The following is a 72089-nucleotide window of genomic DNA, read 5'->3' as shown; positions in this document are numbered from 1 at the left end:
AAGTGATATACGAGTTAACATATATATCTGAATACTTATTAGTATTAAGATTTATGAGTCACCGAGATCTTGATTCTTCACTTAAGTCAGATAGAAGAATACATCTCAAACTGTGGTCCTATCAATACGTAATGATGTACCAGTATAGACAAGTAGCCAAGACAAACTACTTCCATCAATACTGCAGCCTAAACCAATAACTTGTCCTAGAGTTATTTCGGCTGTGAATATATTATATCTCTTAAGGTTATTCCAATTATATGGTCTTCTGTGATCTACAACACACCATATAATCTACTTATACAGAGATAAAGAACATACATATGCAATCATGAAAACCAAACAGATAGGAGATAAGAATAGTGAATAACAGGAATCATTGTATACAAGCATAAAGTTCTTGCTTTCAGTATACAAATCCAACAAATACTCCCCTAATTATTTCTAATTTAAGACTGAGTCTATTTTAATGAGACATTCTAAAAAGAAAAATGAGCCTATTAGAGTGGGATGAATGAAGTAAACTTTATAATCCAACGTGTTAATCCAAAATTGAATGTTTAAAGTTAGGGTTGAAAATTTATATATACAAATTAACTGATTAAATCAAACTGAAAATAACTTGAAATCGTATGAACTATCCCAATTAACATCCCTAGGGGATTAAGGTTCAATCACAATCGTACCCCTTCCCTAACTCATCAAAAAAGAAAAGGAACAATTTACGTATTCAAATTAGAAGTATCTTGCTTTGTTTCTCAATCATTAATTAGTATACATTAATAAGAGTTGATACAAATTTTAGCAGATCTGTTTGCACGACTTTAAAATTAATTGATATCAATTATCAAATTATAAGAGAGGACTCTAAAATCTAGCTAGGTTAATAATGGCAAGACCAAGTTTTCTTTTTTGTCTGTCCCATGAAGCAAAATCAATTTCTAAAAATGGCAAAAAAGAATACCATTTTATTCACTTTTTTACTTTTTCACCTACCACACTTAACACACAAAATAACAATTTCTTAATTCTCGTGCCGAAAAGAACTGGGTCTTGTTTAATGGGACGGAGAGAGTATATATCAAGAAAATCCAAATTTACTAGAATCGCTCAAGTATGAGAAATGACAAGGCATAGTGAGCACACTATTTATTGCGCATAGTAAACTTGATTCAAACTAGTCGTGTAGTTAGCTGACAAGGTCTAAAAATTCAGTGATGAATTGTGTCTTTGGAGTTTGGACTTTGGAGCCTTCTACAGTTGTATTGTATGTACATCATCGGCCGTTGATTGACGAGTTTGATCGTGCGTCAGAGATTCATCTTCAGTTAGCTAGTTGGCTTCTTTATACATTCATATTTTTATTTGTATTTAAAATACAAAATAATTTAATATTTATATAGAATTTTATTTAATAATAATATTTCAAATTCTTTATAATTATGATAAAATCCATTCTCTTATATATCTCTTATTTAAATTCATAAGTTATACTGTTATATGTGTGCCACGAATAAAAGTATACTTGATATACAGAAATTAGTTTATGAAAAATTATCTCATTCTTTCCTCGTCTAATTAATTACTTGGGCCGGTAGTCAAGAAGTTTTTTAGTCCAAAACCTCAAACGAATTAAAATCGGAGTCAAAATGGACATTATAACATTAATATCCGAAATTTGATGTATTTATTAATGAGAAAGTCGTATGATTCAACAAATTCATCGATTTTGCTTAACAACCCCCACTTTTATTATAAGCCCTTGCCACCCTTCTCTCTCTCTTCTCTCTCCTGGCTCTACCAACCATGGAAGCCTTCAGTTTACTCAAGTACTGGCGCGCCGGTGGCGGCGGCGGCCCCGGTGGAGCCACCGCCACCGCCACCGCCTTCACCGCCGCAAAGGCCACCACTAAAACCATCGTCGACGGTGCCGCCGCCGCCGGCGTCAGCCCTTACTCCTCCGAAAGCGAAGACGGCCCCTATTTCGACCTCGAATTCGCCCTACCTGACCACGAGAGCGACACCGACGAACAAGAACAAACCACCGCGGAATTACATGAAAACGACGTCGTCAAAACAGAAGACGAAACTGAAAGCGAAGAAATTTCGGTGCACGAAAACGACGACGAGGAAGAAGAGGAAGATGAAGCGGAGCTCAAATTTTCTCTCACTAGCAATGAGTGTACGGATCAGAACGCCGCGCTCTCTCCCTCAGACGACCTATTTTTCAAAGGGGATTTGGTGACGATTGAGCCTTCCAGCATTCTGCTCAACGGCGCCGAAGAAGAGAACCCCAAATTCCCCGTTTTTCTCGGGAAATCCGCTTCCAAATTCCGTGTGCTTCTCCTCAAGCTGAAGAAATCGAAATCCGTCAATGGCGAGAATCCGGAGACGCCTGACAGTTCCGGCACGCCGCCGAAGATTGCAGAGAGAGAAAATCAGGGGAAAACAACGAGCGGGAAATTCTTCGTGAAATTCAAGGTTGAAGAAGCGCCGCCGCTCGTGAATCTGTTTTCGAGGGACAACAGCTCGAAGGAAATTCACGGAAAAGCGCCGACGAAACAGAGCTGCGGCGGCGGCGTCGTTGAAGATTCGGAGGCGAACTCGGTCTCAGATGAGAGGAAGCTCTCCAAAGAAGTGATGAATAAGTATTTAAAAATGGTGAAACCCTTCTACATTCGCGTCTCGAAGCGTTATGTCGAGAAACTAAAGTTCCCCGGCGGCGGCGGCGGCGGCTCCAAGGGCTGCGCCGCCGCTCTGTCGCCCGAGGGGAATGTGAAGAATTCTCAGCAGAAGCAAGGGAAGAATCTGCAAGCAGGGCTGAAAGTTGTGCGGAAGCACTTGGGCAAAAGCCGGTCGGCCTCCGCCTCCGCCGCCGCCGCGGCGCCGCCAGCCTCCGACCGCCGCGACGACTCGCTGCTGCAGCTGCAGGATGGGATTCAAGGCGCCATTTTGCACTGCAAGAAATCATTCAATGCCTCTAGAGGTATTTTTTTTCTCTTTTAATTTCCATTTTCTTGAAAAATTTTGAATTAAATAAGTAGTAATTAGAAATAAAAAAATAATAATTGTGCAGATGTTGATTCATCTTCAATATTATGCCGTTCAGTGAGTGATCCATCGCACGAGAAGTGTGTAACGCTGCCAAAATTCTCGAGGGCTTCATCGTCAACCTCCGGATCAGAAGCTAAGAAAAGTGGATTAGATAATAGTTAGGGAATCAAATAAAAATAATAATGATTGTAAGTAAATGTATTTTATTTTAGTATTTTTATTGATAAAGAGAGAAACTAGTGTAGGTCAAAGTGCTAGGGCCGAAAAAAGAGCACTTAGATTATGGTCTTTTCTTGATTTTGGTTGCTTCGATCTGAGTGCTTCAAATTGGAGCATGGCAAATGACTGACGAATGAGTAATGCATTATTACTTGAGCTTTGTTTCTTTGTAAAAAGTTAAGCCTTCTTCTTACAACGTTAAAAAATGCTACTACTTTGCTCCACTCGCTCAGCTTTATGCAAACGATTCAAATTTGCAATTTTCCCAGAAATTAAAAAGCCTCACATTTTAAAAATCACGTAATTCTACTCTTAATTAGTCGTCGAAATAATGAAGATGGGAAATGTGTGTTGTGAGGATTAATGAAGAAAAAATGTGTATGAATGAAAGAAAAAAAAACAAAGGAAAAGTGAAAGGGGGCGGTGAAATGTGGTCTGAGGGGGTGGGGAAAAGGGGAGACAGGGACTTGCACAACAGTAGTAAAGTTTATAGCTTTCTTGGGCACTTTGATTTACAATGTAATATTTTTATCAAAGGAAGAGAATTTGGGCAATAAAGTTTAAGTTTGATAGAGATGTGAAAAATGAAAATTGTTTGTTTTGGGTGAAAGATATGGTAAACTGATGAGATTCTTGCTTTCTTGTACCTCGCAATGTGTGTCATTTCAGTCCAATTGCATATTTGTCGCATGCAACTATGTAAGCAGTTGCCAAAAATTTGGATTGTTTTTTTTTTTGAGATAGTTTATCAGCAACCATCCGATCATCTTTAATATTTAATTAATTTCTCTCTCTTCCACATCACTATATTTATCCCAATTCAACCACCTCTATTTTTGTTGATTTATCAATGACCACCCCAACCACCCAACCACAACATTATATATAATTATTTTATTATTATTTTTAATAATAATTATTATAATAATATTAAATATAAATTAAAATATTAAAAAAAATAAAATATTAAAAAAAACTAATAAAAATTTAAATTACAACAAACTAAAAATATAAATTACAACAATGCAAACTCGAAATAGAAAAAAACAATACATACTAAGCATTTAATTATCATCGTCAAACTTTTGCCAAATATGTTCGATCAAGTCATTTTTAAGAGCATTGTGAGCTTCCCTATTACGAAGTTGTGTCCTGTTCCTCATATAGCTTTCAAGACTTGCAATCCGTTAGTGCCAACAATTGAATCTGAGCTACAAGTACACCAAGCATACATGAGCGCCAAATCTTCTTGATCATTCCAACCTTTCGGACCGCTGGAGGTGTTTGTGTTTGTGGGGTGGACATTTTCTTGAGTGGAATTTTCATGAGTGAGATCATATGGAAATTGAGGGTTTGAACCAGATCCAAAAACTTGGCTATCAATATTATCAAGATTAGGATAATAATCTTGGGAGTTCAAGAAATTTTGAGGATCCTCAAAAAAATTTCTAGGATCCATTGCGAAAAGTGAAAAAATGCTAGTGAGTATGAATATAACAAATGAGGTATATTTATAGAGATATTAACAAATGGAGTATATATATATATATATATATATATATATATATATATATATATATAATATTAAAATTTAATCTTAATATCTAAATTAAAAATATTCAATCAATAAAATAATGCCACATCATCAAAATTTCACCACAAAAGCAAAGAGACCACCCGGTCTCATTTCCATTCCCAGCCGGCCGTGGTTGGTTGCATTGAAATGAATCAAGAGCATTTTTTATTTTTGTTTAATTCATTTTAATGATGTGTGCGGTCGACCATGCTGCCCAAGGTCGCTGTTATACGCAATCTTATGGTTATTATTGAAGAAGAAGAAGAAAAAAGGCGATGGCTTTACCCTATCCTTTAGAAGGAGATATATAGTCACACTTACACTCGGGCCGGGTTGGGCCACAATTTTATGGCCCGAAAAATTTTGGAACCGGCCCGATTTGAATATATTATCACTTTGTCCCATGGAGTCGGGTTAGATCCGAGAGTTTGACAGCTCCAATCATATTTGAAGAATTAATGTTCCAATGTATTATTTGGGTTTGCAATTTGAATTTTAATATATATTTGATGTTGAATCATCTATTGGGACGACATGAATTATAAAATAATTTCAAATGTTCAATCTTACTATAGTAATAGAAATGCATAAAGCTAAACCACAAAAAGTCGAAGATCATTTCATATCTTTCATTGGAGGAGGAAGAGGTAAAAGAAACAAGAACTTCCTTAAAGCTCTTTGGATTGGGACTGTTTGGCTGATCTGGAAGTATAGGAATGAGAGTAGGTTTGAGAACAAGAATTGGGAGGTGTCCAATCTTGTTAATGAGGTCAAAGGGAGGCTTTGGAGCTGGAACAAAATCTTCCATATTGTCGAGTTCAATGTTTCTTTTACCTTGTGGTGCTCTAACGAGTTCGCACCACTTGTTTGATGTTTTTGGTACTCCTAGTACCACCCCAGTTTTTTAATGAATTTTTTATTGATCAAAAAAAAAAAATAGAAATGCATAAAGGTTGAAATAAATAAACTAGCATCAATTAGTTAAGTGCAATTTAATAGTGTCAAGCTCAAAAACGACTTATTTGGCATATTCTTTTAAGTTAAATTGGAGCTCAACTTGACTTATGATGAATCTTACAAGTGACTCCGACTTTATTTATAAAACAATTTAAATTTCGAATTAATCAAGTACATTGTGAGTGATAATTCCTAGTTAAATTAAGTAGGTTGATTGAACAGTACTTGTTTCTTTTCAGCGCTATGAATATCTCTTCTTACCAAACAGACCTGAAAAGGCAACAGATTTTCCCTTACTCTTTATCTTTTGGCGACTTTTTTAATTTTGCTGTAATATCTCTATTTTTTTTCTTTTCTTTTTTTACTTAAAAAACAATTGTTGTAATATCTCTGACCAAATATTTGGTTTGGCATTACATGATAGTCATCACTCATCATCTCGAAGTTGCTTTATGGTTACCGGGAGTCGAGTAAGCGACTGTATGTGAAGTGATTTTGATGGTAAAACAAACAAAGAATATTGAAAACTAGTCCACATTTGTAGGTGATGGAAATTCATTTTGTCTCCTCCCTTCAAAAGCAATGCCCTTTTTCTCGCATGCATTCCATTTAATCCCACAATCCAATTGATCGTCTCTCTTTCTTTATCATGAATTAATTACTTCGTTCGTTGGCGAAAATTATAGTATAATTTAAGATGTACTATATTTTAATAAATGATAGGGGGATATGTATAAGTGAAGAAAGAGAACTATTAATTAAAATTAAGTAGAGAAATGGATTCACCAAATTGATTTGTTAAATAGTTGGATTTTTGTAAATATTGAGTGTGAGTGAGGTTAAAAATATAAAGAATGATTTCCAAAAAAATATTATAATTTTTATGGACGAACAAAAATAATAATAAGATTACAATTTTCGTGAATGGAGAGCATCTCAAGCTGTCAGAGCATCTATTAAAAGTATTAATTTATTTCATACTCTTTTATAGATAAAATTACTGTTTATTTTTCTAATTATTGAATATATAATTCTATAGATGATGTGACAGTAGACTTGAATCTAAAACCTTTTGCTTCAAGCATAAATCATTCTACCATTAAGTCAACATACACACACAAATAAATATATAGAAATATATATATATATAGGGTTCAATTCTAGTGAGAAGCTGTAAATAAAATTAATGAACTTTTCGATAAATTCTTTGAACTTTTCAATATAACTGACGAACCCACAAATCTATTTAATTTGTTAAAAAAGATGCTACAGCCAAAAATTGAACCCCAGATCAACCGCAAGTTCATAAGAATTTACAGTAAAGTTCATCAAAATGTACTAACTTGTAAATTCCTTCTCACTTCTCAACACATTTGAGCTTCTCAATTGAACTTTAGCCTATATATATATATATATATATATATATATATATATATATATATATATATATATATATATAGGGGGCCGCTCCAATGAGACCCCCTAATTTTAGTGAGATCTAGGGTCATGATCTGGTGCGTTTATTTTATCAATCCTATGGCCGATATTGTATCTGGAGGGTGATTTTTTTTCGCAGGGTTCGAATCCTGGAGGGAGCAGAATATTTTAAATTTTGTTATTCATCGGTATATACTGCATTGTTCATCAGTATATACAGCCCTGTTCATCAGTATATATATCTTATTCATTACGAATTTTATAAATTTTATTTTTCATTAGTATATACATCTTGTTCATTAGATATACGTTTTGTTCATTAGTATTATATGTCTTATTCATTGTCCTAGTGTTTCACGAAAAATATGGGGTCTCACTGGAGCGCGCCCCTATATATATATATATATATATATATATAGACACACACACACTAACAAGGACAAAACGGGAATGACGCTTATATAAAATACTCCCTCGTCCTTCAAACATTTTTCCGTTTTCTAATTTGGTCAATCCTATGACATCTTCCTAATTTATTTTTTGAAAATAGTTTCACTAACTATTATTTTTACAATTTTCACTTTTTGTAGGTGGGACTTATTCTTCACTAATTGAATACACAATTAACTTTTATTAAAATTTGTATCATTTTTTTAGTAAGATATTTGAGAGACGAAGAAAATATAGCACAACATTCATCTATATATATGTATGTTGATTTAATGTAATATACGAATTAAACTAATCATTACTTTAGAAATATGTATTGGTTGAGTTGAAATAAGGTTTTATTAGATGATATGTACATTAATTAGTTTATTATACCCCTCCATCAACGAAAGTACTTTCTATTTTTCTTTTTTGGGAAATCCACAAAAGAACTTCCTACCTATTTTTGGACTATAACCCACCACTTATAATTTAGGGGTTATTGCCATAAAATACATCAAGTTTGCTAATTTTCTGATTCATATCATCACCTTTTTTTTTTCCAAAAAATACATGAATTTATAATTTGTTCGTAATTATCCCACCATTTATAATTTCGCCCAAATTAATCTGAGGTGGCAATCGGATTGCCAACATGACTGCCGGAATTGCCAACATGGCTGCCGGAAATGCCAAATCACACATACACACACTTTTTTTTTCTCTCTCTCTAACGCACGCACACACCCACTGCGCCGCACACACACATGCACAGCCCTCCCCCTTTTTCCTTCTCTCCGGCGACGGCAGCGTCGTCGCCGCCGCCCTCTCATCCCCTGTTTCACTCTCTCTCTTACTGCCTCTATCTCTATCTCTATCTCACACACACACATACACACACACAGAGACACAGACACACGCACAGCTCAAAATCGCCACGACCACCAAAGTCCACCGAAATCAGCAGCTATGGCTTCCTTCTCTTCAATTCAACCCATCGCTCTCATCTTCTCCCTCGCCACCATTTCGATATCCTCTGCACGCACCCGATGTTCGGCCCGGAGAGCCCCCTCTCCGCCGCCCTCCCCGACCAGCAGAGCCCCTTCTCCGCCGCCCTCCTCCACCAACAGAGCTCGACCTACGCCGCCCTCCAATTTCTTTCCTCGACCAAAACCACCAATTTCACCATGCTCAATTATAGATCTGCAAATTGGAAGACTTTGGGTGAAGGCGACAGAGATCGAGAGGGGAAGTAGTGGCGGTGGGGTTGGGGGAAGGGAAGGGCTACGCCCGCTGAGCAGGAGAAGCGGCGGCGGCGGGAGTGGTGGAGGGAAACGGTCTGTTGGGTACTTAGGTTGGCCGTTGGGGGTAAGGGGCGGAGGGGTTTGGGTGGGGGGAGGAAGAGAGCGGTCGTTTGGGGGAGGGGAGGGAAGAGGACAGTCTGGGGGTGGGGGTGGGGGTGGGGGTGGGCGGCGGAGGGGTTTGGGTGGGGGAGAGGAAGAGGACGGTCGTGGGGCAGGGGGGAGGGGGAGAGGATGGTCTGGGGGTGGGGGTGGGGGTGGGGGTGGGGGTGGGGGTGGCGGGAGTGGCAACACATCATCATTCTCAAATAAATTAAATGCCACGTCAGTGCCACATAAGCTACGTAAATGACACATAAGTTTCGATTTCGCCGGAAATATTCACTGTGGGATAATTACAAATAAATTATAAATTCATGTATTTTCTGGCAAAAAAAAAAAGTTGATGATATAAATCAGAAAATTAGCAAACTTGATGTATTTTATGGCAATAACCCCTATAATATATTAATTATTCTTACTTTTCATTTTTCCACCACTCTTTATATTTATTACAACACGGGATCATAATTGCGGGTGGTGTTTACCGCTATTGCCACAGTTGGGTTCGAGATTGCTTTCATATTAAAGGCGGCACTGACTTTGCTTTTGAAGTTGAACTTCTTGCGGTTATCACTGCGATTGGCATCATTGATTCACGAGGTTGGCATAAGCTATGAATTGAAGCTAGCTCTACCTATGTCGTTCATCTTTTGGAGGAGCAATCTCTTCACGTGCCTTGGAGATTTATTGCCGCGTGGCGTCATACGCTGCATATTCTTCAAAAATTTTAGCTGAGAGTTTCTCACATTTTCTTGAAAGGCAACGCCGCCGCCGACATCATGGAAAACACAGCTCGAATGGAGGGGTGGTGGCCCCACTCTATCCTGGATATTGCTGGGGCTGTTGCTCGTGACTTTTGCTCCCATAGCTATGTTCGTCAAATTCCCTGACTTTGGGTTTCTTATTGGTTCCAGCTCTTTACTAAAGTGGAGCCTGCTGCTTTGCTCTCGGTCCTTATCAGTTGGGGCTGGCTCGGCCCTTTTTCAGGCGGCTGGTGTGCTAGCGCCTGGGGCTGTAATCGGTTTTTGTTGGTACGTTTGTTTGGCTGTCAGCAGCTCGGCTGGGTGCACCGAGTTGATCTTGCCATTTTTCTGGTACTGTTTTCTATTTTTCAGTGCCACGATCTTTTTTCACAACCTTTCGGTGAGGTGGGGGTTGGGGTTGTTGGCCGGTCCTTTTTATTTTTGCTGCTTGGTTTTGTTGTTTTGTGCGTACATCGTTGGCTTTCGTGTTGGCTGGGTGATGGTTATTTTGAAGCTCATCCCTCTGCCTTTAGCCTCGGCTCGCCTTTCGTTGGTCTTTTTTATAGAGTTTTTGTGCGCTAGGCTCTGGGATCAGAAGTTCTTTCGACTCTTCTTTGGCTTAATGTTTGAGGTGGTTTTGCTCCGAGTGATGATTAGTCCGGAGCTCGGACCAAATCTCTTTTTACCGTTCAGTTTGTTCTGGTTTCCCTTTTGCTCCGGCTTTAGACGGGCACTCTTTTCATTTTTTAGGATTTTTCTATTGGGTTTACCTGAAAGAGGCTTTAATGAGGCTCAACCCTTAACTGCATCGTTGTGCATACAAGGATTTTCTTAGATTTTTATTTATTTATTTATAAAATCCAACTTAATAATAATACTAATCACAATACTTTTTCACCACTCCTAATACACTTAATAATTTTTTAAAAACTTACGACACTCCTTCTAAGAAGTTCCTTCATCCAAATGGATGGAGAGATTATTAATTAGTTAGGTGACAAGTGTATTGGTTGAGTTGAAATAGGGTCTTATTAGATGCTCCGTACAATATTAGTTTATTATAATTAATCAGTTAGGTGACATGTGACTTTGTGCATAATTGCAATACTAATAACAATAAATACACTCCGTTTGGTTTTTTAGACAAAATACACACTCCTATTTTATCTAATTAACTAGTCTACCCTAAAAAGGTTGTATCAAATCTATATCTTTATCAAACATGCGGATTTACAAATACTTTAGTCACATATATTTAAAAATATTTATGAATCGTCACTATTTTTCTTAAAATTTGTATATAAAAGATATTAAGAAAAATTTCATTTCTGGATGTGTTGGCCGGTGGATGAGTGGCAAGCACACCGAATAAACATATGGACAATAATTATTGTTGTTGTAATTAATTGACATAAATTTTTCATAATTAAATTTTATGTGAAAATATAAATTTGGTGTGTGGATAAGAGAATAAGTGGTGAACTAAAATGGAAGAACGTGGAATAATTATTATTCTAGATTGTAGCAATTCTTTTTGTAAATTCAAAAAAACGTGCATTTCATTTTGTAGACGGTTTTTTAAGAAATTTACCGGAAAATAAACGATCATAAACTGTGCTTTTATATAATATAGATGTTGCTTTCGGATATTCACATCTGCCATGTGGGTCATGATCGGAATGGTATTGCTCATCGGTTAACTAAAGTTGCGAGAGATTTTCATACACATCATGTTTGGAATGAACCCCCTTTATTTGTAGAGGGTCATCTCTATTTACCATGCACTTGTGTCTAATAAATTTCTCTTTCACTCAAAAAAAAAAAAAATTAATGATGTCTTAAGGAATTCAAAATGAAACGAATTTAATTAAACAAATCTTGGTTATTATAATTGGTAATTTATTTCTTCTGCAAATGTAACATTTTGATTTTAGTATAGTTTTAGACTAGACTCTTTTGGTACAATTGATTAGAGTGTATAATATTACTACGATACTCTAATAACTTGTTTGATAAGGAATATATAGTAAGAAACACACAACTCTTTATAAATTAACCCACAAGCTCAATGAAATTATATAAATTTGTGTCATTTTTCATACTACCTCTGAGGCAGTATACGTAAGAGCATGCATCCACATCAGCCGGCTCATAGGGCTAAGTCGAGTCAGCCCGAGCGATGAGTCGGCCGATGCAAGCTCCCCCGACTCGAGTTGCGGCTCATCCGCTCTTTTCTCCCATCGTGTGCAATATACGCGCTTTAATAAAAAAAATTAAATTCGAGCACATTTGATCGAGCACGTTTGGACACGTTTCGGATCTTTAGGACCAGAATAGTTATTTAAGTGTTTATTTTAATTTATTTTATATCTTTCTAAATTTTATGTAATTTAAATTTTAGTAATTCAAATTAATGCAATTTTAGTTCAAATAATTGTGTGATTTAAATTGGTGCCATTTAAATTAAATGTAAAAGGCAAAAATCAAAACTAATGGATATGAGCCAGCAGGATGAGCCAAACCAATGCAGGCCTTGGCTCATAAGTGATTCCGGAGCATGGATGAGCCAACAACTGACTCAACCAATATGGATGCTCTAATACCAATATTAATTATAACAAATATTAATGTACTATTGACTAAATTGCTCTAATATCAACTAAAATGACACTATTAAATAGTTTAATTATAAGGATATTTTATGAATTAAAATTTTATGTATAATCTTAATACATCATATTAAAGAACATATTGTACGTATAGAGAGGATAGAACTACCTAATATTACGTACTTAGAGCTAATATTACCTAATATTACGTACATATTGTACTCGATCGGGTGAGTCGAGCTAGACCATCTTAAGAGTCAGCAGATGCAAGCCAGGTCGACTCGAGGCTCAACTCTTCTCAACGAGCTTGGCTCGTTCAGCAAAACTGGTGTATGCGTGTATTGCATGCGTTATTTAAAAAAAAAAAATCATACCAACGGCCATTGATGGAAAGAAAGAAGACAAAAGATGGATGAGCGGGTGCTAAAGAGAGACAAATGATGACTAGGCCTGGTTAATAAAAAAAATTAATGGCCTATAGTTTGGGCTTTTGATAAATTTTCTTGGGATATAGTTTGGGCTTTTGTTAATTTAAAATGATTCATCTAATTCATTATGATTAATTTTTAATTTTCTTAATTATGTACTTTTAATAATTTAAACTAATGTAATTCTAATATAAGAAATTATGTTATTTAAATTTGTGTCATTTAAATTAAATTAAAAATCTAAAAATCTAAATTAATTCATATAAGTCAACATAATGAGTCAAATCAATAAACACTTGACTCATAAGTGGTCCCGAAACATGTATGAGTCAAGTATTGACTCAACTAATGTGGATGCTTTTATAACGCGATATTAATAACAGAAATACTCTTATTTAAAAAAACGGTAATACTCATTATGTATCTCACTATATAAAACCATCTATTAATCTATTAAAAAAACGGTAATACTTTTTATGTATCTCTCTATATAAAACCATCTATCACTATGTTATACGCCCTTCATCTCAGCTTTTAGTATTTATTTGAGAGTGACACATGTTTTAATAAAGTGATTGAGCGTGTTGAAAATGAAATAAGGGTCACACCTTTTATATAAGTGTTAAAATAATAAATGTGGAGCAAGAATTCTACCTATTTTTACTATAAATAGATATGGATATCAAAATATAGGACAATCAAAAAATAAAAGATAAATACTAAAAATTGGAATGGAAAGAATAGCTATGAAATTGTGGAGCATGCAGCTAACCGAGGACTACAAAAGTGTACATTATACAACCACTTTATTAATTTAGTTTATGAACTGAAAAAACAAAACTTCAAATTCTTGACCATTTCAACTTGGAATATTTTATCTAGTACTTGTCTAACATATATTTTAGATTACGAATCTTATCTTGAAGAAGTTATGAGTAATGAGAGTCAATGATTACTTGATTAGCTAGGTTTTGGTCACGGGGGTTAATTTATGTTCTTGGAAATTCGATCCATACCACCAATTGACTCTTCACATGGCATGTGTGTGAGTTTGGTTAGCATCTTTTATAAAGTATTGTTATCGTAAATTCGTAAGATTGATTAATTCGTAGAACATGTGATGAGATTAAGAATGTAAATAGGATAAGATGAGGTCGGCTATTGCTTTTGCATTCTCATACTTGTTCCGAAAATTCAATCCCAGTCCGACTTCATGCTCGTCTAAATAAGAGGCCTATCCGGTGGAGAAGGATTTCCGTCGAGTATCCATCAAATATTCTTTTTTATATATGTTATAATAAAAAATTTAAAAGTAATATTTAAATAACAAATATATTGATTCATCACAACAAACTTAAAATCCACGAAAATTTTAAAATAAATAATAATAGCCCATATATGTTCTTCAACATCACAAAAATAATTAAATTGATTAAATTTAATACTTTCTCCGTCCTCCATATTTATGCATATATTTCCTTTTTGGTACGTCCCTCAATTTATGCACACTCTATTTTAGGACTATACTTTACACATAATGTTCACAATTTTACCTCTATAACTTGCACTATTTACCTGCAATCTATTTAATAATACCCACAATGTGAGACTATTTCTTCACTATCAATGCAAACAACTTTTATTAAAACCCGTGTCATGATCAATTATACATACTTATTGGGGACAGAGGGAGTATATGTTATCGAGGCGAGTTCGGAGCACAGATTTATACCGTTGTACTCGCCCCTAACTTGATCCGAATATGAAACTATAAACCCGAACCGCTCCGACCCTCAATATTTTGTCCCCAAACCCGCCCCACTAGGGGGGGGGGGTACCGCGGATACCTGAACCAGCGAGTAAAGTTGTCATCCCTTGATAGGGGTAGATCCAGAATTTAATAACGGGGGTGGGCTGAAAATAAATACTTCGAAGCATTAAATTTTATACATATCAAGATAAGCCTTGAAGTATCTTCTAACAAATTTCGCACATATAAGGAGTCTCTGTGAATACCAGGCAAGTTATTATTATATCTTTTGGTAATGTATCTAAACAAGTATCAAATGTCAAATTAAAGGTATTGTATACATCTCTTCAAAAAAAAAAAGGTATAGTATACATAATAACAAACATCTAAGACTACTCTATATTCTATGGATGTGTTTTCTTTGGTTGTAAATTAGGATTAAAAAAAAAAATCACCCTTTAAATCCCACTTTTCTTTTCCCTCATTTTCTACATAATAGAATTTAACGCTTACTCATTAGTCATTCCTTCTTTTTACTATAAAGGAGAGATTATGTTATTCCTCCATTTTGGTGTGATATTATTATCTCTCATTGGAGTGAAAATGAGGAATGAGTAAGTGTCAAATTCTATTTTGTAGAAAATAAGGGAATAAAAATGAAGAATTTAAAGGTTGGTTTTTTTTTAATCAATTCTTTTCTCATGATAAATTTACAACAAAAAAGAATACGTCCAAACAGTTTTAATATAAATAACACATGCATTGTATATATATTGCACTTGTTTTAGTATATATATGAGTGAGAAAGGTATTCTATAAATATGTTGTAGTTGATGCCAAATGTCATACTTCATATTTGAAGGCTGAGTTAGAAATATAAGTAGGGGCTTCGACTGCTATACCCAAATTTTCCATCGATTCATCAGTTTTACTGGAAAAAAAGGTACAAACATTCTGAATTTCTGAAATGATTTTTTATTTTATTTTTATAAATTATATAGGTAAATAAAGAAATTTGACAGCGCGATTAAGGTCTCAAACTCAGGACTTCAAGTCTTAGGCATTAACCTCCTACCATTAGGCCAACACACACATACAATTTATGATATGGTTGGATATGGAGTGGTTGAATCAATAAATGAGTGATTTCAAATTGGTAAAAATAAAATTCGTCCAGATATTTGGCGAAAAAATAATGCAAAATGTATTGTTGTTTGAGTGGATCTTCATATGTCACATTTGCAGAATCCAATCTCGCATGCTGAGACTAACAGTCTATGTAGATGTACAGTAAAGAGAGTTGAAGGAAGGAGCAGTACTGATTCTGTGATGTGGGCAATTCTAAGTTAGGGCTCCACATATATATATATTCAATTTACTTTCTAATTATTATTTTGTCTACATATATAAAACCAAAAGTTTATATCATAAACACTTCAAAAATACTTTCGCAAATTCTCTATCAAAATCGTGGATTACGAATTTATGGTAATTAAATCCAATAAGAATGCTATCTTCGTAAGAATGAGAAATGATATGAATAATCCAGTATATATGATTGAATAAGGTGCTTGTAATATACGAATAACTATTTAAATCTGTGTTCGAATCTTAGAGGGGGTGAAAACTGAGTTTAAAATTATTTAAGGCCATTATCTTAAGGCTATTTGCAAAAATAGGCCACTATTTTTTGGACTTGCAAAAATAGGCCAATTATTTTAGATTTTGGCATTTTTAGGCCACATTTGAGCTCAATTTAGCATTTATAGGCCACTTTTGGGGTAAAAATGTGGCCCAAAATAGCCTGATTGGGTACACATGTGGCCTAACAATACCAAAAGCTAAAATAATTGGTCTATTTTTGCAAGTCCGAAAAATAGTGACCTATTTTTGCAAATAGCCCTAAGATAATGGCCTTAAATAAATTTAAACTCGGTGAAAACTTCATCAATTAACTGAATTACGATTATTCATATATTACAAGCAGCTTATTCAACTATATACGTATATTGGCTTATTCGTTATTCTCAATTTTCTTAAAAAGAGTCATTCTCACTATAATCTTATCCTATATGTATATATATATGTATATGTATATGTATATGTATATGTATATGTATATGTATATATGTACCAATGTAGGAGGTATGGTTTAAAGAAGAATATTCTTATTGTGAGAACTATTAGAACTCAGCATTAACGCATAATATCGTGAATTCATGATATGCAACTTGAAATTAATTAATTGTACACCGTGTATAATTTGGTGCTATGAAAACTATGAGAACTCTTTCACTGGACTTGATAGTTCTTGATATTTGCTTCGTGTAGAGTTTAATATACTTATTTTATAAGTTTATATAGTTCAAGACTTCTCATAGTTCTCACATTAAAACATTTGTTTTTTTTAAAAAAAACACATTAAAACATTTTTATTTGAACAATTTATAGAGACGCGGACACCTTGACAAAAATTACATCTACCTATGAGAGCATTAAAGATTGTCTTTTAAATAAGATTCTATAATTAATTTGTTTTGGGATGTGTTTGATATTGAATGTGATACCGGCCACAAGGTAGTAACATTTTTTTTAAGGAGTTAGTTGTACCTAGCCTCCATGGTACTACTATAGTTTAGTATCAATATCATCATCCATCAATAATTCAATATTTATATTAATTCGTAAACCATTTTGCCTTCTCCCTTCAAAAAAATATTGAATTCCACGTGTGTTCACAAAAAAAAAAAAAGAGGAAGTTCTTATTTATCTCCCTTCAAAAAAAGAAAAGAAAGAATGCGAGCACGCGCGTTCCTCCATCTTCTTAGATAGTCATGTAGTGTAGTTCTTCTAACCATTGAATAGTACTTCTAACATTTAATTAAAGGAATAGATATTGCAATAATAGATAAAGAAAAATCGTGGATGCACGTACGTAGGTATTTGATATAAAAAAAAAAAATAAGGAGCAACATAAACAAGATGCAGAATGACCCAAAAACCAACACCACTTACGTGTAAGGGACTCGATAAACTGTGGAGTAGAATGGACAACTATGAATATGATCTAGAAAGGGCAAAAAGCTATGTTTCGTATTAAGTAAATAATATTAGTAGAATTTTCTGAACTAATACGTACACACATTGTGTCCTAACACTTGGCCTCTTGCGTAGAGATAAATAAGAGAGAAAGAGATAAGGGTATAGTCAGGGGCGGAGCTAGGGGTGGGGCAGGGGGTCACTGGGCCCCCCTGGGATTTTAAAAAATAGTAGGGGTATTTTCGTAATTTTATATTAAAAATAAAAAATATATAATTTTATCTACATTATTATTATGTTGAGCTATTTTAAACTGTAATTGGTATGCAATATTTAGAGTTAAGAGGTTTTGAAGAAGTGAACACATAATTAATTTATACATATCATGATTGGATTGGATTTTAGAGATTTATTTTTTTAATTTGATATTGAAAGTTACTTTATCTTACAAAGTTTTATGAGATTTTTGCAAATAAAATCACAAACTATTTCAAATTTGTAATTTTAACATGACTTTTGACTGTGGCGAATTAAATCACTATTTTTTCAATTTTTTCAATTACGTCCCCTAGTATTTTTAGATCGTCAGAGTGTTGAATTGCAACTTACGTGGATTAGTAAAGACGACGTCGTTTTTGTGAGGCCTAAACGACGTCGTTTCGTACAATTTCAATTAATTTTTTTTTCAAATTAGAAAGAGACTGTATCTTGTATTTGCACCATAATTTTCAATATGTAGTAATTTTATTGAAAAATACATCGTAACATGAATATTACATGGAGAAATAATTCACACAAACTTTAAGTTAACAATTCGACAATCGAAAAAATTGGGGAATGAAATTGCAAAAATTATAAAAGATGAGTGATTTACTTTGCCACACTTTCAAAGGTACGTTAAAAATTTTTTGGACCCCCCTGAATCAAAAGTCTGGCTCCGCCCCTGGGTATAGTATTTGCTAAATCGTTTGTGATATTGTAACGATCGCATTTAGAATAGAAGATGCTCGAGTGTATGCACAATGGAGTATTGAGGCATGTTTCGGAAAAAGAAAAAGAAGAAGTCGAAGGCGAAGTAACAAAATTGCATTTTAGAAACACAAAAGCTTGGGTATAACCGGGTTGATCCGCACTTAGACCTTGATCCGCATCATGATCCAAAATTCCGAAGTTTTGAACCCGCATCCTGACCAAAATCGTATAAATGACATTGTAAATTGGGGAAAATGAAAACGGTGTTAAAATTGGACAACTTATTAAATTGGTGTATTTAATTGTAAAATCTTAACTTCGCGTCAAATATAAATTTTTAGCAAAATTTGTGTATTTTCATGCAATTTTCATTTATTTAATTATATTATTATTAGTTTATATAAGGATTAAATGATTTAAAATTTTCTATCATACCACCATGTCCTTTAATTATTACTGCTATGACTTCTCAAATATGCATGGCAACCAAGAACATCATCTTTCCCGCAACCTCCTCACCTACGTACTATCACACTTACTCTTTCAAAGGCCATACCCTATACACCCTATCTGCTGCAATAGCAAATCAAAATTTAGATTTATAGCTTCCCAAATTCACCTTACTCATTCTATCGTTCCAAGACATACCAAGAAACTTATGAATTTCAGCAACTTAAGCTCAACCAAAGCTCCAAGAGTTTATCCTTACCACGTTTTCACAAAGCAGAACACAAGAAAAAAAATGTTCAATTTCCTATTACACATTTCTTAGTTACAACTCATGATCCATTTTGTTTTCAAAAGCAATAGATAACAAATCATCAATCCATGTACACTTGTATAAACTCTTTCATATGCATTTTATGTGAACTCTTTAGACTTGTGGTGTTATTGCCGCTGTTTTCGTGTGGGTGTGGGGTCAGGGAGTCGGGACGGCGGTGGCTGCCACTGTCCGTCTGATAGAGGCGTGAGAAAGGGGGAGGCGCCGCTGCTATCCGAAAGAGGGATAGATGATCGGCGGCTATTAATTTGGTGTTTGAAAATTTGTCCTCCAATTGCAAGCCTGAAAAAATTTGTCATACATTTACAAAAATGATCAAACATGCCTAAAAAAACTTTGGGCTCGCTTTTCCAATGTTTTTTTTTTTTTGCATCGTGAAGAGCCTTTCGAATATTGCTTTTGCCTTTTCAAGTTCATTGGCATTTCCATTTGCATCCATGCTGCTGAAAATATGAAATAAATAACAATAAATATATTTCAAGAAGTATTACATTCATGAGGAGAAATCACTCTCAATTCAGCCTAGTGTATTAATTTTAAAGGTGTATTAATTTTAAAGACAATGCAAAATATATAATTCTCCTCAAGGCATGTGAACGTCAAAATGTACATATATCATATTCATGGCCATACTTTTATTCAGATATCTTAATTAAACAGTAGGGTACAATCAGAGGCTAATAGTTATTAAAGGGGGAAACTGCGAAGTGTTTGTGAGCCCACATACGGAGCACAAGGCATGAGGAGTAGGCACCTGCCTTTTAGTGAGGAGAAAAAACTAAAGCAAAAAAAAACACTGAAAATTTATACTCCATCCATTTCACAATAACTGGCTCAAAACTTTTGGACACGAAAATTAAGGAGAATGTGTAAATTGGTTAAAAGTGGTAGGGCTTACACTTTTTAAGCATTAAATTTTTTCATTTATGGAAACAGGTCACTTATAGTGAAACGTCCCAAAATGAAATACAGGTCACTTACTCGAAAGGGACGGAGTATAATAAATACAATGAGATTCATAACATAAAACATACATAAAATTATGTTTAATCCATTATTGGAACAGAAAAACACCAACGAACTGTGGCCGTCGGTTGACGCTCCGTTGTCTTCTCCGTCAGCTGAAACGTCAACTTCTCGCGCTATAGCTGGTTGTCGGTAGTCCACCAATAATCCGCCGGAGATCACCGACGGCGAGGAGTCCGCCTGGGATTCCGTCAGCTTCCAGTGAATGTTCTTGTAGTGCCTGTCCCTAATTCACAATTCTCTCTCTAACTTATAAATCCGATTATCCAAACATTTTACATAATTTGTAAGTTCAGTTTCTCAAGGGAGCTGTTGTTTAAACTTTCGTTTTTCTTTTTCATTTCACATCTTTCTATTTTTTACAACATTAAGAGAGGGAACAAATCGACAAATAGCTAATACTCTCTCCATCTAGCGAAGCTTGAGCAAAAAAAAATCAGCACAAATTTTAAAAAATTAAGGGTTAATTGCCTCTAAATCCTTAAACTATAGTCAATTTCCGTTTTTTCCCTCAATCTTTGAACTTCCCATAAAAATTCACCAACTATTGATTTTTCCCAATTTTCCCGTGACGGATTTTATGGCCAAATCCGTACACACGTGGAATCGGAATTATCTGACGTGGACGCGCCGAATACTTAATAAAACGACGTCATTTTGCGCATTCATAAACGACGTCGTTTTGCGCGTTCTTGTCCAAATAAACGGCGGTGGCGGTGAGTTTTGCTTTTTGGCCGATGTTATTTGGTAGAAAGAGAGACGGCGGCGCCAGTGGGTTCTTCTCAGCCGGTTGATGGAGGAGGAAGGCAGCGTTACTGCTGCCGCCGCGGCGAGGCGATCCTCCGGCTGGGCGGCGTTACTGCTGTCGCCCTCGAGAAAGATGTGAAGGTTGTTCGCTGTGAGAAAAGAAAGAAATCACGAGAACGACGCTGTTGTTTGGGAAAGAGCGGCGTCGTTGTTTGGGATCCGGACGGCGGCGACCGACGTCGAGGATGAGGGAGCTAGGGTTTCTGATTTTGGGGGTTTTGGTGATCGAGGGTCAATTAAAGAGAGAGGCGACGACGGGTTAAGGAGGCGGTGGTGGCCCCTGACGCTGCAAGCGCATCGGCGACCATGGCTGTGCAGCGACATAGGAGAGAGTGGAAAAGAGGGGGAAAGGGTGATGTCGCTGCTGCCAACGCCACCGACGTTGAGACTGGGGGAGCTAGGGTTTCTGATTTTGGGGGTTTTGGTGATCGAGGGTCAACTGAAGGGAGAGGCAACGCCGGGCAAATGAGACGGTGATGGCCCCCGATGCTGCAAGCGCATCGGCGTCCATGGCTGTGCAATGGCAGAGGAGAGAGTGAGAGAGAGGGGGAAAGGGTGAGAGTGAGATAGGAAAGAGTTGCCACGTATTGCCACGTATAGGATTATGTGTCAAATATAGAACACGTTGGTGCCACGTATTGCCACGTATTAAGTGAAGAACGCCACATAGGAAAATTCCGACATCGAATTTGGCCGGAAAATTCGTCATGGGAAAATTAGGAAAAATCAATAGTTGGTGATTTTTTATGGGAAGTTCAAAGATTGAGGGAAAAAACGGAAAATGACTATAGTTTAAGGATTTAGAGAGAATTAACCCAAAAATTAATATTTTGTGTGTTAAGTGAAATAGATGAAAAAGTAAAAAACCGAATAAAGGGAATGTCTAGGTCTCGAGCATTATTCCAAGACAATGCAACCAAACACATAAAAGCCAAGCTCATGAAGACAAAAAAATCAAAAAAACTGAAACTCATCATCATCAACAAATCCTCCTAACCTCTAACTTATTATTTCTTCCAAGACGAGAGCATCTTGTCCACAACATCAACAGCAAGAGCAAACTAATGATCCTCTGGTTCCACCATCAACCAAGCATCGCCATTGGCATTGATAAAGTTATCTGCAACTGCCCTCAACTTGTCCAGAAGTTTATGGCTTTCCATACCCACTTCCGATTCCTCGATATTCCTCTTCAACATCCAGATCTCCTTCTCCTTACCCTCCGATTCTTCCTCCAGTTTCCCAATCTTAGCCAGCAACACCTCTTCCTCCAGTTTCCCAATCTTAGCCTGCAAGCTTTTGTCTTCCTCCAGTTTCTCAATTTTAGCCAGCAACAAGTCTCTCTCCTTCACCATTGCATCCAACTTATCTTCCACTCCTTTCAACTTGGCGCCCAAGTCGAAGAGATGAAACTCTGAGTCCCGCAGAGCATGATTTAGCCTCGACACCTCAGCTTTCATCTTTGCTTGCTGTGATTCCAACGCTTTCTCACTTTCAGCCTTCTCACGCATCCTCTTTGATTTCTGTGATTTCAACGCATTCTCACTCTCACGCATATCACGCATCTCACGCATCATGTCTTGAATCCATAAATACAGTTCATCGATTTCCTGCTTGTATTCCTCATTTTGTCGGATAATTTTCACATTTTGTCGCTCAAGATCACTCATCTTTGTTTCATCAGCCATTTATGATTCCTAAAAGCCCAAACATAAACCAGCAAAGAAAGGAGAAAATATAACTAAATTAAACGCTTGACTGAAAATAACAATTAAAGCGGAATAACAAATTAATCGAGAAACATCAACATAAACAAGCAGAACCACAATAATTTTCAGGGAAATTGCGCTGGACGAACAAGGAACACACGCGTACCTATTATGGAGGAGGAGTTTGATGGTCTTCCACACAGAATTAGGGTTCGAAATTTTTAGTGAAAACAAAAAGATACTACTACTACTTATATGTCATGATTTTTTAGCTTTTATTTTACTGGAAAGTAATTTGTCATGATTTTTATATGCAATTTCGTTCGTATAAATATTTATTATTTGTCTTATATAATCATTTACGAAATACATGTAAGCAATGAAAATTGAAAATACAAGATGAAATAGCTTCGAAATTATTAAGCCTCCCAATATGCATCTTCTTGACAAGATCATTAAAAAATAAATTTAAAATGAATAATCTATGAAATTTTATATTTTAAAATATTTTATTTTCCCTCTTCTTCCTATTAATGTTGAATATATGTTTTTTGTTTCACTTTGTTTTGTTTTTTTATATTAATTTTTATTTCATTTATTATATTTTTGTTAGATATTAATTTTTGTATTTTTTATTTATATATATATTTTAGTTATAATAATGCTTAATGCAATTAAGAAGAGAGATTTTTTTGATAAATATACAATATCAACTAAAGAAATTATATAGCCGCGCCACAGGGGACACAAACCCAAAACCTTTGGCCTTAGGCATTAACCCATTACCGTATAATTAAAAAGAGAGATTAAAATGTCCCCTTGGGATGGCCTAGTGGATGGGGTGGTTGTCTGTTGTCCAAGAGGTCACAGGTTCGAGTACTCTCGGCCACTATTACCACCTGGGATGCACGGATTCGCCAAAAAAAAACACATTGCAGTATCCGATTCGTGCGGGGGGCGGGTGCGGGCGCGATTCGCGTGGGATTCGCACGGGATTCGCCACCTGGCGAATCCCCCCAAAAAAAAAAAAAAAAAAATTGGATTCGCGAATCGGATTCGCGAATCGAGATTCTCACTCTCAACGGACGGCTGTTGGCTGGCAGGAGGCGAGGCGGCATGATCCGAGACGGCTGAGCAGGGCGGCGGGGTTGAAGGGCAGGCGCCGGTGAGGCAGCCGAGAAAGGAGCAGTAGTAGCGGCGGCCCTCCTTGGCCGTCTGCTGTCAAAAACGCGTGGGAGAGAGAGAGGGAGGACAGATCGGTGGCGGTGGCAAAGGTGGAGGGGCCGTGAGGGAGGCGCGACTGCCGGGGATTCACGCAGGAAGGAGGGCGGCAGCGTGGTGTTTCGAGAGAGAGAGAAACTGAATGAGCCGATAGAGAGATGAGAGAGAGAGAGAGGGCGGTGGGTTGTGAGGAAGGAGAGAGAGTTGTGAAGAAAATGGGTTTGACTTTTAGTTGGGCTAATTTATTGGTGGATAATTAAATCTCATGGGCTTTTAATTTCATGGGTCATACTTTTATTTTGTTGGGCTCAATTTATATATTTTTACTTAAATGTAGTATTAAATATTTGAACTAATACATTATACTCTCTAATTTAACTCTTCTAAATTCTCGAATCGCACCTTATAAATTTGATTGGTTTTATATATAATAAAATATATATATATATATATATATATATTTGATTGGTTATATGTAATAAAATATATAAATATAATAGACGTATCCTTCACGAATCGCACCCTATAATTTTTGAAAATCCGTATCCCCGCACCCGAATCATATCGCTCCCGCACCCGCCCCCCCGCACCCGTGCAATCTAGATTACCACCATAAGTGGGGTGTGTGAGTGGTTTGTATTATTTATTTAGAAATTTCATCAAAAAAAAGAGATTAAATTCATTCATTTTAAGATTCTTTAATTTTAAAAATGAAATTTGAAAAGATACAATTTTATTAATTTTAAAGGGTTTTAGAAAATAAAATCAAGAACTATTTCAAAATTACAATTTTAACGTGAATTTTGAAGTGTGGAAAATTGATCACTAGTTTAATAACGACAAAAATACTGTAATAACACTAATCCTTTTTTTTTTTTTTTTTTGATCGGACAAAGTCATGTTAGATGTTAGTAGTTAGTTCCCCATCCACTCCAAGAACCACCTTATCTCTCCATTCACCAAAATCCACCTTATATCTCCAATCTCCAATTCGCTCCCAAGAGGGATCGAACCCGGGTCACTTCACTTAAGTGAGGACTCGGTGGCCAGTGGGCTAAGCCCCCTGGTTTGTAATAACACTAATCCTAATAAATACTAATGCAATATCCAAGCAAACAGAAATATGGTGGAGTATAAAAACTAGACTCGATAATGCAAATAAACCCAGAAAATAAATCAGATAAATAAAAGACTGATCCTAAGGAGCGTAATTTCGTTAATGAAATCTACGCAATTAACATATTAATCCTAATTACCAGTTTAATATTTATGCAACTAAAAAGATTAAACTTACATTTGTTCATTTTAGAACTCTTTAGCTTAAAATGAAATTTTTAAAGGTGAGATTTATATTTATATAAATTTATAGGAGTAATTAATTAATTAATTATATTTATATAAATGGAATTTCAATATAGGAGTACATTTTATTTTTCAAAATGAACAACACAAAATCTCCTGTTCAAGCCATTATTTTTCGACTTGCCCATGGATAAAAAAATATTTATCTGTAAAATAACACAAATAAAAAATTTAATGCATATAAAAATAATTATTCTCATGTTTATTCAAATTACATGGCATGTATACACTAATAGTACTATTTTTTTAGATAATTTTTTTGATTAAAATTGAAACCCAACTAAAAAATGCAATATCATCGTTCAATATTATAAAATGGGTTAAGTATCAATTTGGCCCCTAACGTAGAGGCCCCTTGTAATACCCGGGCTTTTGATGACGTGTTTAATTTCTTGAGTTTGAGTAATTAGGGTTTAGATCCCTTGTTTGATTTACTTTGTAAAGAGATGAGGAGTTATATGAAGTTTTCTTGTTATTTTTTTTAAGATGTTGAGATGTTCTTTCGATGATGTGAGAATGATGTGAGATTTTATATCCGTATTTGAGTTTGAGTATTTGAATAATTCGAGATAATTATTTGAATGAGAATGATGAACTCGGAAGTGAGATCTGAGTCCGTTAAGACGTTTTTCAAAATTTTGACTTTTGACGATGAATAGTAAAATACTGCTATTTCGTCTTTTTGTCGACTTTCAAAATCTTATGTGCACGTCATCGAGAAATATTCTTAGTTTTTCGATACGAGTCCAATAATGAAAGTTTTTATTTTTTTTTTGACGACGAGTGAATAGTGAATCGGGATTTCTCGATAAACGTGTAGATCTCGTTTATCAGAATTTCGAGAACGAGCTTGTATTTTCTATATTTATATAGAATTACGAGTGTAATGAAAGTGAGTAGAGGTTGAGAGGGCGAGTAACGAAGAGTATGGGTAGTTAGTCGTTAAAACGAGACGAGACGAGATATTTAACGACTAAATATCTAACCTACCCTACCCCTAACCACCCCCCCAACCGCCCAAACCCACTCACTCACACTATATCACGTTGATATCAGCCACAACACACACACTAACACCTAAAACACACACACACTTCACGCATAACACCATTTTCTTTGGTGTTGGAGCTTTTGACTTCCGATTTGAGCACCGAGACGAGCGCCGATCATCTTTTCGATCACGTATCTAAGTAGGTAAGATCTCTACCTACGTTTTGATGGTTTTCTTTTCGATTTTCGTCGACGTCGAAAAACGTCGATTCTCGACTTTATTTTGAAACGACGTCGGATCGTCGTGAAATTTTAGTATGTTGTTCTTGGGTAGATGTTGAGCATGTTTAATGAAGGGAGTAAGAACGGAACGGACCGTAGCTATGAAACCCATGAGGGCAGCCCCGTTTTTCACATATTAGCTTGTCTTTCGATTTTTGTTTGATCGTTTTGACTTGATATTTGTGCTTAGGGGTATGCTAGAATCGATATATATTAAATTCGTATTTTTCCAAGCACGAAAATTGTATAAGTTTTTAGAGTATGATTATTTAAATTCGTGAAGTTTGGGACGTTGCATAATGAATATTATTGCGTATATGTGTTCTACGATATCACATGAGCATGCTAATTGATTTACAATTTATGGATGATAATTGTTGAACGAAATTAAAACTGGAATTCTGTCAAAATTTTACAGCAGTTTCAAGCTTATGTTTCGATGAGTTTTCATTGCTTGATGGCTCTGAAATTTTAGTATGTTTATCTATGATATGTGTATTTCGTCGCTGCAAAATTTCATGTCTTTTGGATGATGTTTGCTATTTTAAAGATATTTTGAAAAATCCTTGACAGAATCTGTTAACTGTTGGTAGACTTCACAAAAACGTTTATATCTATTAATCCATGAAGGATTTTGCATCACCGTTTTTTTTAAACGAAACTAGACTTCAATACTTTTCTAAAAACATAAGATTTCGATTTTTATGATCTCTGAAACAGAGCAGTTTATTATTTCAAAAATGCCCTGTTCTGCTGTCATATTTGTCCAACAGTAAAAGTGTATGAGTTTCATTGTTTATTTGGCAGATCATATGAACGTTTTCTCTTGTGAAATTTTAACCAAATCTTCAAGGATACCTTTAGTTTTGGATGATTAAATTTGATGGAATTTTATTAAGGTTTGCCTTGGTTTCTAATGGCCTAAACAAAATTGGCAGAAACTGTCAATCTTTGACAGCCTGCACTAAAAGAGCAATATCTCCAAAAACCTTTAACCTTTTTGGTTAACTACCATTTTTAGAGTGAACTACACTTCATGAAGTTTTTGAGATCAATTGGTATGAGAGTTTATGATGATTGAGTTGGTTGTTATGAATTTTTAAAGATGACACAAAAACAGCAAAACTTTCTAGAAAACAACTTGATTATATTTGTTTTGATGGATGATACGATATGACTAAATGGTGTGAGTTGTGAGAGTTATGATTAACGCACATAAATGTTGGTATCTGACACTCGAACAATTGGTGTCGAGTATAAATGATAGTTTACTGATAAAGAGTTTTGATGATTTTGAATTGTTTGGTTTGCGTTGAAAAGAAGTCAAGATGTTAAGTTTTGAGTCGAGAGACGAGTTCACGTAGTGAGATTCACGCGTTGAAATCTCGTGGCTGACATTATATATGAATAGGTCATGCCGAAATTTTTAGTGAAATTAGAATTTGAGCATAGTCAATTCTTGTTGACCCGTGACTCAAATACATGCCTAATGGAAAGTTTAACTTTCTAATCGGTTAATTAGACGAGATGAGAGCGAATAGATCTGCTAAGAAAGTGGACTTTTCGATGTGTTAAATATTTCTTTTAATTGAAGCGCTGCTAATTATAACATAAGGATGTTATAATTAATGAGTAATGACGAGAGATAATAATTGTTATATTGATTAACAATCAAGAGAGATGAACATTAGAGATACTAATGTTTCATAAAAGAGATTAGATTATTAATCGAGGTTTCTTTTATAACTTCTCACCAATTCTTCATAACGATGAAGGTCCTTTTGGGAAGTAACGACTTGAGGGAGAGAGTGACGTTACTCATTGATACAGAGACACAACGAGGTGGGCATTACTTTTACTATACGTATATAGAGATCCCCTGCTTGTCGTAGGCCTCTTATACGAATGAATGCATGAGATGATTTAACTGTTAATTTCAGTTTTATATATCTATCAAACGAGTTTAATGCTACCTTTGAGCAAGTTATTTCATGACAAAATCTTTGAGTTAAAGTTATTTCAAGTATTGTCTTGTCATAAAATGTTTAAATTTTAGTATGATATCTATCTGCTTTGGCTTTGCCAATGATGCAATCGAATTCGGGTCCTGAGCAGTTGATAGCTATCCTGCCAGGACTAGTGTACACCAGTGACCGTGAGTCATCTAGCGGGTTGGCCGGTCAAGTGACCGTGAGAGGTGGCCACCTCTCCGGCACACAGTTACAGATATGATAGATTACAAAAGAACTTAGTCTGATCAGACGAACTTTAAGAATCACAAATGAACTTAGTAAGCTTGGGCCTTTTTAGCGAAAAACTCCCTTGCTGTACTGTTTATGATGGCATGACAATTTACAGTTTTGAAGCATGTATTTTTATACCTAGGCATACGTGCCCACTGAGTGCTTTTGTACTCAGCCCTGCATATGTTTTCTAAATGTGCAGGTTGAGCTGATGTGATGATGGTGCTGCAATGAGCGGAGTCTCCAGGGTTGTTAATAAATAGTTAACCTGTCTAGAATATGTCTTCATACATATGTCTAGCTACTTTCCGCTGCAAGATGTTGTTGATGTTATAGTATGTTATGTCATACTTTGAGTCTTAAGAGAATGGTTTCATATGATGTATAACTTGATTAATGATATTAATTAAGTTTTATGTTGTCTTTCATAGACTGTTCAAAAGAGTATTAATGAGTAAATACGACGATTTTTCTTAGGTTGAGTAAGATTTACGGTTTCAAATGACGCCCCTTTCTTTCCCTTATTCTTTAACCCCATCCCTAGTCGTAGATCACTCGGCTTAACTATCCTTAGTTAAGGCGGGCTGTGACAGAGTGGTATCAGAGCAAAGGAAAGCTCTGAATTAGAAGTCTTGAGTTTAGTCTAGAATGAGTCACTAGACTAATAGTTATTAACAACCGTGAGCTCAGCGCACCATCACACCAGGCTCAACGAGGTATGTAAAATTTCAAAGTTTATTTGACGTTAAATTTTGAAGAGCATGATGTTGAGGTTATATGATGAGTTATGATGTTACACTTTAAAGGTGCATAGTTTGAGTTTGAGGATGACAACATGATTAATAATGAGTTATTATGTTGTAAGAGCATATGTTGATGTTACATGATGAATCATGAGAGCGTTTATATCATATGATGTTATATGATTGAGGATGCATAATTATGAGTTATGATGTGATGTATTTGAGATGTTTTGTGATGAGAATTGTTTGAGCAGTTGTGATAAGTCACGATGATTTAGATGAAGGAATCTAATGTCATTGTTAAGAGAGATTTTTTTTACTAAGTAGAAGGATGAAATGAGAACTTAGAGCTAAAGCTTGAGAGAATTAGCAATTGCTTTAAGTACTTGTTGGTTTGAGTTATGAGTTTGAGTTATGAGCTTGAGTATAATAGCATGATTAATGATGAGTTATTAGCATGCTGCAATGAGATATTGTACGATATGTTTGAGATGTTTTGTAACGCGAGTTTTGCTCACGCAACCTGAATGGTACTTGAGAAGGTATCATGAGCCATAGTCTTTGGAGATGGCTTTGAGAGAGAATTGTTTGAGTTGTCTTACTGAGTCGCGATGATTTAGATTAAGGGATCTAATATCATTGTTTAGAGAGGTTACCTACTATGTAAAGATGGGACGAGATGAGAATTTAGATGTTTTGAGCTTGAGTTTTAAGAAAACAGTACTACTTAGTAGGAGTTTTGCTAAGTTATGTTTTGTTTATTTCTGTTGCTGGAGCTAAGTAGAGTTAGTTCCTAGAGTCACCTTTAAGTTCTCCTTATAGGTTGGCCAGGACTGTTGGCACTGCACGAAAGTGGACTGTTGTGAGATCGAACTCAGGAAAGATCGGATACGAGGACGAGGCGTACAGTATGTGGTACAGAGATACCCTAGCAGATTTTCAAACACATGTTCATAGACTATGAAAGGATAAAAGCCTTATGGTTGTTACTAGACTGGATGGCATCGTGCACCTAGTCCCCGTGCTACCAATCGAGTGGTAGGATTGAGCAAGGAAGAAAGCCACTCAATATGATGGGACATGTCGTCTTGAGCATTGGACCCATAGGAGATGGGATTTGTTACAGATACCCAGATTTTCTATGCGGATCTACTGACCGGATGCCTGTTTTCTACCAGGGACTCTAGAAGAGTGTAGTAGATATCGAGTCGATCCTTGAGTATCAGTTACCAAAGATGATAAAATGATAAACGATAATGAGGACGAGAAGTAGCCGAGGAGGGCTAGAGTTGATGAGGATGAGAAGAGAAGTCGATGTAGGCTAGAGCTAAGGATGATCTTGAGAGTATGCGCGGTACACCCTCGTTTTTGATTAGTTGCAATTACATTGCGATGTATATAACTTACTTAGGAGATACTGGTACTTGAGATTTTGACATGATGATAGATAAGCATACGAATTTAGTACCCTACTGATGTTAAATAGATGGATGTTCCTAGTGTGCTAAAGTAGCAACTAGATGAGTTAACTGGTAGCAATTACCGTAGGAGGTCCAGACCGAGACATAGTACTATTAATGGTGTCGATTTAGAAGGGACATTACGATAGATACTATGGTTTTTGTAGGGTTTAAATAACCCCTTTATGTAAGCCCTCTAAAAAGAGGCATTCTACTGATGGATATATTAGGTTGACCAGAGTGGTCTTTTTGTTAGCATTTCGTGAGTGCTTATTGCCTTACAGATGAATGTTAAGGTGACCGTGAGGGTTTCCTTAAAGTTGAGTTAGTAAATTGAACTTGAGTTTTGAGGATGCTTAGAGCGTTGGTCGAGTTGAGTTTTCCTTTTGTGATTTCAAAAATGCCTCAAAGATGTCATCAAGAGTGTGATGTGAAGGATAGGCGGGATAATACTCCGCCACCACCACCGCAACATGAGAGGAGAGTCGAAAAATATTGAACTTTCGAAACAAGAGTCTAGAACATAGGACCCTGAGTTTAAGCTTTTAGCTTGCTGGTGTGAACTTAAGTTTTGTTATGTATAGTATGTTGAGGGTTTAGAAGACACAGAATTTCCAAGTTCGGGATAGTATATCCCGTGTGACTGGGGAGTGATTATGTTGGACCTGGCCAGTCCGCATGATCCAAATCTCAGTAGACGTGTTTTGGGTTTATAAACCCATGTGTTTCAACTTTCGGTTGAAAAGCCAGATGGGTTCTTACTCTAGGTCATTTTTGTTCGACCTGGTAGTTACTTCATTCTACCATCTGGTCATTCATTTGAGTCTCTTGAACAATTTGTTTTGATGTCATTCTAGGGTTGAACCCTTACAACTTTTGAGTTATCCTAGTAGATTCTTTTGATGTATAAGACTAGTGAGAGGCACGTCAGAGGACTTTAACACCCGAGCAACTGGTAAACTACACCTGAGAACAATTCAAGGCTACTCTTGAGAAATATGTACCAAGGAGTACAGTAAGCAGCAAGAGGCTGGCTATCGAAGTTTGATGCAAGGAAAGAAATCGGTTGTAGAGTATAACCGAGAATTCTGTGAGCTATCACGATTTGCTCATCAGAAGATGGATACTGATGATGAGATGTCTGAGTTTTATGTGCCGGTTTAAGGCAGGACTTTAAGGTAGTATTGTGCAAGTTATTGGATGCATCAGTTAGAATCCTGTTTAATACAGGAGCCTCGCATTCTTTAAGTGTTTGAAGCATGTTACCTTCAAACTCGAACCAAAACGAGCTAGTCCCAAGTTGAGAGTAATCACTCCTGTAGGAAGAGCTACTACAGTTTCTCACATGATTTCTAAATTAGAGTTTGAGTTAGGATCACTAAAGATGAAAACAAGAACCTTGCACTTAATGCCTATGTGGAACGTAGACATTATTCTAAGGATGGACTGGTTAGCAGAGAACTTTACCTCGATTGATTGTAAGAAGAGATAGATAACTTTCCAACCACCTGGGAAGGAACAGACATGTTTTCACGGCATTGATAGAAAGAAGATAGTTCCAATCATTTCGGCACTTCAGGCGTCGAAATTGGTAAAGAAGAAAGGAGCACAAGCTTACCTAGTTTACTTGAATGATGAAGGAGAATCAAGTAAAAACTTTGAGGATGTAGCAGTGGTAAGGGAATATAGAGATGTATTTCCTGAGGTCTTACCAGGATTGCCACCAACAAGACAGTTGGAGTTCACTATCCACCTAGAACCTGGATCAGCACCAGTGTCGAAGGCACCCTATAGAATGGCGCCTAAGGAGCTACGAGAGCTGAAGATTCAGCTACAAGAATTGCTCGAGTTAGGTTTTATTAGACCTAGTGTATCCCCGTGGGGAGCACCAGTCCTTTTTGTCAAAAAGAATGATGACACGTTGAGAATGTGCATAGATTATCGAAAGCTAAATAAATTGACACTCAAGAACAAATATCCTTTGCCGAGGATAGATGACTTGTTTGATCAATTACGAGGAGCGAGTTTTTCTTGAAAGTTGACTTGAGATCATAATACCACTAGTTCAAATTTTGACAGGAGGATACACCTAAGACAGCTTTTCAAATGAGGTATGAGCACTATGAGTTCATAGTTATGCCATTCGGTTTGGCGAAGGCACCAATAGTTTTCATGGATCACATGATCGAGTGTTCCATCAATAACCGGATAAATTTGTCCTAGTTTTCATAGATGATATTCTCATCTATTCGAAGAATGAGCAGGAGCGCCAAAACATTTGAGAACGATGTTGGAAACGCTAAGAGTTGAGAAGTTTTTGCCAAATTCACCAAGTGCGAGTTTTGGTTGAACGAAGTAACTTTTCTAGGACATATTATTTCATCCGAATGAATTAAAGTTGACCCTGCCAAGGTACAAGTTGTACATGAGTGGAGATCACCAACTACGCCTAACGAGATTTGCAGCTTTTTAGGCTTAGCAGGATACTATCAGAGGTTTATTGAAGGATTTTCCACGATAACAAGACCGATGACACAATTACTTAGAAAAGAAGCTAAGTACAATTGGAAAAAGGAGTGTGAAGAGAGTTTTTAAGAGTTTAAAAGGAGATTGACTACAGCACCAGTGCTGCTAGTCCCGGAAATGGATAAAGAGTATACCATCTACACAGATGCGGCAAAGAATGGACTAGGATGTGTTTTGATGCAAGAAGAAAGAGTTATAGCCTATGCATCACGATAACTTAGACCCCACGAGATAAATTATCCAACGCATGATTTAGAGCTTGCAGCAGTTGTGCATGCCCTGAAAATTTGGAGACATCATCTCTACGGAGTTAGATGTGAGATTTTCACGGACTACAAAACTTTGAAATACTTTTTCGAGCATAAGGATATTAACATGAGGCAAAGGAGATGGCTCGAATTAGTAAAGAATGTTAACCGCGACATTAATTATCACCCTCGCAAGGCCAAGGTAGTAGCCGATGCATTGAGCCGAAAGGTCTCGTCAAAGTTAGGATGTCTTCTCACGAGAAAGGATGAGCTTATAAAGGACTTTGACAAGATGAGTATTGTTTGAGGAAAATGGTGATTGAAGCACAAGGAAAGATGAGACAATGAACAAGTTACGAGAAAAGATAAGAGCAGGAGATCTCAAGAGTTACAAAAAAAAAAGCATCAGACAATACTATCTTATTTGAGGGGAGAATACGCATTCCCCGCGATGATGAACTTAAGAATACGATCATGAGTGAGACTCATGATACGCCTTACACCGCCCACCCAGGAGGCACAAAGATTTATTAGGTTGTGAAAAAGAGATTTTTGTGGGACGGAATGAAACGAGACATAGCTTCGTTTGTAGAGCGATGCTTAGTTTGTCAGCAAGTGAAAGCATTACACCAACGACCCTATGGGAAGTTAAAACCGTTGGAGATTCCCGAGTGGAAATGGGATCACATAGCGATGGATTTTGTGATAGCTTTACCGAAAAGTCAAAGAGGAAATACAACAATTTGGGTGATTGTAGATCGACTAACAAAATCTGCACATTTCATACCGATCCTAATCGCGTATGGACCAGATAAGTTAGCACAATTGTATGTTCGTGACATTATAAGATTGCATTGAGTACCTGTGTAGATCACCTCAAAAAAAAAAAAAATATTACATCACGTTTTTGGATGAGTTACAGAAAGAGTTGGGTACAAGGATGAATTTTAGCATAGCAGACGATAGAAGATATGATAAGAACTACTATCCTTGATAGAGGAGTACATCGGGAGAATGTGTTGCCACTACTTGAGTTTGCCTATAAGATGTGAGACAAAGTTTCGAAATAGGAGACAAAGTTTTCTTAAAGGTTTTACCCTCAAAGGGGATGAATAGATTTGGAGTTAAAGGACAGGTTAGACCCAGAGTTATAAGTCCTTACGAGATATTGCAAAAGATAGGTTCAATAGCGTATAGGTTGACTTTGCCACTTAGCTTTGGAAATGTGCATAACGTGTTTCACGTGTCACAATTGAGAGGATATATATTTTCGACCCAAACCATGTGGTTTACTAAGAAGAAATGATCTTAGAACCAGACTTGAGTTATGAAGAGAGACCTCAGATGATGCTAGATCATAAAATTCGGCAATTGAGTAATAAGTCGATTGCATTGGATAAGGTCCAATGGAGATATGATAGTTAGAAAGAAGTGGAAAGAGAGCTTGAGGATAAGATGTGAGAGAAGTACCCGAAACATTTACAAGAGGTACAAATTTCGGGACGAAATTTATTTTAAGGGGGAGGGTATGTAATACCCGGGCTTTTGATGACGTGTTTAATTTCTTGAGTTTGAGTAATTAGGGTTTAGATCCCTTGTTTGATTTACTTTGTAAAGAGATGAGGAGTTATATGAAGTTTTCTTGTTATTTTTTTTAAGATGTTGAGATGTTCTTTCGATGATGTGAGAATGATGTGAGATTTTATATCCGTATTTGAGTTTGAGTATTTGAATAATTCGAGATAATTATTTGAATGAGAATGATGAACTCGGAAGTGAGATCTGAGTCCGTTAAGACGTTTTTCAAAATTTTGACTTTTGACGATGAATAGTAAAATACTGCTATTTCGTCTTTTTGTCGACTTTCAAAATCTTATGTGCACGTCATCGAGAAATATTCTTAGTTTTTCGATACGAGTCCAATAATGAAAGTTTTTATTTTTTTTTTACGACGAGTGAATAGTGAATCGGGATTTCTCGATAAACGTGTAGATCTCGTTTATCAGAATTTCGAGAACGAGCTTGTATTTTCTATATTTATATAGAATTACGAGTGTAATGAAAGTGAGTAGAGGTTGAGAGGGCGAGTAACGAAGAGTATGGGTAGTTAGTCGTTAAAACGAGACGAGACGAGATATTTAACGACTAAATATCTAACCTACCCTACCCCTAACCACCCCCCCAACCGCCCAAACCCACTCACTCACACTATATCACGTTGATATCAGCCACAACACACACACTAACACCTAAAACACACACACACTTCACGCATAACACCATTTTCTTTGGTGTTGGAGCTTTTGACTTCCGATTTGAGCACCGAGACGAGCGCCGATCATCTTTTCGATCACGTATCTAAGTAGGTAAGATCTCTACCTATGTTTTGATGGTTTTCTTTTCGATTTTCGTCGATGTCGAAAAACGTCGATTCTCGACTTTATTTTGAAACGACGTCGGATCGTCGTGAAATTTTAGTATGTTGTTCTTGGGTAGATGTTGAGCATGTTTAATGAAGGGAGTAAGAACGGAACGGACCGTAGCTATGAAACCCATGAGGGCAGCCCCGTTTTTCACATATTAGCTTGTCTTTCGATTTTTGTTTGATCGTTTTGACTTGATATTTGTGATTAGGGGTATGCTAGAATCGATATATATTAAATTCGTATTTTTCCAAGCACGAAAATTGTATAAGTTTTTAGAGTATGATTATTTAAATTCGTGAAGTTTGGGACGTTGCATAATGAATATTATTGCGTATATGTGTTCTACGATATCACATGAGCATGCTAATTGATTTACAATTTATGGATGATAATTGTTGAACGAAATTAAAACTGGAATTCTGTCAAAATTTTACAGCAGTTTCAAGCTTATGTTTCGATGAGTTTTCATTGCTTGATGGCTCTGAAATTTTAGTATGTTTATCTATGATATGTGTATTTCGTCGCTGCAAAATTTCATGTCTTTTTGGATGATGTTTGCTATTTTAAAGATATTTTGAAAAATCCTTGACAGAATCTGTTAACTGTTGGTAGACTTCACAAAAACGTTTATATCTATTAATCCATGAAGGATTTTGCATCACCGTTTTTTTTAAACGAAACTAGACTTCAATACTTTTCTAAAAACATAAGATTTCGATTTTTATGATCTCTGAAACAGAGCAGTTTATTATTTCAAAAATGCCCTGTTCTGCTGTCATATTTGTCCAACAGTAAAAGTGTATGAGTTTCATTGTTTATTTGGCAGATCATATGAACGTTTTCTCTTGTGAAATTTTAACCAAATCTTCAAGGATACCTTTAGTTTTGGATGATTAAATTTGATGGAATTTTATTAAGGTTTGCCTTGGTTTCTAATGGCCTAAACAAAATTGGCAGAAACTGTCAATCTTTGACAGCCTGCACTAAAAGAGCAATATCTCCAAAAACCTTTAACCTTTTTGGTTAACTACCATTTTTAGAGTGAACTACACTTCATGAAGTTTTTGAGATCAATTGGTATGAGAGTTTATGATGATTGAGTTGGTTGTTATGAATTTTTAAAGATGACACAAAAACAGCAAAACTTTCTAGAAAACAACTTGATTATATTTGTTTTGATGGATGATACGATATGACTAAATGGTGTGAGTTGTGAGAGTTATGATTAACGCACATAAATGTTGGTATCTGACACTCGAACAATTGGTGTCGAGTATAAATGATAGTTTACTGATAAAGAGTTTTGATGATTTTGAATTGTTTGGTTTGCGTTGAAAAGAAGTCAAGATGTTAAGTTTTGAGTCGAGAGACGAGTTCACGTAGTGAGATTCACGCGTTGAAATCTCGTGGCTGACATTATATATGAATAGGTCATGCCGAAATTTTTAGTGAAATTAGAATTTGAGCATAGTCAATTCTTGTTGACCCGTGACTCAAATACATGCCTAATGGAAAGTTTAACTTTCTAATCGGTTAATTAGACGAGATGAGAGCGAATAGATCTGCTAAGAAAGTGGACTTTTCGATGTGTTAAATATTTCTTTTAATTGAAGCGCTGCTAATTATAACATAAGGATGTTATAATTAATGAGTAATGACGAGAGATAATAATTGTTATATTGATTAACAATCAAGAGAGATGAACATTAGAGATACTAATGTTTCATAAAAGAGATTAGATTATTAATCGAGGTTTCTTTTATAACTTCTCACCAATTCTTCATAACGATGAAGGTCCTTTTGGGAAGTAACGACTTGAGGGAGAGAGTGACGTTACTCATTGATACAGAGACACAACGAGGTGGGCATTACTTTTACTATACGTATATAGAGATCCCCTGCTTGTCGTAGGCCTCTTATACGAATGAATGCATGAGATGATTTAACTGTTAATTTCAGTTTTATATATCTATCAAACGAGTTTAATGCTACCTTTGAGCAAGTTATTTCATGACAAAATCTTTGAGTTAAAGTTATTTCAAGTATTGTCTTGTCATAAAATGTTTAAATTTTAGTATGATATCTATCTGCTTTGGCTTTGCCAATGATGCAATCGAATTCGGGTCCTGAGCAGTTGATAGCTATCCTGCCAGGACTAGTGTACACCAGTGACCGTGAGTCATCTAGCGGGTTGGCCGGTCAAGTGACCGTGAGAGGTGGCCACCTCTCCGGCACACAGTTACAGATATGATAGATTACAAAAGAACTTAGTCTGATCAGACGAACTTTAAGAATCACAAATGAACTTAGTAAGCTTGGGCCTTTTTAGCGAAAAACTCCCTTGCTGTACTGTTTATGATGGCATGACAATTTACAGTTTTGAAGCATGTATTTTTATACCTAGGCATACGTGCCCACTGAGTGCTTTTGTACTCAGCCCTGCATATGTTTTCTAAATGTGCAGGTTGAGCTGATGTGATGATGGTGCTGCAATGAGCGGAGTCTCCAGGGTTGTTAATAAATAGTTAACCTGTCTAGAATATGTCTTCATACATATGTCTAGCTACTTTCCGCTGCAAGATGTTGTTGATGTTATAGTATGTTATGTCATACTTTGAGTCTTAAGAGAATGGTTTCATATGATGTATAACTTGATTAATGATATTAATTAAGTTTTATGTTGTCTTTCATAGACTGTTCAAAAGAGTATTAATGAGTAAATACGACGATTTTTCTTAGGTTGAGTAAGATTTACGGTTTCAAATGACGCCCCTTTCTTTCCCTTATTCTTTAACCCCATCCCTAGTCGTAGATCACTCGGCTTAACTATCCTTAGTTAAGGCGGGCTGAGCCTCCTCAACGCGCCGTCTTGCCGAGCTTGCCACCAGAGCTCCGCCGGCCACCGTCGTCGCCGCCACGACCTTCCTGCACCACCACTTTCGTAAGATCAGCCGAGAAGCGAGAGATGTGAGCTTCGATCCCGAGGAGCGTATGCAGCGGCGCATACCAGCCGAAACGGCGAGCCCCACTTGGAGAGCATGGAGGAGCACAAGCAGCGCGCTCTTCTCATCTTCCTCGACTCGCACCTCCACGCCCTGGCCCCGGTCGTGGACGGCCTCAAAGACGCCTACTGCGACGTCGGAGTTTCAGGGAAGGGGTGGATTAAGTTTCCGGCGAGCTTGGTGAAGAAGATGGTGTGGGTCCCACCACCAATAAAATAAAAAAAATTAAAAAATTAAAATAGTTAACGGTGTTAACCGTCCATTAAGTTGGATGGGTTAATTGGCAGAAATTAGGTACTTCAGGGGCTTAGTTGACACACCCCCAGCCCATAGGGTGTTAATAGCTACAGGGGCCTCTACGTTAGGGGCCAAATTGATACTTAACCCTTATAAAATGGGCAAAGGTGCAGATTCCCCCCTGTAGTACACCCCCTAGAGCTTTTACCTCCCCAAAGTCCCGGAAGAAGGGTGCAATTAAGTCCCCCCTGTAGTACACTCCCCTAGAGTTTTTTTTTTTATTATTATTAAGGCCTTCGGACTTAATTGCACCCTTCTTCCGGGACTTTGGGGAGGTCAACGCGCTTTGACCGACTTTGGGGGGCTAAAAGCTCTAGGGGGTGTACTACATGGGGGAATCTGCACCTTTGCCCCTTATAAAATTAAACTTAATAAATTAATCAATTTTATTTATAAAAGCAAATCATGTCTTTTATGCAAAATCAATTATTTGGATGTTGCATGGGAACTTTATTTTAAAATTTATATTTAAACAAAATGACCGCATAAATATGATTTAAATATTCATTAAAAATATATTAAACTATATGCAAATAAATAGTTTTGTAAATCTTATAATATTATATGATACACAATGATACTCGTTATCATTTATACTTGCTTTGATATTTGATGATTTATATATTTATACACAATATCAATTATAAATAATTAATTGGTATTTCAAAAATTGAAAATTCAAATATTTTTAGATTCATGTGTTTATTGAGATTATGTCTTTCATAACTTCAATTTTTTTTTTATTATTGAGATCCATGTTTGCATTTACTTATATTTAAATTATATTTAATATGTATATTTATTTATTTAAAGGGTTAAGGTGCAGATAGGCCCCTCAAGTGGAGGCCCTTAGAGCGTTTCAGTCCCCTTACTAACTGTGTGTGCAAATTGGCCCCCGGACTCAAAAAAACGGTGCAGATCGGCCCCTCTGACTTAACACCGTTATGGGCCGTTAGTCAAGGGGGCGATCTGCACCGTTTTTTTGGAGTTCAGGGGCTAATATGCACCTTTTAACTTTTTAATTAATTCATCTCTCTCGCTCAAAATTTGATCGTCGTTGTCGCTGATTCAAGCTCCGGCGAGGCCGGCGGAGGGCACCGCCCCTTTCTTTCTCTCTTGGGCCCTAAACCTCGGAGCTCGCTCGACTGCACACGCTTAGCGTCAAGGACGAGCCCTAATTCTCCCATTCCGTCGGAAATCGCCGCCGCCGCAATATCCGGTGAACCCGCCGCCTTGCTTTTCTCGATGAGGAGTCGCCTAGCTTTTCTCGATAAGGAGTCGCCTCTTTCTCTCAAATCCAGCGAAATCCGGTGATAAAGGCCGACGATGCCCGTCGCCATCTACACTATCGGCGTGCTGTTGAAGAAGGACGCCTTCAAATCAGAGACCATGGCCAACATGATCTCGATCTCGATTGGGATCACGATCACAACCTGCGGCGAGGCGAAGTTCGATTCGTTGGGGGTGATTCTGCAATTGGGGGCGGTGACGTTCGAGGGAGAATTCGAGTTTCCATTTCGATTATGTGATTTTCGGGAGCAATGACGCCGATTTGGAATTCCCGATTTGGGGCTTGGAAACTTGATTTCGTGATTTTCCTCATCTGACGGCGATTGACACCGGAAAAGTTGATCGGAGAAGATGAGATGTGATTTTTTTTAATGAACGGTGTGTAGATTAACCCCCGAACTCAAAAAAGGGAAAAGGTGCAGATTAGCCCCTGAACTCCAAAAAAACGGTGCAGATCGCCCCCTCTGACTAACGGCCCATAACGGTGTTAAGTCAGAGGGGGCGATCTGCACCATTTTTTTGAGTTCGAGGGCCAATCTGCACACACAATTAGTAAGAGGACTGAAATGCTCTAAGGGTCTTCACTTGAGGGGCCTATCTGCACCTTAACCCTTATTTTAAATATCGTTCACTTTTAATATTGATCGTGTATCGCACGAGCTAACTAGGACTGCTTATTTGGATATTGGGTATTGGTTATATCCAAGCCGAACCGAAATTCATTGGTTATCGGGTAACCGATACCCGCTATTTGGTTAAATAGTACGGTTATGGGTATGAGTATTGGGATTTTTTGGTTATCGGGTATACCCGATAATCGATTTAATTAATTTTAAAATTATAAAATATAATTTTATTAATATAAATATATTTAATTTGATATTTATAATATAACTACAACTTTACGTGAAAGGAAATGTATCAATTTAAAAATTAATAATTAAATAAACTTATAAATAGTCAAATATAATAGAACAATCAATAATAACTTATTAAACTCTATTAAAGTATTAACTCAACTCAATAAAATCATTAACTTGTTCATGATCACACGAGGAATTGTGAATGTGAATTGATTAAATAAATTCTACTAAATGGCTACCCTCTAACATAGCTATTTTTTTTTATGATATTTTGGTTACCCGTTTAACCGATCCATATAATCATCCCGTTTAATCGGTAACCAAATACCGTTTGGGTTTGAGTACGGATAATATAAATGCTAAATTTTGGGTATGGGTACTCGAACTTTGGATACGGTTATCCCGTACCCGACTCGTTCATCACCCCTAGAGCTAGCGTACTAGTTTACATAAGAATCAAAATAAAAAGAAGGAGAATAAAGTGAATAAATTGGTAGGAGAAGAGAAAGAAAATTAGGGAGAAAAAATGGAGGAAAATAAACACATTGTTTTATACTCCATATTATATAGATTAGCATTCAAGTCGTTTGGCATTAATTCTGGCAAAAACTTAAAATATAATGAACAAGAGGAATTACCTTTCATAGAAACCTTAGGAATATTCATTACCTCTTCGTGTAGAAATAAAAATTTAGTTATTTAACTGAAATCTTTATAACAATTTAGCGAGTACGCCTCCATTAAGTTCACAACCAACTCAAATGAAATCATTTATTTTCCAATTTGGGAAAACAAGCTCTTGAAGTATATGATGAAGCTTCTTTGGATGAGGACGTCCTTTTAGATTATTGATTTCGTCTGTTGTTGTTTTGTTTGTTTTGTTTTTTCACAGCTCCTTTGTGATTCAACCCCTTGTTTGTGTATGTGCTCTCATGGATTTTTAGGTCATATTTCTTTCTTACTTCTTTCTTTTTTTAATAAAATTTCTATTTTAGCAGAAGTATAGGAGTTAAGAACAAGAATATAGAGACAGCAGACAGCATGCAGCCCCTACCCTAACATCTCGCCGGCAATGAGCCCTTTCGCGCCCTCCGACAAAGTTGAACAAAACCAGTAGCATTAATGGCACCACGAACATCTTACCTCCCTTAAAATCGAACTCTCCATGCTCAAGCTTCTCTTGATCGACTGCCTTGTTTAACATCCTGAAATTCGACGAAGGTTTCGTTTGGAAACAGCGACGGCGGAGGAGCTACAGCAGCAACACGATGCCCTTATACCTGCGGCGGAGGCAGAAAACCCAGAGAATAAAGGAAAATATAAAGAAAATTCAAATTTTGTGGTTTCAAGAAAAATTAAAATTAAAATGTACTCACTTGACATCATTCTTTTCGGAACGATTACTTAAAAAAGAAAAATTATAGTGTAAAAATGTATAGAACAATATTTGTGTAGTAAAAAATGATTATTCAAAAAGAAAACAGGCCAAGTGGAATGAAACAACACAAAAAAGAAAGTTGACCAAATCTACTTATGAGACGGTTGAGGGTGTTGTCTTTATAAGCCAAAACAACTAATTATATCACTCCATCCATCCCAATAATAACGTCTTAGAAAAATGGGGCACACAAATTAAGAAAATAGAGATAAAATAAGAGAGAGATAAAGTAAATTATGAGAAGGATAGAGATAGTAGTAATAAAATAAAAGAGATAAAATAAATGAGAAGAGTATATAAAATAAATTATTTCTCTTTTTGAGTTGAAACATTATAAATGAAATACCCAAAAAAGAAATTTAGGACAATATTATTGGGACAAAGGGGAGTACCATTTTAATGACCATGGCTTTATATGTTTTAATACTTATTTTTATGGCTAAATTTACATTTCTCCCTTATTATTATTACATAAAAATAAAAATTGACATTTCATTCTCACACCCCAACTAAAATTAAATAAATCAACAGAGAGAAAGGGAAAAGAAGAAGATAAAAAGGGGCAATTATAAGCCAGACAAAAGGTTGATGACGTATCTGGAGACAGCAAATGTATAATATGATGAAACTATTACATGGAGTATTTCATATACACATGCATTTGATGTCAATAAAATACGAGAAGAAAAATAAAAGTTGAAATTAACCTTTGCAAGACTGTAGCAATATCCTACCGCAAAACTAATAAATTGGACACAAAAAAAAGATGTATATTAGGAATTGAATGGCCTGCAAAATTATAATAAAAAAATAAGCATATATTTCCTCGACACCTCTTTTTGCTGCTCTCTTCATTGCTTCATCTTTCTAGTTTAATTTATGAGAGAGCCTAAGAAAATAAGACACTTATCACTGAAGAAAGCCACAAGAATAAGGTCCAGCAAAAAATCGAAATCTCTTACCCTCAGAAATGATGAAACAACGCGACTGCATCATCTAGATCCATCAAGGAACGCTCCAATGTAGCCCTGACTATTCTGTACACCATAACTTTATCCCTCAGTTCCCCGACAAGCTTATCCTTAGGTATTTGAAGAACCTGGAGCACATCACATGGACGAATCACTTAACCATTGAGACCATCTTCTATAAACCACAATCACAACAGCGAGGTTTTCCCCTCAACAAAATACATATGTTATTGTTAATTCACATTGATGTAGCCTTCATATATTCATAGTAACCATCTAAAAGCTTACATCTTTTCTTTGGTCTTGCTCGTGTGTGATTCTCAGTCTCAAATTTAGAACAGCGTGGTACATTTCATCAAGAAATTTTTTCCGGTAACGGTGTGGATCCACTTTCCACAGATAAAATGATGGCGGCCTAACCATAGCGATACTCTGCAATAAGATTTTCCTTCAGTTACTGAAATTCTTAGGAAAAGCGTATCAATGGGACTTGAATGTACACTTCACATATCAATTTAAATGTGCATGTTATATTTTTCTCATCATAATTGACAAAATTGCAGAAATATTGGATTTTGAGATCAATATAAATAGGGCTGAACCCAGCCCAGATACAACATTCTTGGAACAACAATAATGCATCAGAAAATACCTCCATGTGTAAATATTCATCTTTCCAGAGCTGGAAGAGTATCTTGGTAGTCTCTTTCTTCTCAACAAATGTAGAGTCTGAAATCTGGAGGGATAAATCACACCTTAGGTAATTCACAAGAAGTAATTTGTGGAAAAAAAATTTATACAAGTTTTTTCTAGATTGATTATTCATCTATATCATCATTTCTTTTAACAAGAACATGACAGCAGATGTTACTAAAGTATCTTAAACAGAAAGCTTCAAATCCCAAACAAATTTTAATCAAACAAAATCAAGAATAAGACACAACAAACGCAAAAGCTTAATGCTAAATCAAGTCAAAGGCTCAACAAGAATCATAAAAAATAAACCCATAGACTTTAAGCCTAAACAAAAACTATAAAAGTTGAAACTATTCCACTCATCTTTCGTATACCTAAGCTCTCCTCTAGTTCAAGACAACTAAAGAGAAAAATAGTAAGTCTCTGCGAGTATAAGATGAAAATTTTAAACTACAAACTTGGTTATGAATTATTGTCTGTGAAACAATATAGTTAAAAAAGTGGGATTTCTAACTCTTGAACCACATCTCAAGTGTTCTCATTGAATCATTACAGACTTGCAGGTTATAGAACACCTTCAGTAAAACAATACTAGCTGATTGAAGCATAACAAATTAACTGGTTACTGCAATGATTCCACCTTAACCAAATTGAATTGATTGAAGAACAATTTGCATTGGTTCCTGAAATAGATGAGGAGTTCTGACAGGAAAAGAAAAGAAAGAAAGAATGAAACAAACACTGAAACAAGAGAATCAGTTAACAGGGACCTCTATGTAATGCTATAACAAGAAGGGCAACAATGTAATTTCTTAAGATTGTCAAACTGCTCATAGTTACCTTGTCAGTCTCAACAAGACGACCAGCCTTTGACACTAGCCTAAATATCCTGTAGGCCTCCCTCCCATATCTTTTCAAAATCATAGACTCCACCTAAATAGAATGTGACTGCCATAAGATAGTGTATAAATAAACATTAACAGAGACCAATAGAGAATGAAGGAACAAAAGACAAACTTCTTCATTTTGAGCCATCTGAACAATGCTTTTTATATCTGAAGAGAGAGACAAATAGTACAGACATGTGTTAGAAGAACTCAATACATGGATGGTGACTTGGTTGAAAAAGGTCATTTAACTGTTGCATTAAGATAAGAGGCATGAAGAGGACGAAAGTACCAACACTGTAGCTTTCTATATCTGTTGAGAGTGTTTGACAACCAAGCTGTTCAAGTGAAGTTTGGACACGCTCAAGATCCATGCCAACACCACCATCTTTTTTTATCACCTCATCATATATATCATTTATGGACAGATAAGCTGGAAATAATACTTATAAATCAGGCGAATGTTGATAAGCCAGGGCACAATTGAACTAGATGAGAATAGGTCTCAGAGGAGATTTCAACAATATGCTTATCAATGGTACACATCCCTTCCTGCCCGGGTTTTATCATGAATATGTTTCTTAACTCTTAAGCTATTCAGGTGTCCTACTCATCAACTAATATGGGATGGAAATGTAAGGAGGAAAATTAATCTAAAAATACATAATAATTTCAGTACAGTAACAGTCATCAGACTTTAAAGCAGACCTTCTACTAAGATTACTGGAAAAGCATGAAACCATATGCAAAAGAAACAGCATGGATAGGGTGGCATCCATACTATTTACTTTTGTTTTTAGAAACTCCAGCCCCAAATTGACAAATGCACATGTAAAGGTTTAAACATCTATTTTTTTTTCATTTTTTAAACTATTCTCATTTAACAATACATGCGTTAAAGTCCTTCACCAACCACTGAAGAACCTCCGTGAACTTAAGAAGTTAGCCAACCAATATGCAATGTCTTAATATATAAGCTTGTCTTTTTCTTCCTTGATGGCTTGATGTAAATTTGAGAATTCGTAATGTAGAATGAACTAACACATCACATATGATATCAGTCTCTATCTAAAGCCTCTGAAATATTGAAACGATAGATTCAATTCCCCAAGATATTTGTCCCCATTTAATATGGAGAGTTAAAATTCCATGTAGGTATAAAAAGAAGGGTCAATTACGAGATTTATCAGCCTTCAGTCGAGTCTCTGATCGTCCACTTAAATCCAAAATTGCACTCAGCACAATGCTTGCTTCATTGTTAATCCTTGTTTTCACATATGAAATACAAGCCTGCATCAAAGAATACATAAGAATCTCATAGATAAAGCTTTTTATGCAGATTAATACAGCATGTGGGATCAAACTCAGTTCAACCACAGACATTTAGAAATAATTATCATACCGAACCTTATGCAGCAGGCGCCACAAAAATTCTTCAAAATTAACACGCCAAAGAACTTCAATCTTTCTATTGGCATCCAATACATCGTCATCAGAGTCCAAAACAATAGCCTTACGCTATTAGTCAAAATAAATACAAAAAATAACAAGTCAATAAACTCAAAATATTGTGCTGAAGGATACTTCAAAAGAAATGTTCCTACAACCTTCCTGCCTACTGTTGGGCTCTCAGTACTTTCCTCGCCCTTTTCCTCAGAAATATCACCCATGTCCATTGAAAATCTCATAGACTCCACAGGCGCAGCAGCTTCCAAAGCAAGCTGCTCTATGGTCTTCTGTTCTGCAATCTGTTAAGTGAATGATGAGTTCTACTAAAGTAAGTCATCTGCTAATAAATATCAACAGAAGCTGCAGAACCACGAAAATAGGTTAGCTAGTGACAAGTAAGATATTCAAGTAAAGAAAATTTCCCCTTCTTTATGGTCATCTACCTCGCTAATCAACAACCTTGTCCCCCTCCCATAGAAAAAGAGAAAAGGTTCAAATTTCTCCATATATTTATATTATTAAAACAAAAGATAATGGATAAAAACCAAGAAACTACATCTCTCATCGATCTTATTATTTCCTAAAAAAAGTTGAATGTGTAAGGAAGTCATCAACATAAAGCAATTGATAATATATAATAAATCATGCATGTTATTTGAGAAAGTTCATACACCTAAACTATTGCAGAGAAACGATCACATGTGACGGATAAATTTTATGATGAATGAAAGCAAAGATTTACACAATATATAAACATCTGAAAAAGATTGTGCACAAACATTTAAAGGGGAAGGTCTCTTTTAACATAGAATATACTGCTAAGTTCAAAAGGAGTACCTTTGCTGACTTGGCACCCTTCTTCTTGGCAGGAGCATCATCAGTAGGTGGAGTAACAAGTGGCCCAGGTACAGGGCAGCGCTCAATAAACCGGGCACTCAAAAGTTTCATGAAGCAAGCACGCACAACCTGATCATCAAAACTACCTGCAGGAAAGAAGAACTGCAGGAGTAAAGAGTTTTCAAATGCAAAGCAAGGTGATTCCCCAAATAAATAGAACATTTATGACAGTAAAAATTGTCACAAATCCAAATTGATTAGTTAACTTGGTTTTGATACAAGGAAAAAAATGACCTATAGTAGCCACTGATAATATTTATTTTCAATTAATTTATTATACATGCTTTACTACTTAATGCAAGACTAAAAGATTCTATTTGGAGCAGACCGAAATGTGAGTTTCATGAATTTTAGGAATGTTTTCAAAACATTTTTATTCAAGATTGTGGCACCCTTTCTGAGTCCCGAACAGCTTCTTACTTAAGATTTCTGCATATATGAAATCATATGTTCATATATCATGCATCAGATGGTGATCATTAGAACTCCCTCTGTCCACGAAACATCTCATTTTTCCATTTTCATCCGTCCATAAAATATCTTCCCAATCCACTTTTGGAAATAATCCACTAACTATCACGGTTACAATTCTCATATATTTACATACATTGCCACTAATGGACCCACAACTTTTGAAAATAACCCGACTAAGGCACTAACTATCACCATCTTTTCTAATTTGTGAGACCCATTATCCACTCACCAAATATGCAACTAGTTTTTCTTAAAACATGTGCCCTCTCCCCTTAGGAAGATGTTTCAGGACTGAGGTCTGAGGGAGTATTATATTGTTAAGAAATAATTCTGCTCCAACTACTTGGAAACAGAAATTTAAACTACATCATATTGAAGAGGTAATGATTAAATATGCACCAAATAAAAGAAAAACTTGGTTAATAAAAGATGCTTTCATATTTGGCAAGTTTAACAGAAAAGTGATGCATACGTTGCAATAGATTATCAGTTATACCTGTTTTCTGCTTTTCTCTATCTATAATCTGATCTAAGGAAAGCCTCCCGTGTTGAATCAACCCAACAATTATTCCTCGGCACTGTATGGTAAAGAATATCACATATTAATGAATTAATTAATAAAATAAAATGACAGTAAACTGAAATTTTAAGACAAGAAGAATACTAAAAAGTATCTCACATCTTCACCGAGCTCCTCAGATACTATTTGCATAAATTTGGTGGCCCTTAATTTATGCATAATGTTGTCAAATAACACCATATACTGGGTAGTCCTCAGTGCCTTAGCACCTACAGTTGCAAAAGAGAAACCAATTATACGGGCTCCATGGTTTAAACAATTTTCTCATTGATAAATTATTTACAATCAGATAAAAACACTTCCACCACAATCTTTTCCAAATAAATTTCTACAAAACTCGTTTTTTTTTTTTTTTTTTTTTTTAAAGAAAACCATATAGAGAAGTCAATGTTGTAAAATAAACAGCAATTCTTCAATCAAATACCCAACTTCACGAAACTACCCACTCGAATCAAAATACAAGACTGAATCAGTTCCGCAGTCCGAAAATCAATTAAATGGTCGCACCTTCTTGCTCAATTTGGAAGGCTTGAACACAGTTTTGGTGTATTAAAACCCGTAAACAATTGACAACATTTTGTCTGGAGAGCTCCGTGAAACGAACAATTTCATCTAGTTTTAGGGTTCCCCTGCGGAGCAAACACTCGCATACTTTCTGCAGCACGCAGAATTGTAATTAATTAATAAATATCAAAAGCAGAAAGAATTAGGCGAATACTGAAGAAAAAGATAATTACACAGCACAGTTCTCCGTAGAAGGACGAGATGACATGGGCGGCGAGTAGAATACCGTGCGGCGACACCATCACTGCCTGTTTCGTGCGTGATTCTAGTTTGCATACGGTTCCACTTCTACTACCACTACACTACCACTACCACTACTACTGTAAGGTTCTTAATTAAAAATAGCAAAACGAAAAATAACAAAATAAAGAATCATCCCAAGTGCAGAAAATTGAAAAGGCTCCTAATATTATTTAAAAAATCTTCAACTAATCGGGTGCCACTTCGAGCAGCAAAATGGGCTCACTAGGTGTAGGCAGCAGCGGCGGCGTGAGTCAAGTGCGGCGATGATGCGACGAGCGGCGCGCTGCTAACGGCAGCGGAATGAAGTGCAATTGGTCGAGCTACGGCTGATGAACGAGAGAGGGAGGGAGGGGGAAGGCGGCGCGAGGTTTCGAGGGGATGGGGATGCGGTTGATTTTTTAGGCGCTTGTTTAGTGTGTTGTATAAATATAAACTAATTATGTAGGAGTATTTATTTATTTTTAAAATTTTAAACTATGTGAAAATGTCGACATATTATTATTTATTAATTCGATCAATTGATAATAAGAAAAGTATGTTAATTTAAATATTAATATTTGAAATTAAATTGACACAAAGACAGATATATATATATATATATATAGGGGCGCGCTCCAGTGAGACCCCCTATTTTCGTGTAACATTAGTACAATGAATAAGACATATAATACTAATGAACAAAACGTATATCTAATGAACAAGATGTATATACTGATGAAAAATAAAATTTAAAAAATTCTTAATGAATAAGATATGTATACTGATGAACAGGGCCGTATATACTGATGAACAATGCAGTATTTACTGATGAATAACAAAATTTAAAATATTCTGCTCCCTCCAGGATTCGAACCCTGCGAAAAAAAAATCACCCTCCAGATACAATATCAGCCATAGGATTGATAAAATAAACGCACCAGATCGTGCCCTAGATCTCACTAAAATTAGGGGGTCTCATTGGAGCGACCCCATATATATATATATATAGGGTTAGGCTAAAATAAGAACTAGATTTAAGATATAAATTAAGAACCATTATAAACCACAAGATCTTTAAAGATAGACGGTCAGATTTCAATCTGATTCTATGCTTATAATTTTCGATTTTTACATCAATGGGTTACAAAGGTAATTTCAATTTCTTTGTAATTATTATTTCCACAATTAAAGGGATAGTGTATCTCAAATTAGTTAAAGATTTGATACCACTATCTTCACGCAAACCCTATTATTTCTGTAGCTTTAATAATCTCATACGCAAACAAAGAATTAACCATTAAAAAAAATATCGATCTGCACAAGCAATTTATCAAATTTCTCATTATTGCCGATGGAGAATGAAGATATTACATTTTTTACAGCAAGAAATTTCTCATTATATCACACATGTTATTCATGAGTATACACTAAAATATTCGCATACACTGAAGTTTTCACATTATGATGCATCGTAATGCTGCTCTTTATGTGATATATGGTTTATTCGTACAATATGTGATAAAGATTCATGCATAAGTACATAGTTATTATCATCATTTAACCATTTAAAAAAGTAACGATCTGCACAAGCAATTTATCAAATTTCTCATTATTGCCGATGGAGAATAAATGTATGCTATTATATTTTTTACAGCAAGAAATTTCTCATTATAGCACACATGTTATTCATGAGTATACACTAAAATATTCGCTTACACTGAAATTTTTGCATTCTAATGCATCGTAATGCTGCTCTTTATGTGATATATAGTTTATTCGTACAATATGTGATAACGATTCATGCATAAGTAAATCGTTATTATCATCATTTAACAATGTAGTTATGGCCACGATTTTGCTCATAACTTGAGATGAACAATGAATTTGTATATTTCAATAATTTTATGGAATATGCGTTATACCTCATGGAAATTGCTCATTAGCAACAAAGCAGTCTGAATGTATGTGTTTATATTATGCACAACGCGACATTTTCGTTGAATCTATTGCGTCGAAGTTCACATAGTTAGTAATTAAAGACGACATTTAATTTATAATCTTTCTGACCATACTACTCAATTGTATATTACAGTTTGTGTATTCAACAGTTTAAGAGACTTGAATAGGACGCAAGGCGTGCTCCTAATGTACAGAGATGGGTAATCTTCGTAGGCCTTCACTGCCAACTGCTTGTAGTTGTCCACAGCAAGATTACACTTATCGATTCTAGTCTTTTTGGCAGGAGCAACTGGAGCATAACTCTAACTTCAGGTACGTCCGAACCACCAGGGGCTTCTTTGTTATGAGTCTCACTCAATTTTCTCTTAAATATTTCTCCTGATAAGAAACAGTCATTTAAAATGAATGCTTGATTACCAAATCATAAACTTAAATCTTCAAAATACCTATGTAATTGAAACGCAATTTAGAAATAATATAAGGTGAACAAAATGCAATTAAAATAGTAGAATATGAAATGAATTTGCAGTTATTTAAACGTACCGCCAAGTATCGATCGCTTAAAAGCTAACAATGATGGATCATTCCATCATTGTTATTTTAGCAAAAAAAAATTCCATCTTTACAACGTTGCAACGCATTTACTAATAAGAAAACATAAATATATCTAACCTTCACGCAGTTGATCAACATTACAAAATAATAGAAACACCAAAAATCAAATTCGTATGGAGCACTCTGGTACACGACATTGTTAATCTTAATCTTCATTCTATCATGTCTTTTTGGTTTATTCAACACGTACTAAACCTTGTTGTAGTATCGAATTCATGTGCTACATGTGTTTAATTATCGTATATTAGTTGGAATTCACATAACCTTGGTTACGAATTCATACAAAGTAAATAAATATATTTATTATTCGTTTCAATTTTTAAAAAAATTCATATGATGATACTCTAAAATTCATCCCATTTTAGAAGTCAATGCGAATCAACTCGTTAACTGCATGAATTCATAGTTAATTTGACAAAATTATTTGTTGTAAGTTATTAAATTGCACGAATATTTGTGGTTAGTGTACGAATTTTATGTGTATAAGACAGGAGCAACATTAGATTTGGTAGTGTGTTACATTATTGCATTAATTTTAAAGTCATTAGAGATTGCTGTAATAGAATTTTACTAATTCCATATCAGGCATTGCAAAATTGAGGTTCATAAGAGTGTCAATATAAAATTAACCATATGATGAATCTGATGACTATGATGACTTTGACGAGAGTGTCAATGAAAAATACACACATCATCCAGAAAATGAAATAAAATAATTCACGTCAACCATGAAATTTATTCATTCACACAATAAATATCGCACTAAGCAAGCATACAACGATAAGAAATACAAATTATTCATGTAGATTACAATAAAATTCGCACAAGAATTTCACAGATTCATGTGCTCTAATTTAAATTAAAAATTCATACCAAACAAAATTTTTAGTACCTCTTTCAGCATTATAGCTTAACAAAATGATATTCAATTAACTAACCTAACTAATGACAATGACATTTAACAATTTTGAATTTGCTAACCCATGTAACGACAATGACATCTATACTATAAAATATTCATTCACTTATCAAACCCACTTTATGCATTTTCGTACATATATTCGTTCCATACATTTATTAGTGCAACAAATGAACATTATTCATACAACTAAAATAGATTATTCATGCACAATTACCTCTAGTTACTCGAGGACTATTCTCCACAAAATCAGATGTATCAGTCACACCTTTCCCCTGCACTTTGTTCTTTCGCTTCCCTACAAAAGAAAAAAAAATAATACCAATGTTAAAAAAAGAGAAAAAATTTAGATCTCACCTCAACATGTACAATTTCACTCAAAAGGATACTAAAAATTGAAAATACTATATTATGCAGAACAATTCGCACAAAATCACGAAAAAAAATGATAACCTCTGTTTGCAGTACGACTACCCTCGCCGAATACTGAACCTTCAATTATATTTTTTCCTTTGTCCTTTGTAGTAACATTCCCTGGACATTTACATTTTACAGAAAAAGGTTACAACTCTAAAAGTAAAGTAAATAATGAACAAACACCAAAAATTAATTCAAATTACAAAATATTCAGCCACTGAAAAATAACCAATCCAGTAAATTTCAACAAAACTCAATTTTTGGATGAGGAAACACACACGTGGAAATCGATAGTCAATGAGCACCAAACATTGATTAAAGTGTAGACACTAGTCTATTTCCATCCCCACTGATATGAAAACGCCATATAGGGACCACCAAAACATAGTACCAGAAAAAAAACTTCATATAAAACCAATATTGATTCAACCACACCCCAAAAAAAGTGCCGAACATTTAATTACTAATAACAATAGCAAAAATTGCGAAAGCCCCAAAAATCTCATCGAAAACAATGCCCGTTCCTATTAAATCTCACCGATCCGACCACCCTTAGTTCGTGCCATCGCCGGAATTTCGTCGACCACCCTTAGTTCGTGCCTTGCGCCATCTCTTCTTTTTCGTCGACCTTTTCTTTCCTCAAATTTTGAAAGATATACTCTATGGATTCATATGGGTTAGATTGATTTAGATGGCTGCATTTAATTTAATGGGTTGCTGATATATCATCTCCATTTTTAACAAAATAATATCATTGGTTTTGTCTTCCTAATTCACGCAACTACAAAATTGATATCAATATGGATTACATCAAATCTTAATTCCAATTTAATGGGGAGTTGTTTTCGGTAATGTGTAGTTGGCTAATTAGAAAGTCAAAAGGTCATTACAAATTTACCCTCCGACGTCATTATACGTGAATTAAGTAGTGAAATAAATTGAATAACTGTGGATCTTCCAAATTGATTTCAGCCGTTAGATACTAAGAGATCTATGGTTAATATAAGGTCTTAAGTTATATACTAAGAGGGGTTTGTGGAATAACCACCCCTATATATATATATATATATATATATATATATATATATATATATATATATATACACACACACACACACATACTAGTGTGTAACCCGTCGAATTTCGACGGGTATTAATTGATGTTATAATTTATAAAAGAAAATATAGAAATTAACACAAATAATATATTTATAATTTATGAATATTATTCAATAAAATAAGTGTTAACATGACATAGGCCTACGTAACATATCAAACTAAAATGAAAAAGTATATTAAAGAGAACTTTCATCAACCCTAATATGATTTAATAAAACGTATATCCGAAAAGTTGTCAAATGAACTTGAAAAATAATGCATTACAATTAGGGATGACAACTAAGCACGGATAGTGGGTATCCATGCCCGCACCCGCGAGCGAAGGCCGTATCTGCCACCCGACCCGTGATCCGCGACGGGTACTCTCTGCCACCCACATCCGTCACCCACCACCCGCGAATCAGGATTTAAATTTAGATTAGTAACAAATTTAACACAAAAAAATAAAATTAACTTTATGTTGGATTATGCACCCCACATACAAAGTCCATTACCCACGTACAAAGCCCATCACGGGTGGGTCGGATTGACTAAGGCTATTATTTACGGGTATTAACTCACGGGTAATCGGATTTCGCGAGTATTTATAAATTGAAACTTTGGATATCTTAAAAACCTTTACAATTTACACCATTTAAGTTGATTCTACTTTATTCAAGTAGATAATGATCATTTTTAAGTTAATTACCATTAATAATTATAGGACTACTTTTAATAGCTTGCTAAAATCTTTTTACCAAGAAATTAAAATGTAAAAAAAGTCCACCCCTTTAAAAAGTCCTCTCCAAAGAAAACTAAAAAATAAATCAATTAAGAATTTATTGACCACACATTGCATAATTCTATTTCTCATAATCAATAAATTAATGATAATATAGTATATCTAAATAAACAACAATGTGATTGATCATAGAAGACATCATATGATGCACCAAAATGCTTTAAAAAGTAGTATTAAGCTGATTCCAATGTGTGAGATCTCATCATCAATCACAATATGCATGGATCACCATCATCTTAGCAATATCAATCTGCCTTTTACCATCATCTGAATGGAATTAATACTACAAATCCTCACAGCAATTCCAAAATTCAAAACAGAAAAAAATAAATTTGAATGTGTGTAATATTGGAGAGAATGAGCCTTTGTCTCAGGTACTATTTCCGATAGAAGTTGTGGAAATACAAAGGGACTTACAACAGTGACCACTTGTTCTTCTTCTGGCATGTCTTCTGCAAAAATAGGGCCCTTTTCTGGAGCCTTTACAATCTCATCTGCAGTTCCCATCATCATTAGTTTCTGGCCCTGAACCAACATAGGAAACATGACTCAGGTTTTACTATTATTATGAAGAGTCTTATCTGATTAAGAAAACAATTACATCCTTGACTCCTACTTTTGACCAATTAGCATCATCTTATACAGTCAAAAAGTAATGTGTCAATGTTATGAACTCCAACTGTATTGGAAGTCTCATTCAAAGTTCAATAAGACGCCCTCACTTTATAAATAATTGCTTCTATACCTTAAGTAAGCCACATTTAACCACAATCTTTTGTCTTTCTGGTGGAACTCCTGTTAAGTCATAAAGCTGGCGCTTGAAAACATATGGGGGCTCGGTAGTGTCTATTTCCATATTGGAGAACACTTCCTTCTGCCACTTTACAGTAACTGAAAAACCATTACACATTGTTAGCTGCAGCAAATACCAGGTAACATAACTCAATTGCTCTATCTGGAACTTATTATCATTAGCTCAGCCATTTTGTACATATACTTCCAGATCTATAGGAAGGAAGCTCCTTTAAGAACAAACATAAATCTTATTCTACACATTGTTCATCCATCCAAACACTAACATCTATGAATTGGATGAGTTCCTCCCCAACAAATAAGCATCTGGACCATTAAATTTATACCTTGTCAATATACTTCAAGAGTAGAAAAACCCTATGGCTTTCATTTCAATACCAATAAATATAGGTAAAAGAATGTAAAACTTTATGAAGGAAGTTTTGGGACTATCGGCAATGAAATTAGTGAAGAAAGTAAACTCTAACAGCTATCTCAGTACACCATTTCTCAATTTTCCAATAAAGTAACAATCCTATGGTATAATTGGTAGGCAATAATAATAATAATAATAATAATAATAAAGATTATAATAAAACAGAGTATAAGCACATATACACAAGATAGTCATTACGTTGAGATATATTTGAAAGTCAGGATTCGTCCTCTATCCAATTTTTAGCCGAACAAAGAAACAATCTTTCTTAAATCTTACATTTCAAATCACAGAAAACCCCCAACAAAGAATTTAAGGAAGAAAAATCAAGCAAAGCACAAACCAATTCAGATGCTTCGTTTGAAATAAAAACACTATTAGTCAAAGGAACATTATTGAGGCAGCAAGCATTTACGTTTTTATGCAGTGCTCGGAGACCTTGTTGGTGATGTGTTTCGAGATCTCAGCCACGGAAAAACAGGAAGTAAAGCAATCGCTTACTTCCAGCCAAAAATCTAAACCAAAACTGGGAAGTAAAGCAATCACATAGAGTTAATTAACAAAATCTAAACCAAAAAACTGGACAGTATAAATAAAAAGTTGAATCGCAGAAGAACGGTACCGCAAGCTAATGAATTTATAGATAAAAATCTAGGGTTTAAGTTTCCCTTGATAAAATTCTTTCCAAAAAAATTTCTTTCTAAAGTTTACAATCATTCTATATTTACATAGTTTGCAGCAACCAAAAATTAATTAGCATGATATGATTTGCTTATTTTTGTTAAATAAGCAAAAATAAAAAACTTACCATAGCCGGCCGTGGTCTTGAGCCATTGGCCACCGCCAGGTTCGCCGTGGTCTTGAGCCATTGGCCACCGCCGGGTTCTGTAGGTAGGGGGAAGCCGGGAGGCGGGAGGGCAGATCGAAGGTGGAAGGTGGAACTGATTCGAACCCGATCTGCAGGAATTGGGACGAGAGAATTGGATCGGCAGGAAAGGGGATAGATAGGAATTGGGGCGGGGGGAATGGTGCTGCGAACGGAGGCATCACGGCTGGCGGAGAAGAAGCGGCGCCCATGGTTGAGGGAGGTGAGGCCGAGCTGGGGCGGGTGAATTAGATTGGTAGGGAAGAGGAGGTGCTGCGAATGGCGGCATCACGACAGGCGGAGAAGAAGCGCAATCCAACAATTACATCCAACAATTAAATCGAAAATCAGCCCCCATTAGTTACCCACTGCCATTGAAATAAATCCAACAATTAAATCTAACAATTAGAATCCTACCTGACTGTATCATCCCCTGCTCCAAGCGCGCAACTGGCAGACTGCTCTGGTCGCGACGGCGCAGCGCGGCGTGACGGCGAGCGGGGCGACGCGGCGGCGGCCGAATGCGGTGCGACGGGTCTGGTCGCGCCTCAGAGGAGAGAAGAAGAGGGGCGCAAGTGTGTGCACATTGTGGAGGCGCGCTAGATTAGGGTTTCAGGTTTGAATGTGGTCCGGCGAAGCAGATCGTGGCGGTGGAGGGGCGGGGCGTTGTAGGGCAGATTGCGGCGGCGGGGAAGGGAGAATCGGATGTGAGAGATGGAAGAAGGGGAATTGATTTTAGGTTTTGAGAATTGGGGTAGAGAAATGTTAGATTTTGTGTTTTTTAAAATAAAATAAGTGATGTGGAATTATATTGTCACGTCAGCGATAGAGAATTGAGCTAGAGGCTCTAGAATTGCAGGGATTTTGAATGGTAAATTCTTAGAGATGCCACGTAGGACCCCGGATTAAGGAGAGCGCAGGATTCCTTAACCGTATTATATATTTGATATATATATATATATATAGGGTAGCATTCCATAAGAACAAACATTTATATAGAGTCTTTAGTCTTAATCTAGGTCGTTGGATTGGATTCAATCAATGGACTAGATTACAGTATGATTTAAATGTTTAAATCAATTGATACACTCCCTCCGTCCCAATAATCTTGTCCCACTTTCCTTTTTGGGTTGTCCCAATAATCTTGTCCCATTTCCTTTTTTGGTAATAATTAAAAAATGTTTAGCATTCTATCTCTCTCCTAATTAACACACTCACATCTCTTTCATAGCTCTCTCTCTCTAAACCCCTCTCTCCTACCCACCCTCTGGACTCTCTCTCTTTGCCTGAAACTCACGGCCGCCGCCTCTCCTCCATCCTCACGGCCGCCGCCTCAACACCACGGCCGACGCTTCTGTTCTATCTTCTCTATCTCTCTCTGACACTCACGGACATGGCCCACGCCGTGCCGTCGCGCCGTCGTCACCCCTCATGCTTCATCTTCTCCATCGCGCCACTGTGCCCAGATCTAAGCCGAGGAAGGGGAGATCTGTAAAACCGCTGTGGTGAAAAGCCCATGAGAGGTCGACGGAACCCTAATCGGCATCGTAGAGGAGCCTCAATGCACCTGCCGCCCTCCCACCTGAATCTGAGCGCCACATCCGGCGCTCTCCCACCTCCACCCTTTCGAGCTCCTTCGCCCTCTCGCCTCCACCCATGCGCCGCCTTCACCCTTCTCCCACCTCTACGGCCAGCGCGCCATGTTCTCCCTTTCCCGCGCTGCCGTGTCGCCGCCTTTCCTGCTTCATCTTCTTCGGCTGAACGGCCGGAGCCACCGCCGCCGCCACCTGTAGAAATGAGGGTTAGCAATTTGGGGGTTGGGGTTTACAGAAATGGGGTGTTTCTTTAATTTCTTGAATTTCTATAAACACTTCTTCAATTTAGGGGAAATGATGTGTGTTAAATTTATCTGTTGGTTGTTGGAATGATGGTGTGTAAGGGAAGGAGGCGTCGGCGCCGGCGCCGGCTTGCCGGAGTTGAGAGCGGCAGCATAATTTTGAAGAATTAGTTATTGCTTTGTTAACCATACTTAAAATCAATTAATAATATAATTAAACATGTGGGTCATACAACTTAACCTCTAATACAACTCTCTTTAATCTCTGTGCCCAAAAGAAAGGGGACAAGCTTATTGGGACGGAGGGAGTACTTATTTTAATGAAATATTTATTCGCAGGGTTAAAATAGTAAAAATATATTGAACGAGATCTGGAAAATAATATGCTATCGAACGAATCCCGCAACTTCCGAATACGTATGATATCTTTTTAATTTTATATCATTGGAGAGGATGATTTGTTTTTTAGTTTTTATATGACATTAGTCTCTCTGTAGATCTTGTTCATCAAATCCCTCTGTCGCCGATAGTCTCTTCACAATCAATCATCCGTTTGCTCCATCTCGTTCATTGAAAACTCAAGGTACAGTATTACATCGCATGCTATATGTGTTATATATTCCTGATTGTTGACCTTCATAGGTAAAGAAGATTAAAAACCCATTCGAAAAAAATGCAAATTCATTCGTTATTGGTAAAGTTCGCTTTTGGTAAATTTATTTTTTTGTTGAACTGATAAAAGCACTCTTTTTATTTTCTGACCACAAATTTTTGCGTTTGATGCCTTGGTGCAAATTCATTCGTTATTTTCATTCGTTATTTTGGTGCAAATTTTTTGTTGAACCGATAAAAGCACCCATTCGAAAAAGATGCAAATTCATTCGTTATTAGGTAGTTTCATTCGTTAGCCTGTAATGTTTTTATTTTTTGGTTTTTTCATGATACTGTATTAGATAACAGGTTACATACATTGTGAAAAAATATATGTTCATTGAATTTTTGAATTTACACGCGTACTATTTTTTACGAACGTTCGAACATATATTCTATTATAAATTAAGATTAATTATGAAGTTCATACAATTGTATATCTTAAATTATGGATCTATGTTAATTTTTAAAAAACGATACATTATTTGCTTATTTTGATCTGCTCTTATCAGATATGGCTCATGTTCGATGAACTGAAACTATTGTTCCAGGTAATTAAGATCAAAATACAAGGATTTGTGCAATCTGTTTATTCTCATTATTTTTTTAATTATGATAAGTTATGTTGCAGACACTCCAAGCGATTCGTCTATTTCTCCAGATAAGAAACGCAAAAAATTGGTTAATAATAAACGAACCAATGTAATCAAAGGTACAAAATATATTTGTTATAATTTAATATATTATTTTAAATATCGGATTTAATCATTAAACATTTTTTCCATATTTCAGGGAAAACACCTGTCTCATTTCGTTCACCCCATCGCGTAGCTATGATCGATTTAGATAAATGTTTTTTTACTCCAATTCGAACATATCTGTATCTACAGCTCATTTTATTAGTAAATGTATATTCCTATAAGACTATCGTTCTTATTCATACATATTTAGTTATAGTGATTTCAGATGGTGAAGGAGGTTCGTCAAAGCAGCACCATAAGAACATACACAGCACCAACGAAAATACTCCACAAGTTAGTGAAGTGGTTGATGGGAATGATATAGGTGATAAAGTGACGTCAGGCAACTCAGATTTTGTGGGTGTGCAAAGGCGAATTGTAACACCAGTTGGTACGTATCAAATTTTGTCGGAAAGGAAAACAATGTTTCCATCATTGAACACGAGGACAACACCATCATCATTCCATGATGCTTTATTAAAATTGAACCCTGCCCAGAAGGATGCTGTTCGAGATATTGGATTTGGTAATATCTTAGAATTGAAAGTGAAGGAACTCCCGGGGAGCCTTGCATATTGGACATTGAAGAACTTCAACCCATTGACATGCCGATTGCATATTAACGATGGTTGTCGTGTGAAGGTTACTGTTGATGACGTATATCGTGTATTCGGGATCCCAAAAGGAAGTCGAAATATTCATTTGTTCGAACGTCAATCGAACAATGAGCTATTTGAACAGTGGTTCTCAATTTTTGATGTTGAAAACAGAGACAAGATAAAGATTAGTGTTGTCTTGACTAAAATGCTAAATTGCATAAATGGTGGAGTTTGGTTCAAGAGACATTTCATTATCGCTATGGGTTTCTCACTATTTGAGAGTACGCCAAATGGTACTGTCCACCCATATTTGTTGAATACTTTGCATGATGTTAACGATTTAGATAAATGGGATTGGGCAGGGTATATGCTGAGAAGATTGGTCTTCAACACACAAAATTGGGGTGGAGATGAGTATAAGATGTACACAGGTCCATCTCTGTTTTTGGTGGTACGTATTTATGATCAATTATTTACATTTTATTTTTTGATTATTGTAATATATATTGTATCATCAACCATTCATAACACGCAATTACATTTCTTAATGTAGCTATTTTATGTTGATCGATTCATCGTCAATGGTAGCATCCCTAAAAGGCAGTTCCCAATCATGATGAACTGGAATAGTAACGATCTGCGTGAGCGGCAACGCCTTGAAATGAACCGATCAGTTTTTGGAATTGGCACCTTGCGTGAAACGCTCAGCTTACCACCAAGATATATGAGACGTACTACACCGTCACAAACTGTTAATGTGGAAGAATTCGATGGTGAAATGGATGACTTCATTGTTTCGAAGAAACTTAGGGAAAATGCCAAATACATAGCTGATAGGATGAGAGATCTACACAACCTTGCTAACAGCGCGTCGCCTAGGGAGAGGAATACAAAGTTTTTCAAAGACAGTGTACGTGAGGCCTGCATATTAACTAGAATGCATATAGTCATTGGTGATCCTGAACCTAAACAATCGCCCCCCATTGTTGTGGATATTTATGACGATATACAGTACCCTGATGATTTCTTAGCGTGGGTGGACTCGACATCTGCTGAAATTTGTTCAAAGAAAAAAAAAACTCGAACTTAAGGAAGCCGACATCCCCAGTTTTGATTTGGGTTTAGATGACGATCACACTGAGGTAGTATTACTTTTGTTGTTCGTTTTATGTTGTTTAATGATATTTAATTATTCATCAAATATGCATAATGTTTGTTATGTGTTCGCTAATATTTTCACCACGCCGCAAGTATACGGGTAGTTGTAATATATGGAAGCAAGGTCGTATCCCACAAGGATTAGTAGTTCAATCTAGTGATTATCATAAGTCATTATGCTATAGCTATTTTATAAACATGCATTTTTACCTCTTGGTGTGTCATATTTGATGCTTAGTTGTGAGAATTTTGTATGTTTGATGGTTTATTTGAGCTTATATTCGTTTATGGTCAAGAACTTGTTATTTTCTTGTGTTTGAACGAATTTTCAGAAATAATGAAGCAGAAATTGGAAGAATTGGCTGAAATACAAGTTATAGTTCGTCTCGAGAGGAGTTCGTGAGCGCAAACGGATCATAAATCGGAGTTCGGACGAGAGAGAACGAGCCAAAACAAAATCACTGCGCAAGGCCGCGCGAGGTCGCGCGGTCCAGGCGCGCGGCCGCGCGACCCAACCGCGCGACGAAGGCAGCAGCTCTGGACAGCGCGCGCGGGCTCGGCGCGCGGGCGCGCGAGCAGGCCGCGCGAGGTCATGCGGTCTCGGCGCGCAGCCGCGCGACCCGGCCGCGCGAGACGCCGTTTTCTCGCCCAGTTTCCGGATTTTTAACTTAAAGCGCGATTTTAGAGTATTTTTGGAGCTTGGACGACCTAGGGCACGAAAATACCACCCAATAGCTTATCCCAAACACCTTTTATCACCTTTCATCATATTTTACTTTTCCTGAGAGCTGGGAGAGACGGACGGAGCAAGAGCAAGATTGAAGATTCTCGACTTCACTACGGTTTTTTTCATTGTTGAATGTTTATTAGTTTCATTGAGATATTGATTTCTAGTCATATGTCTATGTGTGGTTAGGATCCTTTTTCCCAGGGTTTAGGGAGTAAACATGATTTGAATTCCTGACTGTTGATTCAATTAATTGAGATTATTATTCCTTTTTATGTTCTTATTTATCTTGTTTGCTTTATTGCTTGATCACCAATTTAGCATAATCATAGGTTTTAATTTGAGATCGGGAGATGATAATTATTACCTGAACTAAGAACATAAAACACATATATTTAATTCTAAAGGGAATTGATATTTGTGAGGGCGTTAATCCTATGAGCTTTTAGGAGTTGCATGTTAGAAGTGCGATCCGGGGACGATAGCCTTGCATGTAATCAACGGTTTGTATGCCACGGGAGTGGGTATAGACTAGTTTTGAGATTGCCTTAGGAATCGTCTTATTAATTGAATTGAACATGTTAGTTAGGAGAATCTGTTGAAACCTTTACCTTGGGAATTCTTCTCTTATCTGTTTCTCCGTATTTTCATAGCTTGATTTATTTTCTTTTCTATTATTTATTTATTTTGTTTTCAAAATCAAAACTCTCAATTTCGATTTTCCAGATAGAGGAATAATAATCTAGGATAGGTATTGGTTCTAATCAGTCTCTGTGGATTCGACCTTGTTTGCCACTATACACAATTGCACCCGTACACTTGCGGCGTGTTAATAAAATAGCGAACAAGTTTTTGGCGCCGTTCCCGGGGACTGATTTTTATCAGTACTATTCTGTTAATTGTTTGAGACTAATCTGGATTTTTATTTCTGTTATTTATTTTACTGTTCTTTGTTTTTCCTGTGGTTCTAATTCTTGTGTTTGGAGCTTTCCAGGTAGTGAATGAACACACGATCTCAGAATCTTCCTCTTGAAGATTTTGATCCAGAGATTGAAGCCACGTTCCACCTCAACAACAACAAGAAAAGAGAAGCCACACTAGACACGATGGCTGCCACTGCAGAAGAAGTCCGGGCGTTGAGAGAATAGCTGCAGGCGTTGTTAGATGCTCAGAAACATGCTGGCGAGCAGAAACAGGCCCCGATCAATGAGGCGTTCACTCCGCATTATTATTTTCATGAGCCTCCAAGAGTCAACGCAAATAATTTTGAGCTCAAGACTGGTTTAATCACGATGGTGCAGCAAAACCAGTATGGAGGCAAAGCTGTGGAAGATCCCAATGCGCATCTGGCGCAATTCTTGGAGTTGTGCAGCACCGTCAAGATGAACGAAGTCCCAGATGATATCATACGACTCCGCCTTTTTTCCATTCTCACTCCGGGATAAGGCAAAGTCATGGTATCAAACTTTGCAGCTGGGAGCTAATCCGGTATGGGGGGATTTGGCTGATCTTTTCCTACGGAAGTTCCATCCCCCCGGGCTCACATTGAAGCTAAAGATGGAGATTCTCCAATTCCAACAGTTTGATGGAGAGACACTAGCAGAGACATGGGAGAGATACCAAGAAAAGTTGAGAAAGTGCCCGTCCCATGGTTTCGATGAGGGGACTCTGGTGGTTATGTTCTATAACGCTTGTGGGGAGCGCACCAGGATGTTCATGGATACAGCTGCAGGGGGCTCATTGCTCAAGAAAGGGAGTTCTGAAGCTATGGAGATCATTGAGAGCATGGCCACCACGAGCTATCAATGGCCATCCGAGAGAGTTCACTTGAAGAAAGTTGCTGCTACCTCCAGTTTGGAGCCTATGGCGTTGATTTTGACTCAGCTGGCAGAGATGAACTCGAAGATCAAGGCTATGACTGTTGGCCATCCTGAGCCGGCTGTGGAGATCCCAACAGGCGTAGAAGACGTCAACTACATCAATGGCAGAAACTATGGAAACTTTCAGCATGGGCCACAGGGTGGATACAATAGTGGACAACAGTTTCATCATGGAGGGCGTCCACATCCCAATTTGGCTTATGGAAATCCCAACAATGCAATCCAACCTCCACCAGGCTTCTCTGTTACGAATGGAATCATTAATGAAAAGAAGAAGCCAAATATAGAGGAGCTTATGATGAAGTTCATCTCCAAGGCAGATGAGAGGATGGACAAGCTAGAGTCCAATGCCGTTGCTGTGGGGACTCAAATGAAGATGTTCGAGACCCAATTGGGTCAAATAGCCACCGCCGTCAACAAACTCCAACAGTCGGGTAACCTCTCAAACAATGCCAAGGTGAACCCAAAGGAGCAGTGCATGGCCATTGGGTTAAAGAGTGAAGTCACCTCAGATTGCAGCCATGGATCTCGTGAGATGGAGAGACCAGAGCTATCGTGGAGAGTCTGGGAGGAAGGCCGACGACTTCCACCTCATCTGCGTCCTCCTGGGTGGATGCCGTTTCCCCAGCGTCACTTTAAGATGGTTGATCTGCCGAGCGGGACTACACAGGAAGGGGCTATGACGGCAAAAGAGGAGAGCGCACAACTGATGGAGGAAAAAGCTGAGGAGGTCGCTGTTGAGGTTTCTGGCAGAAAGAAGGATGAAAAGCAAAAAGCTACTTCGCCAGCAACTGTGGCCATTCCTCTCCCCAAGCGCCAAAAGAAAGAGAGGGTGAATGAGCAGTTCTCCAAGTTCTTAGAGATCTTCAGGAAAGTGCACATTAATATTCCATTGGTGGAAGCTCTGCAGGAGATGCCGCAGTATGTTAGATTCCTGAAGGACATTATCTCGAGGAAGAGGAGGCTGGGAGAGTTTGAGACGGTGAATCTGAATGAAGAATGCAGCGCAATCTTGCAGAGGAAGTTGCCGGCAAAGGTCAAAGATCCGGGCAGCTTCACACTTTCCTGCACTATTGGAGGCCAGCATTTCGGAAGGTCACTCTGCGACCTGGGGGCGAGCATCAATCTCATGCCGTTATCTGTTTTCAAGCAGCTGGCGATTGGGGAGTTAAAGCCGACATCTATGAGGCTGCAGATGGCAGACAGGTCGGTCACTTATCCTCGTGGAGTTGTGGAGAACGTGCTAGTGAAGGTGGGGGATTTTATTTTCCCTGCCGATTTTGTGGTTTTAGACATTGAGGATGACAACAAAATCCCGCTGATTTTGGGGCGCCCATTCCTGGCAACGGGAAGAGCTTTAATTGATGTGGAGAAAGGAGAGCTCACGCTGCGAGTTCATGATGAAAGCCAAACCTTCTATGTCTACGAACCATGCCGCATCCACAAGGACGAAGTGCCCAAGCAAACTAAAGATCCGGGCAAGGTAAGTGTTGATGTTTTTAATATATTTGATGAGGATCAGTTTTCTTGGCAGGACCCAGGTGATCAGAATTCACAGGAATGGAGCATGGCGGGCAAGAGTGGAGCAGGGAGCAGCTGTTCGCAGCACTGCTTGTACCAGCCTCCTTAATGAGTTTGCTGTTTTGTCGAGCTAACGACGTTAAAAAAAGCGCTTATTGGGAGGCAACCCAAATTTTTGGTTAGTTTGTTCCTTTTTCGTTTGTTTGTTTGTTTGTTTTCGTGCCCCACAAATCCTTTTCAAACTTATTCTCCTTGGCGGTGAATAAGTTTGGGGGGATGTGTCTTTGTGGGTGCATTGTTTCTTTTTAGTTGTTTTTGTTTGTTTTGTTGTTGAGTTCGTTAGTCTTGCTTTGGTGGTTTCTCTGTGATGTTACCTTGATGATGATGTGAGTAGTGTAGAGATTGGTTAGATAACTGGCTCATGATGATTTCTGCTTTAAACTTGTGAAATTGCATGCGTTTTGTGTTGATATTGTTGAGATTGAGCATGAGTGATGAATGATAAGCGTGGTCTCTATGTGTTTGCAATCAATGAAATAAGCTGTGAGGATTTGAGCCTTGACTGTCATTATTTTACAGTCTTATTTCTTCTTCTTGAGTGATTGTTCGAGCATGCATGTTTCTCACTAGAACTTGTCTTGGTTTCTCCCTCGAGGTCACATAGTGTGCTTAATAACTTTGAGATGATAGAAGGCCGTCTTTGCTAGCCTATATATCCCATCTTTGTCCTATTACTATATATGATCCTAGTTCGCCCCTTTGAGCCTTTTATTTTCCATTTTATTTGGTTTAGCCATGGGTGAGAGCTTGGAGATTGTTGTTATGGGGTAGTTGGTTTGTGGAGATGTGTGTTTATGGATTATGTACTTTGATCTTGATTGACAAAATCCTAGTACCCTACAAGTCGTTGAAAAAGAAAAAGAAAAAAAGAGAGGAAAAGAAAGAGAGAAAAAAAGAAAAAAAAAAGAGGAAAAGAAAGAGAGAAAAAAAAAGAGAGAAAAGAATTGAAAAAAAAATGGGTACATAGGATGCTTTAGAAAGTCATAATATCATGAGAATTAATTATTGTGTTGTGATGGATTTTGTATTGAAAATTTTGGTTTTATGAGGTGGAAGATGGTATGGATTAAGAATGTTATAAGGTTGGTGATCAAACTACATTGAGGAGTATCTTTTAGTCACTCAGCCAAATATATCCCACCTTACCAAAGAGCCTACATTACAACCCTTAATGAAGACCTTTTTGATCTTGGTTATAAGAGCACACATTAAGTGGTGGAGAGGTGAGACGATTGACAAGCTTATGGTTGAGTACTTGTTTTGCTTGAACTGAGTGTAAACACGTCCATATCTTTGATTGATACACTTGAGAGTTGAGAGTTCTTATTTTCTTTATCTTTTTGGTGAGGATTGCAAGTCATTGAGACCACAATTTGAAGTTTGTCATGAGTGTGATATCTTGATGATTGGAGATACAAATGCATGTTGGTAATTTTGTTGACAAATCTGAAGCCACAATGTTATCCACTTTTCTCTACGCTCTTGTTGATTCATTCTTGGTTCATCTTTGTTTTGTCCGAGGACGGACAATAGTTCAAGTTTGGGGGGTTGATAAACATGCATTTTTACCTCTTGGTGTGTCATATTTGATTCTTAGTTGTGAGGATTTTGTATGTTTGATGGTTTATTTGAGCTTATATTCGTTTATGGTCAAGAACTTGTTATTTGCTTGTGTTTGAACGAATTTTCAGAAATAACGAAGCAGAAATTGGAAGAATTGGCTGAAATACAAGTTATAGTTCGTCTCGACAGGAGTTCGTGAGCGCAAACGGATCATAAATCGGAGTTCGGACGAGAGAGAACGAGCAAAAACAAAATCACTGCGCAAGGCCGCGCGAGGTCGCGCGGTCCAGGCGCGCGGCCGCGCGACCCAACCGCGCGACGAAGGCAGCAGCTCTGGACAGCGCGCGCGGGCTCGGCGCGCGGGCAGGCCGCGCGAGGTCATGCGGTCTCGGCGTGAGGCCGCGCGACCCGGCCGCGCGAGACGCCGTTTTCTCGCCCAGTTTCCGGATTTTTAACTTAAAGCGCGATTTTAGAGTATTTTTGGAGCTTGGACGACCTAGGGCACGAAAATACCACCCAATAGCTTATCCCAAACACCTTTTATCACCTTTCATCATATTTTACTTTTCCTGAGAGCTGGGAGAGACGGACGGAGCAAGAGCAAGATTGAAGATTCTCGACTTCACTACGGTTTTTTTCATTGTTGAATGTTTATTAGTTTCATTGAGATATTGATTTCTAGTCATATGTCTATGTGTGGCTAGGATCCTTTTTCCCAGGGTTTAGGGAGTAAACATGATTTGAATTCCTGACTGTTGATTCAATTAATTGAGATTATTATTCCTTTTTATGTTCTTATTTATCTTGTTTGCTTTATTGCTTGATCACCAGTTTAGCATAATCATAGGTTTTAATTTGAGATCGGGAGATGATAATTATTACCTGAACTAAGAACATAAAACACATATATTTAATTCTAAAGGGAATTGATATTTGTGAGGGCGTTAATCCTATGAGCTTTTAGGAGTTGCATGTTAGAAGTGCGATCCGGGGACGGTAGCCTTGCATGTAATCAACGGTTTGTATGCCACGGGAGTGAGTATAGACTAGTTTTGAGATTGCCTTAGGAATCGTCTTATTAATTGAATTGAACATGTTAGTTAGGAGAATCTGTTGAAACCTTTACCTTGGGAATTCTTCTCTTATCTGTTTCTCCGTATTTTCATAGCTTGATTTATTTTCTTTTCTATTATTTATTTATTTTGTTTTCAAAACCAAAACTCTCAATTTCGATTTTTCAGATAGAGGAATAATAATCTAGGATAGGTATTGGTTCTAATCAGTCTTTGTGGATTCGACCTTGTTTGCCACTATACACAATTGCACCCGTACACTTGCGGCGTGTTAATAAAATAGCGAACACTATTTAGACTAAACAATAAGGTAATTGGTTTGATTATCTATTAATTACTTAACAAGTTCAAAGGCAAATAAAAATCAAATAAGCAAAGTGGATAAATAAGATGATTAAGGCGATTTAGGGACTAGGCATCGATGATTAAGCAAAAGACTTCAATTATAGCTCAATACTAATCTTGAAAATCCTAATTATCTAGAGTGATCTCCCAACTAGTTCTAGCCCCCTCCCGGACGACTAGAACGGTAGATTACGGGTCATAGTTGCCGTCCCCGGTCAACTTCTAACCTATAACTCCCAAAAGCACACAAAGATCGACATACTCTCACCCAACTCTCAACCTCCCGGTTATCGAATTGATATGTTTCAAACACCTTATCTATTGCAATTATCCTCTCCCGATTCAAATTGCAAATTAGAAATGCATAGAATGTGGCCAACAAACCATACAAGAATTAAAGCAAGGGTTTGAAAAGATAAAGTGCAAAGGAACAAACAAGATTTATATTGAGCACAAATAATCAATCCATTACAATAATCATCTATCCTAATCCCCAAAGCAAAGAGAAACTAGCCTATCATGTTCAACAATAACATACCCAATGAAAAGAGAAACATAAATGAAAGAGAGAGAAAAGAATAATCAAATCCTATTTAGAAGCTTGCTTCAATCCTCTCTCCTCTTCAATGCCTTCTTCAAATGGGTAGGAAGGAGTATTAATGGGGGTTAGGGCTTGGATATGGAGGTAGGAATGAGTATTGAATGATGGAGATGATGAATGGTGAGAGGAAAGGGGGGAAAATGGGGTTTAAGGGCTGAAAAACCCGACTGGGGCCCACTTGGGGGAGGCTCCGCTCTTTTCCCGCGGTCCTGGCCCGCGGCCGCGGTTGACAAACGTGGGGGAGAGTCAGGGGACCCGCGGTCCCGGCCCGCGGCCGCGGGTGGTGACCGCGGGGGAGCCCTGAAACTGGTGAAGATGCCCGCGGTCCTGGCCCACGGCCGCGGGTGGAGACCGCGGGCGAGAGCTTTCCCACGGACGCGCGGCCGCGGCCGCGGCCTCTTGTGCGCAGCTGACTTTGTCGGCCCCGTTCTCCCTCGTCCGAACTCTGATTCGGACGCCGTTCACACTTATGAATTCCTCTCGAGACGTGCTTCGATCCTATGCTCTCACAATTCTCCAATCAACTCTTGATTTGCCCTGAAAATACTCAAAAACTATACCAAGCAATCAAAACTACATAAAACTCAAAATTGGGATACAAACACATATATGCAATCAATTCATGGGGGAAAATAACAACAATTCGTGCGATATTGAGGTATGAAATCCATGTTTGTCAACCCCCCAAACTTAAAGCATTGTTTGTCCCCAAACGACAAAAAGAAAGAAATAAAAGTAAACAAACATGTAAGCATGAATTGATGTTATTTCAAAGGGGCTTCAAATTTCAAGATTATTTCACAAATGTACCACAAGTAGACATGCATTTCAAGTGATCACAAGTGATGAAGAGTTCAATATTATGGCCTCCAAGCTTGAATCCTCACAAGGGTGGATGATTCAATTATGCACTCAACTCTCAAGTGTTTAGATTGGAAGTGTTTGCACTCAAATTGAATCATGCATGCAATCTTCCATAGGCTTGCCATTTATCCTAACTCTCTATACTTCAATGTGTTATAAATAAAGATCAAAAAGGGCTTTCCTTGGGTTGTAATGAGGGCTCTTTGGTAAGGTGAGTAGTTTTTAGGCAAAGTGACTCATCCCACGATCAAATAATCATAATGAACAAATCGACTTCACTATTTCTCTTATCAAACAAAAATCAAAATCTCTACATTTCATCTTTTCATCCATAGTGATATCTATCATGGCCATGATTCAAAAGGTAAATCACTCCCCTTTATGCTCTTTTTATTCATATTCACATTCATTTCCATTTTTTTTCTTTTTCTTTTTGAGCTCATAGGGGACTAGTGATTTTCACTTAATCAAAGCTTGATAAGCATTTTCAATCATTT

The 72089-nt window shown here is 36.7% G+C and overlaps 4 protein-coding genes and 2 long non-coding RNA genes across 14 annotated transcripts; 3 read left to right on the top strand and 3 right to left on the bottom strand.

Moving 5' to 3' along the window:
* Positions 1-1708: 1708 nt before the first annotated feature.
* LOC131018032 (probable membrane-associated kinase regulator 2) lies at positions 1709-3449 on the top strand. 2 transcript variants are annotated; one of them, XM_057946774.1, is made up of 2 exons: positions 1709-2986; positions 3110-3449. In XM_057946774.1, exons 1-2 carry the CDS (start codon positions 1807-1809, stop codon positions 3214-3216), a joined length of 1287 nt encoding a protein of 428 aa, XP_057802757.1. In that variant the 5' UTR covers positions 1709-1806; the 3' UTR covers positions 3217-3449. The 2 variants fall into 2 exon arrangements, with proteins under 2 accessions (XP_057802757.1, XP_057802756.1); XM_057946773.1 differs by having other exon boundaries at positions 1710-2986; positions 3077-3449.
* An 18650-nt stretch (positions 3450-22099) lies between these two features.
* Positions 22100-23201, bottom strand: LOC131018031 (uncharacterized). The gene is made up of 2 exons (XM_057946772.1): positions 23106-23201; positions 22100-22927 (listed from the first exon to the last, which is right to left on the bottom strand). Exon 2 carries the CDS (start codon positions 22916-22918, stop codon positions 22292-22294), a length of 627 nt encoding a protein of 208 aa, XP_057802755.1. The 5' UTR covers positions 22919-22927; positions 23106-23201; the 3' UTR covers positions 22100-22291.
* A 3101-nt stretch (positions 23202-26302) lies between these two features.
* On the top strand, positions 26303-29385 carry LOC131018030 (uncharacterized). Its single transcript, XR_009099993.1, has 3 exons — positions 26303-26716; positions 28570-28636; positions 29240-29385. It is a non-coding gene; the product is annotated as an uncharacterized LOC131018030 (long non-coding RNA).
* A 6586-nt stretch (positions 29386-35971) lies between these two features.
* Positions 35972-39050, top strand: LOC131018029 (uncharacterized). The gene is made up of 3 exons (XR_009099991.1): positions 35972-36380; positions 38235-38301; positions 38905-39050. It is a non-coding gene; the product is annotated as an uncharacterized LOC131018029 (long non-coding RNA).
* A 3798-nt stretch (positions 39051-42848) lies between these two features.
* On the bottom strand, positions 42849-50500 carry LOC131018028 (uncharacterized). 3 transcript variants are annotated; one of them, XM_057946770.1, is made up of 15 exons: positions 50022-50500; positions 49792-49939; positions 49384-49493; positions 49201-49282; positions 48171-48316; positions 47492-47632; positions 47292-47402; positions 47063-47174; positions 46177-46317; positions 46015-46052; positions 45838-45930; positions 44954-45037; positions 44590-44733; positions 44293-44429; positions 42849-43172 (listed from the first exon to the last, which is right to left on the bottom strand). In XM_057946770.1, the coding sequence occupies exons 1-14, from the start codon at positions 50088-50090 to the stop codon at positions 44295-44297; spliced, it is 1554 nt and encodes a 517-aa protein (XP_057802753.1). In that variant the 5' UTR covers positions 50091-50500; the 3' UTR covers positions 42849-43172; positions 44293-44294. The 3 variants fall into 3 exon arrangements, with proteins under 3 accessions (XP_057802753.1, XP_057802752.1, XP_057802754.1); XM_057946769.1 differs by lacking the exon at positions 42849-43172 and adding an exon at positions 43916-44219; XM_057946771.1 differs by lacking the exons at positions 42849-43172; positions 44293-44429; positions 44590-44733; positions 44954-45037 and adding an exon at positions 45053-45699.
* Positions 50501-56023: 5523 nt separating this feature from the next.
* LOC131018026 (ubiquitin carboxyl-terminal hydrolase 7-like) lies at positions 56024-58917 on the bottom strand. Of its 6 annotated transcripts, XR_009099989.1 has the most exons (6): positions 58391-58759; positions 57917-58246; positions 57524-57623; positions 56626-56771; positions 56482-56516; positions 56024-56405 (listed from the first exon to the last, which is right to left on the bottom strand). XR_009099989.1 is itself a non-coding variant. In XM_057946768.1 (4 exons), the coding sequence occupies exons 2-4, from the start codon at positions 57975-57977 to the stop codon at positions 56493-56495; spliced, it is 231 nt and encodes a 76-aa protein (XP_057802751.1). In that variant the 5' UTR covers positions 57978-58246; positions 58391-58822; the 3' UTR covers positions 56024-56492. The 6 variants fall into 6 exon arrangements, 3 of the variants coding, with proteins under 3 accessions (XP_057802751.1, XP_057802749.1, XP_057802750.1); XR_009099988.1 differs by having other exon boundaries at positions 56482-56771; positions 58391-58917; XR_009099990.1 differs by lacking the exons at positions 56482-56516; positions 56626-56771 and having other exon boundaries at positions 58391-58917.
* Positions 58918-72089: the final 13172 nt, after the last annotated feature.

This window comes from Salvia miltiorrhiza, chromosome 3 (assembly GCF_028751815.1).
Source record: "Salvia miltiorrhiza cultivar Shanhuang (shh) chromosome 3, IMPLAD_Smil_shh, whole genome shotgun sequence".
NCBI lineage: Eukaryota > Viridiplantae > Streptophyta > Magnoliopsida > Lamiales > Lamiaceae > Salvia > Salvia miltiorrhiza.
The sequence above is the reverse complement of the archived record's forward strand: the minus strand, read 5'-3'. Positions and strand labels throughout refer to the sequence as shown.

Coding starts and splice junctions, on each gene's coding strand:
- LOC131018032 (XM_057946773.1), top strand. CDS start 1,807: ATGGAAGCCTTCAGTTTACTCAAGTACTGGCGCGCCGGTGGCGGCGGC. Junction 2,987..3,076: donor ATCATTCAATGCCTCTAGAG/GTATTTTTTTTC, acceptor ATAATTGTGCAG/ATGTTGATTCATCTTCAATA.
- LOC131018031 (XM_057946772.1), bottom strand. CDS start 22,918: ATGGCTGATGAAACAAAGATGAGTGATCTTGAGCGACAAAATGTGAAA.
- LOC131018028 (XM_057946770.1), bottom strand. CDS start 50,090: ATGGTGTCGCCGCACGGTATTCTACTCGCCGCCCATGTCATCTCGTCC. Junction 47,633..48,170: donor AGGGTGCCAAGTCAGCAAAG/GTACTCCTTTTG, acceptor TTCACTTAACAG/ATTGCAGAACAGAAGACCAT. Junction 47,175..47,291: donor TGTGGCGCCTGCTGCATAAG/GTTCGGTATGAT, acceptor TCTTTGATGCAG/GCTTGTATTTCATATGTGAA.
- LOC131018026 (XM_057946766.1), bottom strand. CDS start 57,977: ATGGCTCAAGACCACGGCGAACCTGGCGGTGGCCAATGGCTCAAGACC. Junction 56,772..57,916: donor CAAGACCACGGCCGGCTATG/GTAAGTTTTTTA, acceptor ATGGTTTTTCAG/TTACTGTAAAGTGGCAGAAG. Junction 56,406..56,625: donor TTAAATGTGGCTTACTTAAG/GTATAGAAGCAA, acceptor ATGTTGGTTCAG/GGCCAGAAACTAATGATGAT.